General features: G+C 33.3%; 2 long non-coding RNA genes and 1 pseudogene across 2 annotated transcripts; all 3 read right to left on the reverse strand.

The window, feature by feature from the left end:
* Positions 1 to 9,953: 9,953 nt before the first annotated feature.
* LOC134254087 (ATP-dependent DNA helicase RecQ-like) lies at positions 9,954 to 11,673 on the reverse strand (annotated as a pseudogene).
* Positions 11,674 to 35,570: 23,897 nt separating this feature from the next.
* LOC134254090 (uncharacterized) lies at positions 35,571 to 36,378 on the reverse strand. Its single transcript, XR_009989248.1, has 3 exons — positions 36,263 to 36,378; positions 35,854 to 36,133; positions 35,571 to 35,715 (listed from the first exon to the last, which is right to left on the reverse strand). It is a non-coding gene; the product is annotated as an uncharacterized LOC134254090 (long non-coding RNA).
* A 1,389-nt stretch (positions 36,379 to 37,767) lies between these two features.
* LOC134254091 (uncharacterized) lies at positions 37,768 to 38,823 on the reverse strand. The gene is made up of 3 exons (XR_009989249.1): positions 38,422 to 38,823; positions 38,183 to 38,284; positions 37,768 to 38,047 (listed from the first exon to the last, which is right to left on the reverse strand). It is a non-coding gene; the product is annotated as an uncharacterized LOC134254091 (long non-coding RNA).
* Positions 38,824 to 61,782: the final 22,959 nt, after the last annotated feature.

Genomic DNA, 61,782 nt, shown 5'->3' on the forward strand with positions numbered 1-61,782 from the left:
ATATCTGTCATGTGACTCATTGAAATCCCACTCGGTTTACCAGTGCATGTATTTGAGAATAACTACATTAGATCACTTGTAAAAAATAAGGAAATTGTTTAAAACAACACTGAATCTACTTTGGAAATAATTAATATATAATTGCGACATAAATTAACGTAAATACACAGATCATCATGTATTCACAGTTTTGATTCTGTGCAATTATAGTCATCTAATTAAAAATTTATGTTCTGTAGAAAATTGTAATTTCTTTTTCATGCTGATATTAGAGATTTGGTATATACATGTTTGTCTTATTTAAGGTCTTTCGACTTTCTTTGGAAGACCTTGCTGTTTTTTATTATGTCGCCCCGAACGAAGTCGGGCGACATATTGCGATTGTACGCATGTTTTTGTTGTCCAGGCTGTTTCTCGGAGATGGCTGGGGCAATATTCCTGAAACTTTCCTTAAAGGACGATTACTAGTTGTGGTTGTGTTGTGTGGTCACTCAGTTTCAAAATGGCTACCGTTGTCATGGAAACCTACAAAAAGCGACAATTTTGTCCGCGAGTATTCTCTCTGGTCTCTTGAACATTCGTAATGAAACTTTTTTTGTTTTAGTGATTAGTATCTGTAGTTTTGCGATTCGCATTTAAAATTTTCAAATAATCGATTATTGCCATGGAAACAGCAGAAAAGTGAAAATTCTTTAACTTGATTTTTAAATCAAAGTACTGAAAGGACTGATACGAGTTGATGGTTGTCCAAGCTTAGGTAATTATGTTCCCCAAACGAAGTTGGGGAACATATTGTTTTTACTCTGTTTCTTATTATTATTATTCTTATTCTTATTATTTTTCTTCCTGGGAAAATTTTGTCCGCGAGTGATCTTGTAAACTACACATCCAACTTAGGTGAAACCTTTTTAGGGTAAGTAGGCATGTTATGTAGATTTGCGGAATCAAGGTCATTTTGCGCGCACGTGCTTGCAAGAGCGCGCACGTGCAAAACTTAAAATTACCAATATATAATGGATATAACCGTAACTTCTCTATTTTGTGACGAAATGTTTTGAAACTTATAATGTAAGGATATATTAGTAGTATGCACAAGATGACATGGTCAAAATAGCAAGATCGCACGCGCATGCACGTGTGCTTCGCTCTGATTGGCTGAAACTAAAGTCTCAATATCTTTTTTGTTTTTTGATAAAATCATTTGAAATTTTGAACATAGTCATACATTAGGGAGATCTACAGCCTGTTATATAAGATTTTTCATGAAAGCATGTGCATGCACATGTGCTTGCAAGAGCTCGCACGTGCAACACGAGAAATGTCCAATATAATTGATACAGACGTAACTATTAAAATTATTGAGGAAATGCTTTGAAATTCATTTTATAAGTATATATTAGTAGTATGCACAAGATGACATAGTCAAAATAGCAAGATCGCACGCGCATGTACGTGTGCTTCGCTCTGATTGGCTGAAACTAAAGTCTCAATATCTTTCTTGTTTCTTGTCATAATCCTTTGAAATTTTTAACATAGACCTACATTACGAAGATCTACAGCATGACATATAAGAATTTTCATGAAAGCATGCGCATGTCCGCGTGCTGAAATCTGATTGGCTGAAACTTTAAATGGCTATATCTACTTTGTTTTCTGACGAAATGCTTTGAAATTTCAAACATTGTCATGCATTAGGTAATCCTACAATATGATATAGAAAAAAATTCATGAAATCACGCGCATGCACGTGTGCTGCAATCTGATTGGCTTAAACTTGAAATGGCTATAACTCCCTTGATTTTCAACCAAACAGGATAGGATTTAGAATATAGATAGATGTAAGGGACTCCTACAAGAAGGTATGGTCATCATGCACGTGCACGCACGTGCGTGCATTTGGAACGATTGAAATGAAAAATACACTTGAAAGAGTGATTTTTCATACTTTTGGACTGAATGCTTTAATATATTGTATATCAAAATCTGTAGATAGTGTAGACAAGATGATATGATCATAACGGACATGCATTCACATGCGCACGGGTGCAATGCTAAAATTTGAATATAATTGGTATCCTTCTGAGAAAACGTTGTTAAAGTCAAAATGCACAGAGTTTGTCTTATTTAATGAAGCTTACAGGGAATATGGCACCAAAAAGGAGTTGGGGAGCGTTTGGGGAACATCTGTAACGGTCCCCGTTACAATTAGCACTAGTGGGTATTGTTTTAGCGATACAAAAATTGAAAGTCTTGTCCACTTTGGGGCGACATACGCTATTGCTTGCAATAGCAGACTTTCTAGTCTCATGTTTCCTATTATTATTATGTCGCCCCGAACGAAGTCGGGGGCTAGTCTAGTCATTCTACTGAAAAATGAGAACTAATTGCAACAGTTAATGCAGATTTGTAGATAAGCTATTAAAAGTTGTTGTTTTAACCTGTAGTTTGTTATGCAATCAAAACTAAATCAAAAAAATTATATATTTTTGATTTTCGAAGAAGTGAAGTTTTGACTTCCACACCGGCCAAATATCATCTACACATACATAATAATTGCTGCAACTACCATTCATGTGAACAAAAAAATATGGAACGTTGTTTGTATTCACAATTTAATATACATGTTTGTGAAATTCCTAAATGTGAATGTGTTCACTTTCATTTTATTTGTAAACACCTGATGGATACTTATACCCCAGTAGTTTTGGAATTACACAAGAAACAAAAAATATATGGAACACAGTTAGTATACAAAACAAGTCAAAACAGCCTTTTCTAAAGAATTCTGCAAGGAAGCTTATCAGACAAGTACATGTACAATGTATATCAGAGTTGTTACAATTGCATCATCACAGAATATATTTTGATTAAATATCTAGAAAATTTATAGAAATTTATCATTTTGAAATAAAGAGTACATAATTTATGGAATCACCTGAACAGGATTTGATTTGAAGGTCTCCAAGTTAAAAAAAATCAAATATTTAATTCCATTCAGGCATCTCCGGAACTTAAATTTGAAATGTGTGATTCAAACAATTTTTTTGCTCTCCAGATTTACTGCTTATTGCTTTTGTAAAGAGTAGCGAACCTTATATAAAAAGCCAATTGATATTGACCTTTTTCTCTATAAAGACTGCACCATGCATCTATACATGTACAAAAGCTGTAGTATGTTTATAGTAATGGAAATAATTCAAATGGAATAGATTAGACAGAATTAAATGCTTAAATTCTCTTTTTTTAAATTCTTAATGTAACTTTTTAACAAAATATTTTAAACCCATTTTTAAAATCTTAACTTCTCCTTGTAGATCATGTGGTCATTTTTGCAATTTATATTTAAACACCATTTTATGGGGAGTGGTGATAAAGGCATTCCAATGAGCATGCTTTAGAATGTGAACAATCTGGAACACTTTCAAAGTCAAGAAAAGTATAGATAGACATGAATCTTTCTTCTATAATTGTATATTGTTTAACGTCCCTCTCGAGAATTTTTCATGCATATGGAGACCTACGCCACCACTTGCCAGTGGAGAGCTGCACATCTTGTTCTATACTCAGCACTTAGGGCCATTAAGCAGTGAGGGATCTTTTTCGCGCCAGTGCCTACTGCGACACGGGACCTCGGTTTATACGGTCTTATCCGACCAGTCTCAACATCCCACAGTGGGATTCGAACCCACAACGTCAGGATCGACTCGTTGCTTCGCAACTCTAGAGCAGATGCTCTAACCCCTGCACCATGCGGGTGAATTCCTATATTAAAGCCAAAGTCTTATAATTTCTATTACTGTTAGGATAAAAATATTTTGGGAAAATATATAACAATAATACATTTACATATGAATTTGAATAAGTACAAATTGACTACCAGTATCTACCAAGAGTTAAACATTCAATTCTTCCTTGAAACAAGTACTTGCCTTGCTCTCTTTTACTTCATTCCATTTGTTTAAGTACTTTAATTTGACCTTAGATTTTTTTATCAAGAAGAATAAAATAATCTACTGTGTGCTTTCAATTGCCCCCACCCTCTTCAAGTAACATTACATAGCAACGGTTTGAAATATAAACATTAAGATTTAAGAAGGGTAACAATATAATAATTATTAACTGCGCAGAACCTTTGCACGCACATTTCACAATATTTTGTACTCAATGCAATTTAATTACTGTTGATTCGGCTACATCTTGGTCAACAATGATCATTTTCAAGGGATAACAATTTCAGATTTTATCCTAAAACGTGTCTTATCTTAATATTATTGAATGTGGTTGAGGGTATAATTACACTGAAAAAAATCTTGAAATATTTTTTTGGAATATCACCATCCATGAAGCAATATTAACTGCATGTTGCTATGTTCTTATCACACCGGAGGGCGTGGTTTCATTATATGGAGGGTAAAAAAATACATTGATCAATGTTGATCCACTTGATATGAGTAAGATAGCACTTTTATTAAACTCATGAAAAGAAATACCTTGTAGGGTACCCGGGTGTAGGATTGGTTCAAGTTCTGATCAAGCAAGAACCATCATACTCATTATAGTGTACAAGCATTTTATGATACTGAAACAGAGTTTTTTTTTTATTTCTGAGCATTTTATACAAGTTACCAACCAAACACAACTACAATGTAATCTATGGGGAACAGCTTCGCTGTGCGTAAAAAATTCAGATTTCAGAATATTTTTTGACAAAAAAAAAAATTAACAACCTACCTAATCCAGAATAAAAACATATCAATCTATTTCGGGGAAGAAAGGGGTTCTATGAGATCTTCCCACAATTTCCTTCATATACGGGGAAAACCTTTCAGTTACAGGTGGGATTCAGTTTTTTGTGTTGTTTTTTTTTGGGGGGGGGGGGTTTTCTACTTTTTCATAAAAAATTCTTATTGGGGGATGTCCCCTGACCCCTCTAAATCTGCTCCTAATTATTTTCGGATATTACCTTTCATATGAATTAAAACATTTTTATTATTTCTTAACTTTTCGTGATGGAGTATATTCGTGCTATACTTAGTATTGCTGAATACCGAAATTTTTCATGTAAAATTCATTTATAATGTATCCATGGATACCACCTATTTATATAAATCTTCTAAATGATTTCTTTGATGGCAAAAGAATGCATTTTGAGTATGTGTGTAAACTAACGTAGTGACTGTATTCGTGTTTGTAAAGGTTCATTGTTCAAAAGTAGGTGATATTTTCAACTTATACTGTTTCCATGGCAACCAAGAGTAACCAATATTTAATATTTTTCCAATTCAGATTATTCAGTTAAGTTTATTTCCCTACTTAAATGCTTTTTTTTTTAAACCAGTATAGAAGTTTCTAATTTACATTGTTCATTTAACACTTAATCAGGGTGAACAAAATACGTCCCAATAATGGCCTCAATTTTTCAATTTTCCCATGTATAAATTTTTCTAAACTTTTTGTTATACATTCAGATCATATCATAGATTGATTAAAACTAATTTTGAAACTGTTACAATTAGTTCACATTTTGATGGAAAATTTGATAATTTGACTAGACTAGGCGACATACTGCGATTGTACGCATGTTTTTGCTCTACGGGCTATTTCTCTGAGATGGCTGGGACAATCTTCCTGAAACCTTGCTTAAAAGACGATCACTGGTTGTAGTTTTGCAGTGATGACGTTCAGTTTCAAAATGTCTACCGTTGCTATGGAAACCTGCAAAAAGCGACGAATTTTGTCCGAGAGTGTTCTCTCTGGTACCTTGAACATTCGTCATGAAACTTTATTGATTCAATGATTAGTATCATTAATTGTGCGATTTGCATTTAAAAATTGCAAAATGTCAATAGTTGCCATGGATACAGGGGAAAAGTGAAAATTCTTTCACTTTGAGTTTTAAATCAAAGTATTGAAAGGACTGATACGAATTGATGGGTGTCCAAGCTTAGCTAATGGGTACTGTTTTAGTGATGAAAAAGTAAAAGTCTTGTCCAGTTCGGGGCGACATACGCTATTGCTTGCGATGTAATTAGCAGACTTTCTAGTTATTATTCCCTTTTCATAGTACACGTGATTTCTCGGCAACTACTGAACCGATTTCAAAGGTTTTTCCAGGAATGATGCACTGCTGTAATATCTCCTGACGTTTTTCATATTTTGAAAACAATCACTTCCGGTCGCATTTTTTGTCCGATTTTCTTTTTAGATATTAGTTATTGTGTCCACACATCTTTTTGTAAACCACCCAAGATTGAATCACGATATTTTCGGGGATGATAAAACATCTCTTTGAGTTATATATTTCGTCTTTTGATTTTGCATCCGTCACTTCCGGTCGACACAGAAAGTGATGTTTAATTTCCAGATTTTTTGAAAAATTTAACCGTTTTGAATAAAGGCAAATAGAACTAACATTTACATTCACAATCGTCAACAAAAAGTACCCATTGGAAGTACTTCCGGTATAAACCAGAGACGAAAAATTAAACTTTCTCTTTTGAATACAAAGAAATAGAAAAAAATTGTTTAATTAGAGTTTTTCAAAGTTTTTTCTGGTCTTGTGACTTGATGTCAGCCGGAAATGAAGCCTGAATTGTCAAAAGTCGTCAAATAACTTCACTTCTGGCAAAACCGGAAGCAGTCAGAAAATGCATTTTTTTTGCGGGTTTTCGACATGTTTTTGGTTAATCTATGGCAGTAGAAGCATCCAACTAAATTTTTCATCCCTCGACATCACTTCCAGTCAAACCAGAAGTAGCCAAAACTTATTTTGCAGGTTTTAACGCAAAACAAATTATAAACTCACTGGAGACGTTTTAACTCATTGATTTCTTTTGTAGACGTCCCTTCAGGTCAAAACAGGACGGAAGTCCTACTCGCTGCTTTGCAACGAGCTTTGCTATAGTTTAAAATTTTTTGGGTTTTTCAGATTTAAAAATCGATAAATAAACAAGAGGCCAAAGGGACTTACTGATCACCTGAGTATCATGTAACAACTTTCCAACAATTGAATTTGTTTCGTGTTTTAAACCAGAGGCCATGAAGTTAACAATCTTATCGTAACAACACACATAGCATGATTACTTTGGTTACTTAATACCCACAGCTAGATCAGAGTGACAAAGAGAAAATGCATTTTAACTTTAATTACCAGTTTATGTGGATCCCACCAAACAAGAACCACTGATCCTGGGGCCCCATATTTCCAAATTATGGAAATTTTTTCATGAATTTTTATTCATTATAAATGATCGCATGCGTGGCGTAGTGGTTAGAGCGTCTGCTCTAGAGGTACCAAGTAAGAAGTTGATCCTTAAGTCGCGGTTTTGAATCTCACTGTGGGACGTTAAGACCGGTCCTTCGGAGGTTCATCAGCTTTACCCTCAAGAGTAAAGAAGAACATTTTCAAATATTAAATGTATTTTTACCATATAACCAATAGAGTCCCGTCTTGACACTAGAACCCCTCTCCCTCGGACCATAAAATTCACCATTTGGGAAGACGCATAAATGATTCTTGCTCCTCATAACGATGTACTTTGTGAGTTTATTTAATAACCAGGAGCAGGGATTTTCAAAGAATCAATGTATTTTCACTATATAATCAATGGAGCCCTAACACCAGAACCCCTGACCCATGAATTTCACAATATTGGTAGAGGACTAAATGGTCATTACATTCATGCCAACAGTTTGACTGCTTGATGTCCAGGAGTTAAAATTACTGAGAAGAATGTTAAAGATTGCAATAATATTAGTGGTTTTGGCCCCACCAGTTAAGCCCCAGGGGGCAGGGACTGTGACGTTTACAAATTTTGTTCCCATTCACCCGTAGATGCCATATGCTAAAATTGACTGAAATTGTTCAGCGGTTTAAAAAAAGAAGCTGAAAATTTATGTTGAAGTTATAACACACGACGGACGAAAACGGATAGCAAAGACCTAACAATGGACAAACGATCACCAAGAGAGATAGAAATGGGGGACGAAGTATTAGAATCATTGGCGAGGAGAATTGGGGAACTAGATAAACTAATAGAATCAGACGATTCAACAGAACAGTTGGTCATGAATATGCGGAACCCAAATACAGTAAGGAAAACATCCACAGACGTAAACCAGATCCTAACCTTGTTACGAAGCAAAATTGAAAATGAGGACATTTGCAATATTCCTCCGGCGGATTTAAATACCTATTTGGCCCATTTTTATGACTTACCTACACCAAGAAAATTGTTGGAATACAGGATATCTATTTCATTCTGAATTAAGGAGGAATGCCACACCAACTTTTTATTTTATAGATCTCTGAGTTACCTGCAGATCTGTAGCGTTATGGTTTTATATAGTAGTCTTGACCATAACGCTACAGATCCAGTAGTGCAAAAAAGGTGCAATTTACGGCGCAAGATTTTCTGCGCTCGGTTGAAGATAGATATCTGCACTTTCCAGCATTAATCACTCGGCTACCGTTTATCCCCTAAGTCTAGACATATTTTACTATCAACCTGTACATTTTATCCACCTCTAAACCCTCTGTAATCATCTCTACAGGTCGACGAACTCGATTGTTTTGAATTTTCTGCAATGTTGACCTACTAGCGAGATCTCGCTAAAAGGTCACGTGATATATGGAATGTGGAACACACGTGTTGATAACGTAAACAAAGTGCCGGTTCGTCGTTTTTCTATCGATTTCGTACAAAATAAAGTTTGGCAACACTTTTCTTTGATTTTCACTTATTTTTTAAACACATTTAAATGATTTTTCAGGGAAAACACATACACTTTCACTTATTTTTTGGTCAAAATATACATTGTTTAGTTCATAACATAAGTAGACTGATACATATAACATGACGTAAGGCGCGTAAATTTGACACAGAGGATGTGACAAGATGGATGCTCTCTGCATCAACTGTGAGAAACCTTTTGAGAAGAGGAACAGGGGGTATAAAAGAAAATTAGTACATAATCTCCCCATCCCCTTGATAAAACTTAATGATTTATTGTCTAAGAAAATTGTGCTGCCAATCACCCCTTCTAAAAAATACATCTGTGACAGCTGTGCCTCTCTGACTGTGAAAGTTTATAAACATCAGTATCATTCTCACTCAAAAATATCATGTTCCCCACACCCGAAAGAATTCCTGAAGAGAAAGTTTAATTTAACACCACTGAAAAGCCCGAAAAAGAAATGTCTGGATATATCGCCTCGAATCAAGCACTTTTGCCCTGTTTCCTCCACCCCTATTAAAGCAAAGTACAAACCTGTTCAGACAAGTAGCATTGAAACATTCACGTTAAGAAAACAAGGTTTCAAAGACATAGTAATTGACAAGATAAATGAATCTCGATATTACCATGCTTTCCAATTGCTAATTTAGAAAAGTAAGTGTGCTCGAAACGCCTTCATCAAAGTTCTGAAGAGGAGCATCACTAAAGAAGTGAAGGAAGCAGCCATCCCGTCCTTCCAAGTGCCAACAACTCTTTCCTCCCTATCAGCTTTCAAGTGGGAGACTGCATTGCAGGAACTGCAGACTCAACTGCCCATACTAACATGTGTGCTCCAGAGTGCAATGCCATTGACAAACAAGAAATCAGCTTACATGTATGTTTCTATGCTTTTTAAAAATGCATCAATATATATATAATCTGTTTAAATAAAATGATTGTAAATTTAAATATGTTTTAGCTATAACTGCATATTACCCGCCGGGTAATCAGTAAAAAGATTTGCCAATGATATATCTTTGTGTAGTATGTGGGTAAAACTTCATAACTAGGTCACTGCTAACTGGAGCATCTCTGTGATGAGTGAATTTTAAGCTTGTAACATTCAAACACAATTGGATTCACCAACACACACACACTTACAGTCTTATTTACCCTTTGCAACTGATTGAACAAGAGGATAAATAAAAATTAAATAAAGCCAAAAAGTAGGGCAATGACTACATCCCAAAAGCCACATCAACAGACGGTTCCTCTATGTCTAAAATAAAAAAGTTTGTGGAGGAGTACAGGTCTGAGGACCTCTTTAAAGATAAAGATAGACAAAGGCACCATCATGGCTATGCTAATTTTGAGCACAAAATTTGTATAAAAAGCCCAGAAAAGCTAAACAACAGACTGAAAAAGTATGTAAAAGCACTTGAAAATGAATTCTTGTATGAATAGGAGTAAATATATGAGTGTTTGAAAATAAGATACTGTATTTAGAGACACTTACCTTGTCTTTCATTTGTCATTCCTACATGGACAATCTTGACGGCATAAATAACAACACTTGCACAATGAACACTTGCATTCTGTGCACTGTAGTGTGCAAACTGGATGTGATGTGCTGATATGGCCAATAAAATGAGATAAGATAGTATCCCGAAAACACTTGGATTCCTTCTTCTCTACTGATCTACACAACTCCTTCATATCATCACTTGTGTGCAAAAGTGATCCAGGTGTGATAAAATATAAGGCTTGTGCTTCCCTTCCATCTCGCCCTGCCCTACCCACTTCCTGCCAGTAGTACATGATAGAATAACAAGCACCCCAGTGAATTACAATATCAATATCAGGAATGTTTATGCCCATGCCAAAAGCAATGGTGCATATGGCAATCCTGATGACACTGTCTGGTTTTGAAATTTCATGGAGTATATAGTTCAAGTCTTTGGAATTCATCCCAGCATGATATAGTGCAATGAAGCTGTTTTGCCGAGTTTTCTTTTTCTCATGGAATGCGTGCTCTTTCAAATGACCTAATACATGTATGTCTCTGTACAGGCAGCCACCTTTACTTAAACTTCTACAAAATTTCAATTTAAAACATACAGTTAATGGTAAATGGTCTACAGTACATGCATAATGTATCTTGAAAATTTGGATCTGAAAATGTGTGTTTTTAATCAGTAAATAATGCATTTTATGAATTATCTTACCTTACATATATCAAAGACTTCCTAGTTTTAATTCCCTTTTCCTTCACCTCCTCAAATAGCCAGTGAAGGTCTTTGAAAATGTCACTGGCTCTTTGACACTCAAGGTATATGCTTGGCCTGTAAAAATTATGTGTTTATATTTTATGTACAATAATATACCAGTATATTTAGTCTTGTAAATAAAATGTTTGAAATCTGTACCATGTACCTGTCAGGAGATGCACTAAACATTTTCAGGTTTGGTAGGTGAATCCTTGTTGTAATTTGCCTCAAGATATGTTGTGTGCATGTGGCAGTTAACAATAAAAAGGTTGTGCTGGGGAAATGGGACCTCAGCTCCCCAATCTGTCAAATGTAGGTCTAAATGTTTCACCCCTGTAGATTAGAATTGAAGCATCATGCAATAGAAATTTTGTACTTAAAATATTTCTGTTTATCTTATATGAACATAGAAATTCTATTTAATTCAGAAGAAAAATATTTAGGTTGAGGAGTTATCTTAAACATGTATTAATTAACCACCCCCCCCCCCACCCCGCAAAAAAAATGGAAAGGTTTTAATAAATAAAACACATCAAATTATCTTTTGTTGAATGAGTGTGAAGTTTCCTTACCATGACTCCACAATGTGTGCCTCATCTATTGCAATAAGGCAGACACTCTCTTTATAAATCTTGGAACCCAACAGCATGTCTTTCCAGGAATCTATATCTAGTAAAGTCTCGGGAGACATATAAAGCACAGAAAATGATTCCTACATTTAACAAAAACAGTATTTAAGAGGCTCCTTAAAACATATGTGTACATATCATCATGTACATATTGTTTCTATATATTTTGATATACAATTTTTTAAGGAAAATTTATTTATTGCAGTGTTTTTAAATGTTGGCTATTAAACACTCTTTCTTAAGAAATACAGGAATGCACTGATTTAAATTCTAACATTATATATAAATACCTTCCACTACTTCTGAGGACATTTCATCTTTTGCTTGTATAACTGCTGCACTGATTCCATGACTGGCATTATGTTTGCACTGGTCAAGCATTAAACTCTTTAATGGCGAGACCACAATACATGTATGGTGTACTTTGTTGTCAAGTCTGTTAAATATCAAGGGCGGTAAAAGATAGCATATGCTTTTACCAAAACCTGTTGGAAAAACACCAACTGTGTGATTATGTTGTACAATACTATCTACAACCCGTACCTGTTCGTCCTTCAATTCAAAATTGAAATGAAATTGCTCTTTTATTTCGTTGTTAAATATTTCGGTGACATTTCTGGGTCGCGCCATTTTGTCATACTGCAAAATCAACAACTACCTGAAGCCTCTGATTATCTATACCAATATTTTGACAAAAAAATAAATGAAAGTGTATGTGTTTTCCCTGAAAAATCATTTAAATGTGTTTTAAAAATAAGTGCAAATCAAAGAAAAAGTGTTGCCAAACTTTATTTTGTACGAAATCGATAGAAAAACGACGAACTGGCACTTTGTTTACGTTATCAACACGTTTGTTCCACATTCCATATATCACGTGACCTTTTAGCGAGATCTCGCTAGTAGGTCAACATGGCTGTCGGATGGCAGAAAATTCAAAACAATCGAGTTCGTCGACCTGTAGAGACGATTACAGAGGGTTTAGAGGTGGATAAAATGTACAGGTTGGTAGTAAAATATGTCTAGACTTAGGGGATAAACGGTAGCCGAGTGATTAATGCTGGAAAGTGCAGATATCTATCTTCAACCGAGCGCAGAAAATCTTGCGCCGTAAATTGCACCTTTTTTGCACTACTGGATCTGTAGCGTTATGGTCAAGACTACTATATAAAAACATAACGCTACAGATCTGCAGCTAATCTCTGAGTCAACCTTTTTAAACAATAGTTTTAGCATTGAAAGGCCGACATTAGGTCTTAATTATTTTATATGATTTATTTTTGTATTTTTTCAAAGAAAATTAAAAAAATTTATTTACATCCAAATTACATGCTTTCTTGTAAAAATTTTGCTGTAAATGAATGCATCACATGAATACCTAATAGAATATGTTAAGAAAAGCCGTATAGATATTAAAAGATTTTAAATGAAAAATATTTATGAAAATAAAACTCATAATTTGTGAACAATTTTTAAACTTGTGGTTAAAATCTTCTTAAAACCAGTCACAACTGGGGAGAACATATCTGTTAATCAAATTTATAAAAGAAATTGAAACGAAATAGCCAAATTCTAGAGAAATTTTTTTTTTTAAATTTTGGCCAATCCCGATCAAAATGAAACCGATCCCAACCATAATTGTGCAATTATTGGAAATTAATAACATTTTACCTAGAACACTTGTCTGATTAGGTGTAATAAGGGTTAAAACATTATTGAACAATCAAATAGATTTCTTCATTATAAATACATGAAAGAGGCTAAAAATTTTATTTTATTTATTTTATGTTAATTTTGATCGGGTTAGGTCCAAATATAAAAAAAATTAATTTCTTTAAAATTTCTCAATTTCATTTCAATTTCTTTTTAAAATATGATTGACAAACATGTTCTCCTCATTTGTGACTAGTTTTATGGTGTTTTTAACCATAGTTTTAAAAAATATTTGTAAATGATGTGTTTTATTTTCATAAATAATTTTTTATAAAAAAAATTAAAAAGTCTTACCAGACTTTCTTTACATATTTTATTAGATATTCATATGACATTCATTTACAGCAAACTTTTAACTCGAAAACGTCTTGTTTGGATATAAATAATTTTTTTCATTTTCTTTGAAAAAATACAAAAAAATAATATAAAATGATTAAGAGCTAATACCGGCCTTTCAATGCTGAAACCATAGAAAAGATTAACAGAAAATAAGGTGTAAGAATAGTGAAAATACATTAATTCTTCGAAAATCTTCCTCTCAGCTCCTGCGTATTAAATAAAGTAAGTACATAGTTATGATGAGGAAGAATCATGTCTCTTCCTAAATTCTGAATTGTATGGCCCTATGGTCAGGGGTTCTGGTCTTAGGGTGGGGCTCTATTGATTATTTAGTGAAAATACATTAATTCTTTGAAAATCTTCTTTGCTCCTGGGTATTAAACAAACTAAGTATAAAGTTATGATGAGGAAGAAAACCTCTTCTAAAATTGTGAATTTTATGGCCCCAGGGTCAGGGGTTCTGGTCTTAGGGCGTGGTTCTATTGATTATATAGTGGAAATACATTAAATCTTTGAAAATTTTCATCTCTGCTCCTCGGTATTTAGCAGATTGACTACCTAAATAGCTATGAAGAGCAAGGGCCATTCTTCCTGAATTGTGAATTTCAAGGCGTCAGTGGTTCCATAGGGGGGAGGGGGCTCGATAAGCAAAGGTGCCTTTTCAAAAATTGTGAAATGTGTAGACCAAGGGTCAGGGGTGTGTGGTAGTGGCACCACTGATTATTACTGAATTTTACTGATTAGTTGAAATGCATTTGTTGTTCCCCTATTCTGTCTATGGGTATTAAGTAACCAAAATAAACATGCTAAGTGTATAGTTATGATTAGCAATGGGGCCTCTTTCAAAATTGTGAATGCCATGACGTCTAGTTTAAAACATAAACCAAATTCAATCGTTGAAAAGTTGTTGTATGATGCTCAGGTGACCTATAAGGCCCATGGGCCTCTTGTTCTGATTTACTATACTTGCAAATGATGAATTAATATTGAAATCGTGAAATTCAAATTTTTAGGTCATCTGAGTAAACTCAGCATTGAGTCCTCTAGGTATTAATAAATTGTGTTATTATTTTTACCAAAAAATTTCATGGCCCCATGGTCAGGGGTGTTTTAGGGCGCTCTATAATCATTTTATATATTGATTTTTCTCTTATATTGTGAAAATGCATTGCAATTTCTTTGAAAATCCTCTTCTCTGCTCTTGGGTATTAAATAAACTAACTAAGTACATGGTTATACTGAGCAAGAGTGCCTTTTCCAAAATTTTAAATTTTATGGCCCCAGGATCTGGGGTTCTGTTGTTAGGGCGGGGCTCTATTGATTACATTGAGAAAATGCATTATTTCTTTGAAAATCTTCTTCTCTGCTCCTGAGTACACAATAAACTAATTAAGTACATAATTATGATGAGCAAGAGTGCCTCTAACAAAATTGTGAATTTTATGGCCCCAGGGTCAGGGGTTCTGGTGTTAGGACGGGGCTTTATTGATTATATAGTGAACATGCATTAAATTTTTGAAAATCCTCTTCTCTGCTCCTAGGTATTAAATAAACTAAGTACATACTTATGAAGAGGAAGAATGCCTCTTTCAAAATTGCAAATTTTATTGCCCCATGGTCAGGGGTTCTGGTGTTAGGGTGGGGCTTTATTGATTATATAGTGAAAATGCCTTTAAGTTATTCTTTGAAAATCTTCTTCTCTGCTCCTAGGTATTGAATAAACTAACTAAGTACAAAGTTATGATGAGCAAGAATGCTTCTACCAAAATTGTGAATTTCATGGCCCCATGGTCAGGGGTTCTGGCTTTAGGGTGCAGCTCTATAATCATTTTATAATGAAAATACATTACATCTATGAAAATATTTTTCTCTGCTCCTGAATAATAAGTTGATAAACTACCTATTGTTAAGATGTGCAAGGGTTCTTCTTCCAGAATTGTGAATTTCAAGGCCCCTTGGATCATGGATACTAAAGAGGGGGGAGGGCTCTACTTATATACTGAAAATGAATTGTTTGAAATCTGCTCCTTGGTATTAATCAAACATTTTTGATAAGCAAGTGTGCCTTTTCAAAAATTGTGCAATGTGTAGACCTAGGGTCAGGGGTTCATGTGTGGTTTGGGCACTTCTGAAAATTATTGATTAGTTAAATGTATTTTTCTCTTACCCTGCCTATGGGTATCAAGTAAACAAACTAAGCAATTGCTAAGTGTATAGTTATGATTAGCAATGGTGCCTCTTTCAAAATTGTGAATGCCATAGCATCTAGCTTAAAACATGAACCAAATTCAATCATTTGAAAGTTGTAACATGATGCTCAAGTGGCCTATAAGGCCCAGGGCCTCTTGTTTGGGAATCCAAGCTGCCCAGTGGAGATGCACATGTATTTATTGTACAAGGGGGAAAGACCGGAGAAAAAGCTTGCCGACGATTCACTTTCTACATTGTTAGATTCTACTCTGGCCTTCGGCCCTCTGGCTGATATAGGAGTCTCGGGTTGATATGGGGTGTGATACAGATTTTGCCATGTATTATATTCTTTGTATCTTCTCATTCAAAATTTATAAGGGGAAAAAAGAAATATTTCAAACTTTTGTTTTGAACATATATTATTGACAACTTGTCAAAGGGATCGGACACAAGTTCCAAAAACTTAGAAAGTACAGATTAAACGTCAAGGCTCAAGGTCACAGGGTTAAAAAAAACTTAGAAAGGTCTTGTCTAATGTAATATGAATGTGAGATCAGAAAAAAAACCTACTGAGTATAGTTTCAAATGTTATGACCAAGGTTCGAGTTTTTGAAAAGTAGGTCAAACTTCAGAGTCAAGATTACAGGTAAAAAAAAAAACCCAGCATAATTAGAAAGGTCTTGTCACGGGTAACTTGCATTTTTGATATAAAGAGCCTATTTCTTATTCAAAAATTTTGACCGATTTAAAGTAATGTTAATTTTTTCAAAAGTAGGTCAGACTTCAAAGTCAAGGGTTAAAAAAACAGTGGGTTAAGAAAGTCTTGTCACAGGTAATACACATTTGTAATACGGAAGTCCCATCTGTTCTTATGCAAAAGAACTTTAGTAGAGCTACAGACTGATAGAAGGACAGACGGATATGAGATTTCATGTCCCCTCACTTTCGCGAAAGCGCGGGACAATAAATCAGTTAAATAATATTAAGGAGAGGGAAGAGCAAAATCAGTAAGACGGAAGAACAGAATAAAATACATGAACTATCATACAGATACAAGAGAAATAATTAAATGTCACAAAGAACAAACAAACACGTATATGGAAATAAAAAATGCGGAACTAGCACCTTATTAATTTTATTTGAATAACAGAACCAGTCTTAATTCTTTTACTATTGAAAATATCACTTCTATTTACACATAGGGAAAAACTAATACAACTCCGCTACGTTAGGAAATTCCTTGGTTTTTACGGTTTATTTTGGAAGAACACCCCCAAACCTATCTTTTTCCCACATTATCTAGATTGTTCCTTTTTAAAGAAATGAGATAGTTGTAATCATATCATGATCATTTATGTAAAAACATTGATCTATAATCTTATTAAAATTATATGTTCCGAATCTTTTACCCTTCTCAAACATCTTACATCTCATTCACCTTTAACTAATGAGCTTCTTCATACATTGTTACATCAGTTCCACGATTTGATGTGCAGTTCTCCGTCCTACGTTTATTTTAAGCAAGTCTTGTATAAACTGAACGTTTAGACCGATAATCTGGCAAACTACCTTCAAAACTGCAAACAGAATTAAATTGCACAAACTTTTCACACACGGCAGGGTATTTGACATCATAGTTGCTCATAACGAAATTCTTCATGCATTTACATTTGGCCATAAAAACGTACTGGAACTAGAGGCATCGGCAATGATATCATTTTCTAATCGAAAGGTCGCTTTGCTGTATATTGACTTGAACATCAGATTTTTGGGAAACGTGTAATGAGGGCTGATCATGATATGAGGATTTTCCCTTAGAGAGTCAATAATTTTGTTCCATGAGCAAGCTAGGGTGCACGTGATAAGATCTCGTCAAAAATCGGTAGACTTTGTTTTTAATTTTTGATGCTCATCTATATAGAAGTATTTTAAGCGTGCATTGATAACATACATTAAAACTAAAAAGTAAAATGAGCTGCATTTTCGAAGTTTTTTTAGCTGTTAAAATGTGCAATTATGATAGATCTGTATGTATTTAATCCATTCTGAGTAAAACTAGAGGTACTGTGAATGAGCTAAAATGAACTGCATATGGTTATAACTGGTGAAAAAGTTGTTTTCCTGTGGCCGGGAAACCCAAAATATGTGTGTCAAAAAGTAAAATAGGAGGTGCACAATGGCAACATGTAATAAAGATTCTGTGAAAGTTTCATCAAATTTCATTCAGTGGTATGAGAGGAGTTATAAGAGATTACCCCAAAGCGTCCATTCTGAGTAAAACTAAAACTAGAGGTACTATATACCCCACTTTTCAAGCGTAGAGGTATACTGTGAGCGTTGAGCTCACTAAATGATACCCCCCCCCCCCGCCTCCATATAGTTATAATGGCAAAGTCCCATGTTTTGCTGTGGCCGGTAAACCCAAAATATGTGTCGGATCAGAAAGTAAAATAGGAGGTGCACAATGGCAATATGTAATAAAGATTCTTTGAAAGTTTCATCAAATTTCATTCAGTGGTATAAGAGGAGTTGCAGATAAGAGATGGGTACCACAAAGCGTAACAGACGGACGGACGGACAGACGGACGGAATTAACGATTACTATATACCCTCCCGCTTTTCAAGCGGGGGGTATAATGAAGTATTATTTTCTTTACAAGTAAGATTTCTGTGCAATGGAATGTATATAGTATTGTACAGGGAATCAATATTGTACAGGACGACAATAGTGTAATTTTGCTTCAATTAGAACTTATAGTTCTCCCAAGGCAAATATGAACAACATAACTTTAAAAATGTCCTTTTTTTCTGCATTTGAAATAATTAATAGCAATTTTACAACAACAAAAACCAACATAACAGTTGCAGCTCATTTTGCTTTAAATATTCTCTTAATTAAAACACATGTCTGTAACATTTTTATCAGATTTCTGATTGTGTTAAGAAGTCATTTTTGAATATGGCCCTTCGTATACTTAAATATGACAGATCCTATTAGTTCCTGGACTTGTTTCTTCTTTCTGAAAAGTGTTCTTTTTTTCAAGTTTGGAGATGAACCAAGTCAAAAGGTGACAGATCTGGCGAATATTGTTACAGGTACAGTGTAGTTTGACAAAACTTTAACTTTCGTTTTACCCGCCGAAATATTGCCGACTTGGCGTTAAACAATATAAAATCAATCAATCAATCATTTTATCCCCCAAACTCCTTTAATTTTCAGGGAGTCTGGGTTTGGACGTTGTCATGAAGAAATTTAATGTAGTGATTTCCTTATTCTGGTTCCTTCCTCTCATAAACCTTTATATTTTTGGCAACAGTTTTGCTTTCTAGACCTCTCCAGAAACTGATATGCCTCCCCGAATACGAATTTGAACAACAAGACCACTAATATTTAAGAAAATGGCAAACGTGGATAAATACAATTTCTGATTTAAAAAAAACCCAATTCTTTAGATATTCTTACACGCTGTCGTTTTCACACACATTTTTCAAAACATAGGGTTTTCACACACAGTCAATTTTTATTCGGATAAAACCAGTTAAACAAGACAAAAATAACGTTAAAAATTCTGTTCTGATGGAAAAGCGTCTGGATATCTGGCGTCCGGATATCTGAAGGTCCACTGTACTAAGGTTTTTTACTGTGAAATGTTTCTTTAAAATATATGTAGTGTGAACTACCCCCAGTTTGATCAAATTTTCTATGTTTCCTAAATTCAATCAAACAGTTATAATTTGTTGAATTATGGCAAACAGAACATTGGTTGTTGTAAGTCCTTGCCTCCAAGGACGGTACCCATTTTTGATACCCATTATATCATTATTGTTCATTGAAATCCACCTACTCACGTTTCTATAAAACACATCGGTTGCTGTAAATTTCACATGTATCAGTGATTATTTCTTTGGGATTGTGAACATGTTTTACAGCAGCTTTAATGAAGCGTTTATTTAATTTCACTCTACTTTACAGATTCTTTATCATTCATTTTTAATGTAGTGTCTCGAATAGCCCTTGTTTTCCAGCTTCTCACAATAAAAAAAAATATGATGAAAAATGGGCAAATGAACTGATATCAATTTATTCAATCATGAAAGAAAGTCAAGCTTAATGCCATATGATATCTGCGTTGTATGCCATAGAATTCCGGACATTATTTATTGAACAGCCCTCGTACTATTAGGTTTATCAATTTTGTTTGACATATAAAGCGTTTCTACAGAAAAGGATGAAATACAATCCCTCACATCAGTATAATAGTATTTCATAGAATATGCGCATCCTACATTGAATTGCCATCGGTAAATGAGTGGCATAACTTCATGAACTTAAATATGAACAGACATTCCATTTGCCGGCGGTGCAATAGATGGGTCGTCAATTGCGATATAGAAATATATAATCTAAAATTAGAACCACAACAACTTTATTTTTCTAGCCATCGACGGTATCATTATACCCCCCCCCCCCCGCTTGAAAAGTGGGAGGGTATATAGTGATCGGGATTTCCGTCCGTCTGAACGTCCGTCCGTCAGTTACGCTTTATCTCTTATCCGCAACTCCTCTTATACTACTGAGTGAAATTTAATGAAACTTTCACAGAATCTTTATTACATATTGCCATTGTGCACCTACTATTTTACTTTTTTTATTCGACACGTTTTTTAGGTTTCCCATAGCAAAACATGGATATTGTCATTATATGTTTACCTATGACGTCACATAGAAGCTTCTGGATAACATTTGATAGGACGAGTTAATTCCTCTTTACACATTACCGTAAAACAATATATAGCAACACATGGACATTATGGGAGGCGGGGGGTATCATTTAGTGAGCTCACTGCTCACAGTACCTCTAGTTTAATTCATGCTCAAGATACTGATAACCACGGACTGATCAGATTTATTGAATGTGGATTTCTAGGTCATTAAAATGATGCACAGCAATTTACACACCTTCCTGCAATAGGGGTGAAGGTCTTCTCTTTCACTAACTAAAAATGCGCGGTTTGCTTAGGAATGATATGTGTTTCTGTCTATCACAGGGGTCTGAAGTTTTTATCGTACAAACAAAAAATCGGGAAAAAAAACTTTCCACCCTCTCCTAAAAAACACCAGAATGACAACGTGTTGGCACCTAAAAGTAGATCTGGGTTTTGTAAGAAAACATTTGCAACAAATTCAGTATTCGGATCGTTTGAGCTATTTATTAAAGTTTAAAAAATCCAATCTGCTTGACGACTACGGGCCGTTCATGGCCCTTTTTTTCTCATTGGCAGCTCATTCTGGACTCCATGCCACTAAACCGGAACAGAAAACCGCATTGAATATTTGACGTAATTGAAGAAAAGAAAGAAAAATGCATAACTATTTATTACAATATTATGTTACTATATGTAATCAATTTAAAAAATACGTATTTTTTCAATTAAAATAATGCCTTATTAGGTGGCTTACTCTAGCTGATCGGTTCTTTGTTGACTTGACTTTTCAACGATTTAAAATTTCTTATAAATTTATTAAAAATAACTGACGCTGAACAATTTTTTAAAATTTTATTTGAACATGCTTTTATAGACGTCAAATATACACTGTGGGGTTCACTTCCGGTTTAGTGGCATGGAGTCCAGGATGAGCTGTCAAGGTGGAAAAGGGTCATGCACGGCCCGTAGTCATCAAGCAGATTGGATTTTTAAACTTGAATAAAGCAAAAACACCCTGGATACTGAATTAGTCACGAGCTCTTTCTGACCAAACCGAGGTCAATCCTGTAACTTCTATAAACTGAATGTGTTTATGTGTGCTTGGTATTTTCAGTGATATATTTCAGTGTTGAAATATTTGTCCCATCGTTGGCACTTTTTAGGTCTGAAATACTTGATCCGCATATTCTTGTAGCATGAATATAGTATCATTGCATAATACTGTGAAATTAAGATTTAAAATTTCTTATAAATTTATTATATAAATGGTGACGCTGAACAATTTTTTAAAATTTTAATTGAACATGCTTTTAAAACCATTGTCAAATATACACGGAGGTTGACAATGGTTTTGGCAGGGGTGGCAATTTCAACTGTTACCCTCCAAAAAGGCACCATTTATTTTATTATACTGAATGTCTTCTTAAATTAAGTCAGCAAAAAAAAATCGTCGATCATCTTTTTCACGTTTAGAAAGCTTTCAAACTCGCTACTTCTAAAAAGATTTACTGACCTTTTTATTGTTTGTTTGATACTCAAAGAGTCTTTTATCATATAAAGTTTCGTTATTTCTGCACTCGCAATGTGTTTATGTGTGTTTGTTGTTTTCAGTGATATATTTCAGCTTTTATTGACGTCAAGTTTATTCAGGTTCTTTCAAACGCGCAACTTTTTAGAATTCTACGGTGAACCGTACGCGCATAATATCCACGCATGTGGCATTACCGTTGTGTTACCCGTTGTCACATGCGTTGCTAATAGGGTAATGAAATGTTAACTTGATAAACCAATCAGATTTTAGTATTTAACATGATAGTATAATAATATGTATTGTCTTATATATGTTGATAGATTTTAAATGCTTCGTCATTTATTTATTAATAAATTACCATTCAACTCCATCCTTGCGTTTTTATTTGTGTTCAACAGAGCACCGCCATATCATGGATCCATAAAATACTTAAACGAATAGATATACACTATAATGAGGTCATACAAAGAACAACAAATGATAAAGACATGCGGCTAGTTAAGGATGTGCAAAAACATTCATATCATTAATAAATACAGATCTACAATTGATTGGCAGAATGAAATTATACAGAACTCTTAGCAGGGTATGGAGACAGCGAACTATTTTCAGTGTCACTGGCCCTGGTCGCTTGCGTGGCGCAGTGGTTCGAGCGTCTGCTCTTTAGTCGCGAAGTAAAGAGTCGATCCTTACGTCGCAGGTTCGAATCCATTGGTGGGACGTGGAGACAAGTCCTCGAATGAGACCATATACATGTAAACCGAGGTTCCGTGTCGCAGAAGTTGCTGGCACGAAAAAAATCCTTCTTTGTTCAATTGCCTTGAGTGCCGAGTATTGGACAAAATTTGTAGCTCTACATCGGCAAGTTACGGAAAGCCCATTGAGCTCATTTTCGTAGGTTAAAAATAATTTTTTCGCGATATAACGCGTAACTTTCGCGAATAAACGCGAAACTTTCGCGTTATTTCGCGAATTTATATGCATATAGTAATGTTTTTCAGGAACCTTGATCTTCACTGACAGATAAGAACATGAACGCTTACATGATCTTTCATGAATTTATTAATAATTTATACAGAAGATGTCTTGGAGAAATGCGAGAATAGTTCGAGAATAGGATAGATTAGTCATCAAAATTCTTTTTTATTTCAAAACCCTACCAATCAATAAATTGAATTTTACTTTCTTGTACATGTTTTTCAGTTGTGAAATTCAAGAAATTCTTTAGACTGATTATTTTATTGAAGGAAAGTCTCCACTTGACACTTTCTAAGCATTTTTTATCGGTAACATTCACTACAATTGTAGCTGCAGATCTGTAGCTCTCCTATAAAAATATATTGATAGACTGGAGAGCTACAGTGCCACCCATTGAAAAAACTATATATTATTTGCGCACAAAAAAGTGCGCTCGGTTCTTGATTAATTCCTATAAATTCTTACCTTTAATAATTACAAAAAAGGGAAGATTTAAAAAATTCCTTTCTCCTCTATCAAGTACTCTCGTAGTTGACATCTAAACGAAGTATATTGGACCGAATTATCTTTAAAACAAAAATGGCTGTATAAATAAGCGAAATGTTCGATGATTACAATATAAGATTATGAGGAATGTTTGGTTGTGGAAACAGTGAAAGAATATATTAGGAACATACGGTTAGTATTATTTTGAGATTACAGTTTAAAAACATGGAGAAATAAATCGAGAATCGAGCGCACTTTTTTGTGCGCAATAAATATACAGTTTTTTCAATGGGTGGCACACTCTCTTCTAAGCATTTTTTTCGGAGAGCTAACATTCACTACAATTGTACCACTAATAAATTAAGCAATCCATCGTTTTTGATTAAAAATTATACCTTGTAGAAACATAGCTTAAAGGTGAGTGAACAATGTGTCATTTCATGAGCTTAACGTGTCATATGATGTTTTTAAGTAATGAATATAAATGGATATTGTTACTTAGATATTGATCGAGGAGGAGGGGTTTACTTTTTCTTAAATTTTCTCAAATATTTATATATCTGAGAGGTTATTGAAAAGTTTGTGGACTAGCGCCATAAATCAAAACAATTAAGGATCTACAGCAAACAAAGAGATTTTACACTTTGAATTAATTGTCAGTGTTTTCGTAAGCAACGGAATGACAACGTGGCGCAACCTCAAAATACGATGTCGTATATCTACAGTAAATCTAACGGAGGCAAAGGAAATTTTCACATCCTATTTTCACCCACGTGGTGAGACACAATTGACAATTTTACCTTATTTTGTTAATTTTCTGAGATCTTAACAGTTTTATTTCAAATTCTCTTAAGAGGGTAAAAAAAGACGTCTGAAAGGGTTGGATTCAATAGCAAGAAAACTTTAAAATTGTAGCTTGTGATGGTAGATCAAAATGGCCTTTTGCTTTTCTTTGTAATGAATAAACTAGATCAAAATCAAAAGAAAGTTAAACTTATGCAAATGTCTTGGTTAAACAGCAAAAGTTTCGCGTTATAACGCGAAAGATACGCGTTTATTCGCTGAAGTTTCGCATTATAATGCGAAAGTTACGCGTTATAACGCGAAATTTACGCGTTTATTCGTGAAAGTTTCGCGTTATAACGCGAAAAATTAATTTTTTTAACCTACGAAAATGAGCTCAATGGGCTTTCGTAGCAAGTAGTTGTGTCTTTATACGAGAGAAAAATTCTCGAGAGGGACTTTAATTAACATACAATCAATAATTTGTAGCTCTCCACCGGCAAGTGGTGGCGTGTACAAACGACGTATATCAGTGTCGTTCGGAAAGTTGGAGGACTAGCTCCATAAAATTAAAACCGCTTAATTAGGATAAATCAATGAATTCTTCAACGTTAAATTAGCATCATCTTTTTTTTTTTATTTTTTTAATGAACTAAACATCGGAAGTTTTATTTTTTAATTTTCCTTTAGAAATTTGATTCGTTCTCCGTCTAATTGCAGGTGCGGATCGTCATCATGGTCTTTCAGTTTTGAACAGAAATGTACACATAAGAGTTTTGTTTTTTTGAAAAATTAAAACCATTCTCGTCAGCCAAATTTTGAATTTTGTTTAGACACGCCTGTATCCTGCTCAATAGACTTCATATTTTTTTCAATGTCGATATAATATATATATTTGCAAAAAAGTGGGGGGGGGGGGGGGGCAAACCCCCGTGCCCCCCCCCCCCCCCCCCAAGTTCCGACGCTTGTGCGAAGCATATCGTTTTGAATTACTAAATTATTCATTTTAATACTAAACAATGTGACTGGTAGGACACTTCCTTGTTGAACACCCATTTCTTCGTCAAAACTATTTGAGAATATAGACCCTAACCGTAATATAGAATTTCTATCATTTAAAAAATTCTTGATGAAAGTAAGTAAATTTCCTTTCAAGCCGATATTAAAAAGGTCTCTTAAAATACCATATTTCCAAGTAGTATCATAGGCTTTTTGCAAATCAAAAAATATAGATAAGGCATGCTCTTTCTGAATAAAGGCATCTCCAATATATGTTTTTAGCCTAACTAGATGATCATTCGTACTTAGGTTTTTTAGCTCACCTGAGCCGAAGACTCAAGTGAGCTTTTCTGATCACATTTTGTCCGGCGTCCGTCTGTCTGTAAACTTTTCACATTTTCAACTTCTTCTCAAGAACCGCTGGGCCAATTTCAACCAAACTTGCCACAAAGTATCCTTGGGTGAAGGGGATTCAAGTTTGTTCAAAGAAGGACCACGCCCTTATTCAAGGGGAGATAATTGGGAATTAATGAAAATTTAGTGGTATATTTTAAAAATCTTCTTCTTAAGAACCACTGTGCCAGGACAGATGAAACTTATGGGGAAACATCCTCAGGTAGTGTAGATTCAAGTTTGTTCAAATCATGACCCCCGGGGGTAGGGCGGGGCCAAAATGGCCGACCAAAGTTTTACATAGAAATATATAGGAAAATTCTTTAAAAATCTTCTTCTCAAGAATGACAAAGCCATAATTCATCATATTTATATGGGAGCATGCTCATGTAGTGTAGATTCAAGTTTGTTCAAATCATGACCCCCCGGGTAAGGGCGGTTCCAAAATGGCCGACCAAAGTTTTACATAGAAATATATAGGAAAATTCTTTAAAAATCTTCTTCTCAAGAATGACAAAGCCATAATTTATCATATTTATATGGAAACATGCTCAGGTAGTGTAGATTCAAGTTTGTTCAAATCATGACCCCCGGGGGTAGGGTGGGGCCAAAATGGCCGACCAAAGTTTTACATAGAAATATATAGGAAAATTCTTTAAAAATCTTCTTCTCAAGAATGACAAAGCCATAATTCATCATATTTATATGGAAGCATGCTCAGGTAGTGTAGATTCAAGTTTGTTCAAATTATGACCCACGGGGTAGGGCGGGGCCAAAATGGCCGACCAAAGTTTTACATAGAAGTATATAGGAAAATTCTTTAAAAATCTTCTTCTCAAGAATGACAAAGCCATTATTCATCATATTTATATGGAAGCATGTTCAGGTAGTGTAGATTCAATTTTGTTCAAATCATGACCCCCGGGGGTATATAGAGCGGGGCCAAAATGGCCGACCAATTAAAGTTTTAATTAGAAATATATAGGAAAATTCTTTAAAAATCTTCTTCTCAAAAATGACAAAGCCATTATTCATCATATATATATGGAAGCATGCTCAGGTAGTGTAGATTCAAGTTTGTTCAAATCATGAAAACCAATGTTTTACATAAAAATATATAGGAAAATTCTTCAAATATCTTCTTCTCAAGAATGACAAAGCCATAATTCATCATATTTATATGGAAACATGCTCAGGTAGTGTAGATTCAAGTTTGTTCAAATCATGACCCCCGGGGTTGGGCGGGGCCAAAATGGCCGACCAAAGTTTTACATAGAAGTATATAGGAAAATTCTTTAAAAATCTTCTTCTCAAGAATGACAAAGCCATAATTCATCATATATATATGGAAGCATGCTCAGGTAGTGTAGATTCAAGTTTGTTTCATGACCCCCGGGGGTAGGGCGGGGCCAAAATGGCCGACCAAGGTTTTACATAGAGATATATAGGACAATTCTTTAAAAATCTTCTTCTCAAGAATGACAAAGCCATTATTCATCATATTTATATGGAATAGTGTAGATTCAATTTTGTTCAAATCATGACCCCCGGGGGTGCCAAAATGGGACCAAAGTTTTACATAGAAATATATGTAAAAATCTTCTTCTCAATCATTTTCTAAAAAATAGCAAATCCATGATTGGTCATGGGACTACTTTTGGATTTAAACTTTACAATAAAAAGCCATTTTATACTAGTCCTACCCTTGGTGCTCAGGTGAGCGATGTGGCCCATGGGCCTCTTGTTCGAAAACCACATTGTGTATTTGTTCAATTAATTGTTGTTTTCTAGAAATCATATGCGTTCATTAATCATACGCTCCATGAATTTACATAAGCATGCAGCTTGTTAAAGCAATACAGGCATGTAATTGTTAGGATCCGTATGATCTCTTCCAGGGTTTGGGATAGGAATAATTGTGGCCTGTGTCCATGAAGGCGGAAAAATACCCCTCTCCCAAATTGTATTAAACCAGAAGTCTCTGTCGAGACTGAAGCTCTACTGGTTTGTACTTATAGCAAAGGAAGAGAAAAATACTTAAGCAGTTGGGAATTGAAACTTTATAACAGCAATAAATAGAATAATGATCCTTGATTAAGTCTTTCTATGTTCTTAGTGTAGTCTACTTGCATGCCACATTATATTATAATCAGACTAAAACTGTATTTGAGTGGTATTTTGAAAGTATTAAACAAATTTATTTTTAATAACCAAGGCAATGATTTTCATCGAAGTCTAAAACCGATACACAGAATTGTGTATCTTAGGGTAGTCTACTTGTGTGCCAACTTACATTGAAATCAGTCCAAAACTGTAGGAGACGTAGCATTTTAAAGAATTTCTCAGAAATTTCTATTTTTAGTAACCACGGCAACACTGTTCATAGAAATCAAAAACCGATAAACAGAATTATGTATCTTAATGTAGTCTACTTGTGTGCCAACTTATATTGAAATCAGTCCAAAACTGTAGGAGATGTAGCATTTTGAAAGAATTTCACGGAAATTTCTATTCTTAGTCACCACGGCAACACCGTTTATCGAAATCAAAAGCCGGTAAACAGAATTATGTATCTTAGTGTAGTCTACTTGTGTGCCAAGTTATATTGAAATCAGTCAAAAACTGTAGGAGGAGTAGCATTTGGAAAAATTGTTTACAGACAGACGGACAGATAGACAGACGCATTACTATCGCATAAGCACTTCTGGTCTCTGACCAGTAGAGCTAAAAAATGACAGAAGAAATTCCTTAGTACTGCACTTTAATTGAAAGATGCTTCATTATTTGATCGTTGACATGACAGATACGTGTGTAATTCTTACTAATCTAAATTAATTTAATTGTAAAATTTCTTTCCACTATATTAATTATAAAGTGACTGAAATCTAAAAATTTTAGACTAAAGAGATGACATAATTTTTTTTTTGTTTTCAATCGATGTCAAAATCCTTTTGTCTAGAATTATATTTGTTTCTAATTATCACCTTGTACTGATCATAATTTCGATAATTTTCAAATTAAATTTAAGTGAGTTATCCCTCTTAGTTCGTGTTTTTTATTTTTATTATTGTGTTTAAGTTTTCTAGTACAGAATTTTTAGGACACAAAGATGGGGAAAAAGTTTTGAATATCTACTTTATTAAAAGAAACACTTAACCGCAAATTTTTTGGTAGTTTGTTTACTTAAATAAAAGATGGTCAAATGATGTAAACGTGCTCTGTTTGACACAAATGAAACTGTAAAGTTTAAATTTAGAATTTTAATTGTCATTTGAAATTATTAATTAAAATAAAAATGCCGGCCCCATCCCTGGTAGCTGCCACTTTATTAGTTCATATAATAATTGTTAATGAATAGGATCTGGGAAATATAGATTGAAAAAAAAAATTCAAAACACACAACATAAAATAACAATACAAAAACACAATTATGAAGTTAAAAAATTAGCAAAAAATCATCAAAAATTCTTTACAATAATATGCAATGAGGTTACACATGGTTTTAAAAAGTACAGTAAAGTGAATGAGCATTTCAAATCTTAATGTGTCGAAGACGAGCAGAGCTATTGGCAAATGAACAGTTGCTGGATTTTAGCTCTAATGGTCAGAGACCAGAAGACCTTATGTGATAGTAATGCGTCCGGCGTCTGGCCGTCTGTCTGTCTATTTGTAAACAATTTTTCAAAATGCTACGTCTCCTACAGTTTTGGTCTGATTTCAATATAACTTGGCACACAAATAGACAACACTAAGATACATATTTCTGTGCATCGGTTTCTGACTTCAATGAACGGTGTTGCCTTGGTTACTAAAAATATAAATTTCTGTGAAATACTTGAAAAAATGTTACTCCTCCTATATTTTTGGTCTGATTTCAACATAACTTGGCACACTAGTAGATACATTTGTAACACTAAGATGGTAACATAATTCTTTATATCGGTTTTTGATTTCAATGAACAGTGTTGTCATACTAAAAATAGAAATGTCTGCAAAATACTTTAAAGATGCTATTCCTCCTACAGTTTTGACCTGATTTCAATATAACTTGGCACACAATTAGACAACACTAAGGTACATAATTCTATGTATCGGTTTTTGATTTCGATGAACGGTGTTGCCATGGTTACTAAAAATAGAGATTTCTGTGAAATACTTTAAATATGCTTCTCCTGCAATTTTTATCTGATTTCAACATAACTTGTCACACGAGTAGACAACACTACGATGCATAATTCTTTACATCGGTTTTCGATGAATGGTGTTGCCATGGTTACTAAAATAAACCAATTGTTGAATTACAGTGTTTTACATGATTGTATTGATTTCTTGTACATCGGGGGTCTATTTTCAATGAAAGAACGAGGGCGCTTTTGAATGGAATTCGGCAGGAATCTAGGCGAAATTGAAAAGTGAAAATTTTATCGACATGTCACATGAAATTTTAACATTTCTTTTACTTATCGGGTTCCTGTGCAACAGGAAAAGAAAATATTTTTCCCAAATTGAGCTTTGATTTGCTAAAAAATAACTTGAAAATTGGCCAGATCAGACATTTGGTACAAAATGGTACATTTTTAAACACGTTTTTCTAAAAATTTTCTATCTCTGGGTCTTCTCTCCATGATTTTGAAACGTTATTTGTGTGTATTTTAATTCAAAGAAACGAATAGACATTTTTAAAAAATGAAGAGAAGACCCAGAGACCACGAAAAACTTTTCCCAACAAAATCCAAATGCGTGAATATGGTGCTTCTTTGTCCTTTTAAAATCAACTGTATATGTGTAGCAGTGATAGCTCAAAAAGTTGGGCTACCTGCTCAGTGCACTAATTATTAATAGTTTTTGGTTCGAGCCTTGAATGGGGCGTTAATGTTTTTTTTTTCATGCAAACAACCATTTATTTTGCCAGTTTCGTTTTATGTACTAATGTATTAAAATTTTGAATTAGATATGTTTTGGTTCAGTTTGGTTCTCAAGCGAAATCAATTCCAATCTTCTATTCTACAATGTACATGTACACGTATCATTCATCTATGTATTAAATATTTTAGGCGTTACGGTTTATTTTTTGTGAAACATTACTATATTATAGTACCCCCTAGGAAAAACGGACTTAAATGTTACAATCTCACAAAGTCTTTCAAACTAAATGAAAAAAACCTATGCACGTGTTTGTAAAATCTGACCAGCTATGTTCAGCCAACCAAATAATGGAAATCTAAACCATAAATGTTTCGTATAAATGATTCCTGCAGATCACAGAAGACCCAGAGATAGAATTTTTTTTTAGAAAAAACGTGTTTAAAAATGTACCATTTTGTACCAATTGTCTGATCTGGCCAATTTTCAAGTTATTTTTTAGCAAATCAAAGCTCAATTTTGGGAAAATATTTTCCTTTCCTGTTGCACAGGAACCCGATGAAAAAAAATGTTAAAATTTCATGTGACATGTCGATAAAATTTTCACCTTTCAATTTCGCCCAGATTCCTGCCGAACTCAATTAAAAGCGCCCTCGTTCTTTGAATAGAACACGTCAGCTATTCAGACTCAGGACAAAGGGATATTTTTTTGAAAAAATGCAGAGGAAATTTTCCAAAACTAGGCCAGAGACTTCACCAGCAACAATTGCCAGAGTTCATTACAATACATGTATAGGGTTTTTATCTGCATGCACGTACAAAGAATGGATACTTGTGTATTTCATCTCAGAGTGATATTTTAATCTAGCCTGTTGCTTGAATAACAGAAGATACGTAAAACAACAATCAATCAATCAATAATAATATTCAACTAATGGAGTACTAGTTTTGAGCTTGAACATTTCGTAAGTTTCTCCATATATTACATCCAATATAATACATACAAGAAAATGCATTTTTCTATGTGTCAGCTTTTGATTTTGGTAAATAGCTGTCATGGTTACCAGAAATTGAAATTAACAAAAAAGTTCCGGAAAAAAAATTCTTTAAGTTTTTTAATATATTCGATCAGTGCTTACTATCAGTTCAAGATATATTATACTATATTACTATAGTCAGCGGCGACTCACACAAATTGTTCCGACGAAAATAGTTCCATCATTGATAAGTAGATACAACATTATTGTTCATGATAAGAATAATGCTGTGAATGTCATACGTACAAGAAACCAAAATTAATTTAAATTTTTTTCTCCGAAGAACACTTTCCCCCCTAAATGCAAATAAAAAATATTAATATTCCTACGCTTGCTCCCTCCTCCCTCTTCAGCTTTTTTTAAAATTTTTTTTAAACGTTTGATAACAGAGAATATTTAGGTCATTCTTCGATTGATATTTTTTCACCGATGAATTGATTAATATACTAATACTATATCAACAATTGTAGTATAATCGTTAATCATGTTAATTGTTCGTTAATCATCATATAGTTTCCTCTTACAGAAAAAAAATTAATCATTCTGTGTGTGTGTTACATTAAATGACAGAATTTTTTTTTATCCCTGAGCAGATTCCTGCACGTGTGTAGACAGACTGTAGGGAGAGTACGTATAAAATGTGTAACAAAACCCGAACTGGGCCGGAAATTTCTAAACTGACAATCGGGATTGTATAATTTTTATTAATCAGAATTTGCATTCATATGATCTAATTAAGAAAAAAAGTTTTGTCTGCCATCGTAACTTCTCGGCAAAACAAATCGTGCTTCTCCGAGCTCGCTAGATGCGTTTACCAACTCCATCGTATGTGTGTAGACCAAGGCTAACTGGTCTTGCGGACACAGGTATGCTGTGTACTGTTTGTTAAAAGACTGGGTGCTACGGACTCGCGAAATTTACACAAGTTCCATAACTAGACAGTGCAGTTTGTTTTTTTTTAAAGTCCTTAAACACTGTTGAACATATTAAATCTAAAAGTCGAATATCTTTGGATATGGGGTAACCTATTTCTTGTCTATAAACACGTTAATTATCACAATGAAGCGTTATTTCTAGAAATGAACGTCATGGCAGTTGTTTGCTCCTGTTAAGACTTTATAATATTTTTATTATCTTGATTACCTTGATAACATCTAAAGGTCTTTTATTACGCATGACATACATACATGTATCACATACAGTAAAACATATAAAATCCTCCTTATATTTTCTTCTAGCCTACAATCACAAGAAATATGGCCACATAGTTTTTTTTCTTATTTAACGCCCATTTGAGAACCTTTTACTTATATAAAGACGTATCCGATTACCATGGGCAGAGGGGATTTGTGTGTGTAAGCAATTAAATTGCTACGAGAAGGAAATCGGTTTTTACGGTCCCATCGTCTTGCAGTATTGAAACCCGCGACTCTATTAAAGCAAAAAGATCTTTATCATGTGCTGCAACGGGCGGAAATAGAAACAAATGGAACTGCCGGGTAAATAATGTTTATTCAGCTGATAAATCTACACTTAACTGAAGTTTTGGTCATTACCTGAAAAAGTATACTATGCTACAATTATTTTAAGATAAGTCTTAGTTCTTGAACAATTAAAAGACTAATTAGATATCCTTGACAACATTTGTAATATCTATCAATGGAACGACATATTATTTAAAGTAATGAAACTTGTGCTTACACCGTATTTTCCAAAAAAATATCAATATTTCCTGGGAATAACCATGCAGTATTTACCTTAGCCCACTGATATGAGCATTACGACTATAGGTATGTCATAAATGGGGAAAACATTGAATGTTAATTATAAACATGTTAATTTCAAAATTATGAAACAACTAGTTTAAAGTACATGAATATACCATGTACTCTTAAAATTTCAGAAATACCTGTACATACCATTATGATATCACATCCTACAGTTTTCAGTTTTGAAAGTTATTAGGTCAGGTGACCTATTGCTATCTGTTTTCTCTGTCGTGCGTGAACATTTAAACATTTTCAGCTTCCTCTCTAGATCTGCAACCTCTCAACCAATTTTGGCACGAATCATCTGTGGATGAAGGAAAACATCAATTGTGAATTTCATGATCCCTGCTCCCCTTGGGCCTGAGGAGTGGGGCCAAAACAAACTAATATTAATACAATCTTTCAAAATATTCTTATTTACTCCTGGACATCAAGCAGTCAAACTGTTGGCATAATTGTAATCAGCATTGAGTCCTCGACCAGAATTGTGAGATTCATGGTCCCAGGGTGAGGGGCTCTAGTGCTATGAATTATATAGAATTATATAGATTATTATAGCACATTTTTTACTTCAGATATTGCTGTTTTTGATAAACAATCAAGGCCAAGTCGTTAAAGGAAGACAATGAAATCCTCTAAATTTGAAAGAACGCTTTTTTATTAAGCAACAGAAAAGTTTTAATTTGTTCCACCTCTTCGGGTTTCGGTTCCCACAATGTTTTTTATCGAGTTCTTGAGGTGGCACAGGATAGTTTTTTTGCAATCAAAACGTTTGACTGACGGTTTACTTAATACTGAGCTGCTTTTAAAATGTGCATTGAAAAATTTTTAATTCTCTCTACATGTACATGTAATAATAGTATGTTCCTTGAGGAATTTGAAGCTTTTAGAAATAAAACATGTACAACTTACACAAGGAGCCAAAATGATGGCACAGGGATAATCTCAAAATTTCATGTAAATCAAGCCTAGTTTCACTATTTCGCCGCAGCCGCAACTGCTTCCAGGCCCGTGCTAATGGTTGCACAACAGTATTAAATTCTGCTATATATTCTTACCAAAAATGCGCAAGTTTGAGTAGGTGTAATTATTTTAAAACAAATTTCTGAGAAGTTTCCTTTTCAGATCTTGTAAAACAATTTTTTATAAAGATTTTAGTACCACAAAATACATACATGTGTAGCAGGTGCTTGAAAATCTAGTCTAGGGCCTAATCACTCCTCACTCTTGACAATATATAGAAAATCATTAAAATATTAAAAAAAAAAAAAACAACTGGTCAGTACAGGAAGTTTACATGTTGTTTTTCATCCCACAAAAAAATTCAGCTCCAGTCTCGTATCAAAATGCCCGAATCGGAAGGGGAGATTCCGGGATTATTTTGCGTCAGCCATGATATTGCGTCAGCTATGATTTGACGTGAACCAAAGTGAAATACTTTTATGACACCTGCAATTAAACTTTAATTTTTTCCTTGCCATTATATTGCTATTTTCCCGATCTATGTTGAATATTTAATGTATTTACCAAGTTTCATAAAAATCCGTCTCAAGATAGAAAAATATGGGAGACACTCTGTGACAGGGGGTTTTGCGGTGAACACGGATTTCTAAAAATATGGCAAAAGTTGAACTGTATGTAATGATCTTGCGCGTTAAACTTGTGTTGTTTTTTCGTTTTTATTTTTTCATGGATGCATACTGATTCTCATGAGGATGAAAATTTTTTCAAAATAAGTTAACTTGCTTTTTATAAGAGGACGAAAGAGAAATATTTTGACAAATTGCTCTGGTACATTGCTTATGTATTTTTGATTACTGCTAAGATAAGTATTATCTACCCAAGCCAGTTGTCTCGAGGTCAAAGTAAACGAAAGCATTCTTTCCATTTTCCATAGTTTTGAGTGTTGGTGGCACTGTTGCATCTGATATTTCCTGTGTGGCCTCTGAGGATGTTGTAGGGTTTAGGTCTACAGCAGGTTGATATGTCGTTCCTTCCTTTACTTCAGCTGGATTCCTTCAATTTTTAATACATACATGTAGCAATTTGGACATGAGTGTCCTATTCATTAAAACTATGAATACAAATTCTGTTATATTAAAAACATAGGTACCTAACACATTGTTGACATTAATACACAGATTATATGAGCAATTTTTTAACATTTACCTGTTTAGCCATTGATGACTTCAGTTCATAGCGTCGTTTTTTGTATGCTGTGCTGGCCTTTCTATTCTTGTTGTACTACCTTTTCTTTGATGTCCGAGTAAGAAACAATTCTGTATTCTTTCCTGGTGACAGTAATAAAGTATCATAAACCTACAATTATAGTAAAATTTATAATATAAAGGAAATCATATAATTCTGTGAAAAAAAAATAAAATATATCAACATGAATACAAAATAAAAATAAAGACTATCTCGTAATATAGATTAAAATTTTAAGAATACACAAACCTTGGAAATAGCATCATTGCCAATATCCTTCTGTGCAACAGCTGCTGCAACCCTGAAGGCAGTGGACTCTGAACCACCATAAAAGCGGTTCTTTGGGTTTTTGGAGGAAACAATGTTGTTGAAACTCTCATTTCCTTCAGTGCTGCCTATATTCAGTAATTTTTCAGCATTCTTGCTGAAAGCATCAAAAATATGTTGGAGGTCCTTTATTAGATCTTCTCCAGTTAAATATTTCCCATAAGGCAGGTTTCTTGGTTTGTATGATGGTTGTTGTACAAAACTGAAAAGAAGTTTGTTTTTTTTTAATAAAAAATATACATGCACACTGTATATTATCACACCTTATTGTTTAAAAAATGATTTTAATTTTTTTCATCATCATTAATGTCATAAATTTATTGGGTCTTACTCACACCAGTTTCCACATTTAGAGTGGTCCAATGATACATGTAACGGTATAGCACACAAATTGCTCTCCAAGGACTCCCTGTCATTATTTCCCTTTACAGCGTAGGCGAAGCATTTGCTATTTATATTTTATCTTATGAAAAGAGGTCTTAAAGAAAGCTTTACCTCTATCGCCATATCGGATTCCATCGCTTTGGATGACTTGTCCCAGTTTTTTCTGCAATCATGTTCTTTTAAAGGGCCATCTTTCGTACTCTGGCAAATCTACATGTTTTGCATCTATAAGAATAGGCTACTATTTTCCCTGTATTAAATCCAATCATGCTACCGTGACCTGCAATTTGTGAATAAAAATTTGAAACATATATATATATATGTAACATATCTACCACATAAAGTACAGGCTCGTCCATTTCTGAGAAGTACCTGTGAGACTGGCATAGTTCCTGCCACTTCCTCGGGTCTGCCATCCGGCATCAAAGCCTCCGCACGGTCAGAATTTTCACAGCTGAAGTTTCAAGAATGACTGTGTATATATATATATATATATATATATATATATATATATATATATATATATATATATATATATATATATATATATATATATATATATATATATATATATATATATATATATATATATATATATATATATATATATATATATATATATATATATATATATATATATATATATATATATATATATATATATATATATATATATATATATATATATATATATATATATATATATATATAATATATATATATATATATATATATATATATATATATATATATATATATATATATATATATATATATATATATATATATATATATATATATATATATATATATATATATATATATATATATATATATATATATATATATCTGTGTGTGAGGGTGTGTATGTGTGTGGGTGTGTGTGTGTGTGTTTGTAACATTATTTTTAAAAATGGAGGTTTTTCCATGAAATTGTTTATTGCCTAAAAATTAAAAATATTTAGAAATTATATAAAAATCAATTATTAAAGTCCAACCATAATTAAGAATATTTTCTTACCGGTCTTTTTCTTCTCTTAGTGCGTCTTGGCATGTCTCGTCTCCTAAAGCTATGCCTGCCTCCCTTTCTCTCTTTTTTAATGTTGTTGATGAAACACATGGTAGATCTAGTGCGCAAAGCAGAGTATTCACAACTGTTTCACCAACCCCACAAAAAAGAATTGCTGAAACAGGTCAAGTCAATTATTAAAGATTCTGCTTTTTGTAGATATAAACAATGATTATGAAAAAAAATGTTTTTCTTTTGAAAGATTATGTTTACCTGCACCCAATTTGGAATTCACATCCCATACATTTTGGCCATGCCTTTTCCCAGCAGGGACAAGTGTAACATTTAGACACTGTGCACATGTGAAGTAAACTACCTGTATCAAGAGTATATCTACATGTTAGTTTTATACAAATACTATACAACTTCATTATTAGCAATATATATTTTATCAGTTTAAAATATTACTTATTTTGATTACTTACAAGCATGTGTGGTGTTGAAAACAATATGATACAACTTATAATATATATTTATACAATGTTATCATAGACTTATTAGTGTTTTCTTGTATTTTAATAATACCTAGTCTATATCGGGTATCTCCTATGCAAGAGGACAACTGTAAAGGTTCTCTGCAAGAATGGCACCCTTTACCCAGCTCTTGGATTAAAAAATTAATGTCTATGATGTGCCGCCCTTGCAAGGGAAAGACATTTCCACCTAAATGGTGTATATAAATATATTTAATATGAAGGCATGTTATTTAAACTTGTTTACATAACAGTTTACCAATGCAGAGAGAGAGAAAGACAAAGAGATCCAGGTTTCAGATTCATATATTTATTCAATGCTTACCATTTCTCTCAGGTTCTTCTTCGTCACTCTCTGATGAACTGCATGTATAGTCATCTGTGTCCTCCTCCTCCTCCTCATACTCAGGAACATCTGTGTCTGGGCCTTCTAAAGTATTGACATTGTATAAATTTTTCATTTGAAAGAAAAATGAAGTTACTGTATTTTATTAAATAAATGTACACATTTTATTTGAAATGCTTTTATATAAATTTATCATTCCTTGGAATATAAACACTTACATGAATCAACAATAGATATATAAGAATGATCATGAAAAACATGGTCCTCTGTAGAGTAGAGTCCTCTGGTTCCTTTCCTCTTGAAAATCTTCCTTTGTTTTTGCAACCTATCAATTTTTAACAGGTGAAATCAAGTTACATTAAAATAAACAAATCAGATTTCATCCTTCAACCGCAATTTAAATAAACTTCTTATAGTAATGAAATATTAGCTAAAACAAATCTCCAATTTATTTGTTTATCAAATTGTATGATACCTTTATCTAACACACGGTAAACAAGCTCTAGTGTGAATATTAAAATATTTTCAGGCTATACTTCTGAATTCAAAGTTTTAATTAAGCAAAACATACTCACCGTACTCATCAAAGGTGTATGTATGGTCGTGAGCCGTCGATGACATTTTCCAATCAAGCAAAACATACTCACCGTACTCATCAAAGGTGTATGTATGGTCGTGAGCCGTCGATGACATTTTCCAATCAAGTTTCAAAGCAAGAAAGCCGGTTTCGTTAGAAAATCACGCTCTTCGCGCCAAAGCAGCTGATAATCAATGTCCGTAAAATGCTTTAGTAAAGGGCAAAGAACATAGTCTTTTCAAAACGTTTTTGAAACCCGACCCGACCCTAAATTCTCAAGTTGGGTCGGTAGGTAGGTAAACAATTTTATTTTCAGACAGCAGCTATCAAAATACATTCTAAAATTTAATGCAAAATTACCTAGTTTATAAATAAGAAAAGTACAAAAGAAAGCAATTTGTGAACAAAATGCTAAGTATCGTACATATGCCGTTTAAAAGCAAAATTCATGATTAATTAATTCACAACTGTTATTTAGTTGAACTTGTGAAATATCTCACGCTATTACATTTATATAAATTGAATAAAATAGACAAGATTCTCAAATACGCGAAGACCAGACATAAGAGTATATTTTTTCAAACCTTCCATCAGCCTTCAGAGCTTATAGACGATCAATGTACTTTTTTGAGGGTCATGAGATTTAGTGTTTCTGGAGAATTTTGCTTTGGAGTTAAGAAGTAAGTGGCTAATTTTAAATCGCAGGTTCAAATCCCAATGAGTAACGTTGAAAACGGTCCTTCAAAAGGGACCATAAAAACTTATGTCCAGTGTCGCAGAAGATGCTGGCTCAAAAAAGATCCTCCACTGCTTAATGGCAAAAAAAGAAAAAAAGTGCTGAGTACGTCTAAATTTGGAGCAATGGAAATGTTTAAATGTCGTCCTAACAAATCTCGAAGGGATTAAAAGCAAAGAAACAACCAATCTTCAAGGGCCTAATTGAAGAAAAATACACTGGACGTCTCAGGAAGCTGAATCATGATTTCAAAACTATTTGGAAAGAATATGTTAAGAATATTTAATTGAATCAAACCGAATCTACAAATGATAAAAATGCTATACACAATGTCATAGTCACGAAGTAACCACTAAATAAAGGCATGAAGAAAGGACATCTGAACTATATTTATCAGGGTGAATATGCAGACATATTTACAACAACTCCTATGGATCCATAATGGCTTATAGTAAACATGGGAACATACATGAACTGGTTATTAGATCAAAACTCAAATTAAATAAAATGCAGTGAAATTGAATGATGTGTTCACTAGGTGGGCCCCTCGTCTACTCATGAGGCGGTCCTTACCATGTATTACGTACCTTAAATTCAAAGACAGGTTTGTGTGTTTGTTGTTTAACGTCCCTTTCGAAAATTTATTCACTCACATGGAGACACCAAGACACCTCCGAAACACTCTTAATTAGTCATGGTAAATTTTATCAAATTGTTTCAAGAGTGAAGAATTCCAATTAGATAAAAGCATTGAGACGTCGCCATTGTTTTTATGAAGAGCTAATGCCCTGTAATCACATCAGGACGTCATTTTGTTTCCAACAAATGCTTGAAAATCACAGTAGAACAATGTCGGCCGTTCTGATAAAAACTGATTTTGATGAAATTGTATTTTATAAAACTTGGTTATTTCGCGACATTGGACTTGGACGACAACAGAAACAAACATGATCAGATAAACCCTGTAAAAGGTTAAGGATGTCTAAAAAATAGTCAATAAAACAAGTCAATAATTGTTTTGGCGTGCTTGTCATGGCCATTTAATAGAATATTAGATATAATACAATGTATGCGCCGATGATGATTATATGGCAGCATAGGTAACTGAATATGGATAATCATAAGCAAGAGAAATACCATCTTGATCCAAGGAGCCTGGAAAAAAACAGTACCCCCCGGAGACAGCATTCTTTGCAAAATTATGCTTAACAAAGTTAAAAACACCACACACAACTGGAAGTTTGAAAGGTCTGCCAAGCACATCAATAAGGTGGATCCTATTCAGCATTTGATCCATGCCATGACGCTGAAACGAGAAATTAAACGAAAACGAGAAAAACACCAAAAGAAAATTTACATTGCAATAAAACATGAAATATATGCTTAAGGGGAATATAAATCGACTTAGGGGGAGGGAGGGTGGGTTTAAAAATTTTGTGCGTCTGCTTCACTCAAATTACGGAATAGAAAGGAATATTCTAGAAGACATGCGCATTCAACAAATATTTTTGAGCACCGAACCCGATGAATTATGAACGTAATGATTAGGAGTTATCGATCTTAGCATATGTAAAAAACTAAGCTACGCGAAATAACCAGGTTTATCCATATTTGATAAACTCCATTATTTCGCGACCTGGACTTGGACGACAACAGAAACAAACATGATCAGATAAACCCTGTAAAAGGTTAAGGATGTCTAAAAATAGTCAATAAAACAAGTCAATAATTGTTTTGGCGTGCTTGTCATGGCCATTTAATAAAATATTAGATATAATACAATGTATGCGCCGATGATGATTATATGGCAGCATAGGTAACTGAATATGGATAATCATAAGCAAGAGAAATACCATCTTGATCCAAGGAGCCTGGAAAAAACAGTACCCCCCGGAGACAGCATTCTTTGCAAAATTATGCCAAATGGGTCAAGGGACCAAGTCACATGACCCATCCGCCACAAACTAACATTGGGGCGGCAATTTTGCAGCCCAAAGTAACAATAAAAGCACAAATTGTGCACACAAAATTAGGTACCAACTGCACCGAAATTATGCCAAATCGGCTAAAGTCACATAAGGCACAAATTGTGCACAAAAAATAAGGTACAAATTGCACCAAAATTATGCCAAATCGGCTCAAGTCATTTAAAGCACAAATTGTGCACACAAAATAAGGTACAAATTGCACCAAAATACAATTGGCTCATGACAAGCATCAAGGAAATGTTGACGAAACAAAATTACAACCAATGAAATGATCCAAAAGACCTATTGTTTTCGTCTTGTTTATTATTATTATTATTATTATTATACTGAACACTTCTATCGTTCAGCATTTAGGGAGTACCTTTAAGAATAGGTATATTACTGTGAAACCACTAAATAGCAAATTAAAATCTCTCGTGCGTGAAACAAGAACAACTTCCGGAATAGTCACTTCCGGTTTCTACTAAAGGAAAACTGAAAATTCTAAAGAAGCCAAAAACATTTTTAATTTTAGTGTCTAGACTCCCAAATTTGAGATATGAATTCTAGAGACATAATCCAATAAAAAAGTGCGCGTATGTAATTTTTGAACACAAATACTTTTCGAGATATAAGACTTCAAACATTGAAGAAGGGGGGATGAAATTTTTGAAAGTCACAATTAAGCTACAAAAATTATTTTGAGCATAGAAATATGTTAGAACTCATAAGTAGAACATATATTGTAAGTTTCATTTCGATCAGAACAGAACTTCCGGTTTTATGGGTCTTGAAAGTTTTATTTTAAATTGAAATTAATCATGGAACATTATCTCTTAAAGTATTCAACATTTTCTTGTAATATTTTGTATGCAGAATGACTCTGATACTGTTGTGACATCTTCAAATTATTAAATTGAAATTTTTGAAAATAGGGGATTTTTAGAGGCCAACATTGAAAACAGACCTTTGCCTGTAACTTTTTTATTTCTCAATGAATTTTCAAATAGTTTTCAGATTTGACTTAAGCATACAAAGGACAGTCTAAAAAATATGGTCCGTGGGGTCACTTTTTGACCCCTTATAGGAGTTTTAGAGACCTGAAATATTGCATTTTTAAGTCTTTTAGAAAATATTTGTGAAGAGTTATCTCCCTTTGCCCACCTGTTTGGAACCTTATATGCTGTCTATGTTTCAATTTTGGTATGCATATGAAAAGTACTTCCGGTTTTATGAGTGCCTTAAACTTGCCTATGGAGATTTCTATGTTTATTTTGAAATCACGCTAAATTAATCATGGAACATTATCTCTTAAAGTATTCAACATTTTCTTGTAATATTTTGTATGCAGAATGACTTTGAAACTGTTGTGACTTCATCAAATTATTAAATTGAAATTTTTGAAAATAGGGGATTTTTAGGGGCCAACATTGAAAACAGACCTTTGCCTGCAACTTTTTTATTTTTCAATAAATTTTCAAATAGTTTTCAGATTTGACTTAAGCATACAAAGGACAGTCTAAAAAATATGGTCCGTGGGGTCACTTTTTGACCCCTTATAGGAGTTTTAAAGACCTGAAATTTTGTATTTTTAAGTATTTTCAAAAATAATCGTGCAAGAGTTATCTCCCTTTGACAATCTGTTTGGAGACTAATATGCTCTCTATGTTTCAATTTTGGTATGGATATGTAGTGTACTTCCGGTTTTATAAGCATCTTAAAATTGCCTATGGAGATTTCAATGTTAAATTTGAAATCATACCATGTCCATTATTTTCAAAGGGAAGCAAGCAAGTCTCATAATATTTCACATGAAAAACTACTTTAGCATTGCCTTTCGGTGCTTAGGTCATGAAAATAAAATTTCTTAAAATAAAAGGGATTTTAGGGGTCAGTACAGAAAATAGTTTTTTGTTTATTACTTTTTTATTTGTCCATAGATCTTCAAACTGATTTCGGTTTTGAGTTAAGCATAAAAAGAACAATTTAAAAAATATGGGCCGTGGGGTCACTTTTTGACCCCTTAAAGGACTTTTAGAGACCTGAAATTTTGTATTTTTAAGTATTTTCAAATTTAATCGTCGAAGAGTTATCTCCCTTTGTCAACCATTTTAGAGTCTAATATGCTCTCTATGTTTCGATTTTGGTATGGATATGTAGTGTACTTCCGGTTTTATAAGTACCTTAAAATTGCCTATGGAGATTTCTATGTTAAATTTGAAGTCAAGTTTGTTCCATAATCTCAAAAGTTAAGCAAGCCATTATCGTGATATTTCATATGGATAATGACTCTGGCATTGTCTCCAAGTGGTTATGTCATGGAAATAAAAATCCCGAAAATAGAAGGGATTTTAGGGGTCTGTACAGAAAACAGTTTTTTCTCTGTAACTTTTTTATTTCTCAACTAATCTTCAAACTAATTTTGGACATTACATGAAGTATAAAGAGTACAGTTTAAAAATTATGGGCCGTGGGGTTACTTTTTGACCCCTTATAGGAGTTTTAGTGGATTGAAAAACAGTATATTTACGTATGTGTTTAATAATCACGAAAGAGTTATGTCTCTTTGAGTAGACACTGATGTACAAAGAGAATTGTTATGTTTCCAATCAAATATTGATCTCAAAAGAACTTTTGCAATATTGTATTATAAGATTTTTTTATTGTAAAATATTGAATTTTAAGATTCTTTATTTTAAGGGGTCGAAAAGCCCTCCGTTTTTGTTGAACGACAAAAATAAGGTCTAGTTATTATTAGGGCTTTTCGACTTTTGTCGAAAAGACCTATTGTTTTCGTCTTGTTTATTAGGGCTTTTCGACTTTTGTCGAAAAGACCTATTGTTTTCGTCTTGTTTATTATTATTATTATTATTATTATACTTAGCAATTCTTTTGCTCAGATTTTCAGGAGTACCTTTAAAAGTAGGTATTTTATTTTATAACTATTAAATAGCTTATATAAAAATGTCCTGTCTGTAATGTTTTATACTTCCGGTCTTGTCACTTCCGGTTTCTACAAAGGGAAAACTGAAATTTCTAAAGAAGCCAAAAACATTTTTAATTTCAGTGTCTAGACTCCCAAATTTAAGATATGAATTCTAGAGACCTAATCCTATAAAAAAGTGCGCGTATGTGATTTTTGACCACAAATACTTTTCGAGATATAAGACTTCAAACATTGAAGAAGGGGGGATGAAATTTTTGAAAGTCAAAATAACGTTACAAAAATTATTTTGAGGATAAAAATATGTTTAAACTAATTAGTAGAACATATCCTGTAAGTTTCATATCAATCAGACCTGAACTTCCGGTTTTATGGGTCTTTTAATTTTTATATTAAAATGAAATCAGTTATGTAACAGTATCTCTAAAAGTAATTATGATTTTCTTGTAATATTTTGTATACAGAATGACTATGATACTGCTCCGACTTCATTAAAATATGAAATCAAAATTTTGGAAAATAAGGGATTTCTAGGGGCCAACATTGAAAACAGACCTTTGCCTGTAACTTTTTTATTTCTCAATGAATTTTCAAACAGTTTTCGGATTTGAGTTTAGCATAAAGAGAACAATCTAAAAAATATGGTCCGTGGGGTCACTTTTTGACCCCTTATAGGAGTTTTAGAGACCTGAAATATTGTATTTTTAAGTCTTTTCAAAAATGATGATGTAAGAGTTATCTCTCTTTGTTGACCTGTTTGGAGTCTAATATGCTCTCTATGTTTTAAGTTTGGTACGCATATTAAGAGTACTTCCGGTTTTATGAGTGCCTTAAAATTGCCTATGGAGATTTCTATGTTAAATTTGAAATCATGATTGTTCCATTATCTCAAAAGGTAGGCAAGCAATTCTTGTGAAATATCATATGAATACTGACTCTAGCATTCTCTCCAGGTGCTAAGGTCAAGAAAATAAAAATCCCTAAAATAGAAAGGATTTTAGGGGTCAGTACAGAAAACGGCTTTTTCTCTGTAACATTTTTAATTCTCAACCAATTTTCAAACTAATTTTGGTATTATAACAAGCATAAAGAATACAGTTCAAAAATTATGGGCCGTGGGGTCACTTTTTGACCTCTTATAGGAGTTTTAGTGGATTGAAAAACAGTACATTTTCGTATGTTTTAAAAACCACGAAAGAGTTATGTCTCTTTGAGTAGACACTGATGTACAAAGAGAATTGTTATGTTTCCATTTAAATATTGATCTCAAAAGAACTTTTGCAATATTGTATTATATGAGATTTTTTTTTTATTGTAAAATATTGATTTTTCTTTTAAGATTATTGATTTTAAGGGGTCGAAAAGCCCTCCGTTTTTGTTGAACGACAAAAAGATCTTGTTTATTATTATTAGTTATTATTATTATTATACTTAGCAATTCTTTTGCTCAGATTTTCAGGAGTACCTTTAAAAGTAGTATTTTATTTTTTTTATAACTATTAAATAGCTTATATAAAAATGTCCTGTCTGTAATGTTTTATACTTCCGGTCTTGTCACTTCCGGTTTCTACAAAGGGAAAACTGAAATTTCTAAAGAAGCCAAAAACATTTTTAATTTCAGTGTCTAGACTCCCAAATTTAAGATATGAATTCTAGAGACCTAATCCTATAAAAAAGTGCGCGTATGTGATTTTTGACCACAAATACTTTTCGAGATATAAGACTTCAAACATTGAAGAAGGGGGGATGAAATTTTTGAAAGTCAAAATAACGTTACAAAAATTATTTTGAGGATAAAAATATGTTTAAACTAATAAGTAGAACATATCCTGTAAGTTTCATATCAATCAGACCAGAACTTCCGGTTTTATGGGTCTTTATATTTTTATGTTAAAATTATATCAGTTATGTAACAGTATCTCTAAAAGTAATTATGATTTTCTTGTAATATTTTGTATACATAATGACTCTGATACTGTTCCAACTTCATTAAATTATGAAATCAAAATTTTGGAAAATAAGGGATTTCTAGGGGCCAACATTGAAAACAGACCTTTGCCTGTAACTTTTTTATTTCTCAATGAATTTTCAAACAGTTTTCGGATTTGAGTTAAGCATAAAAAGAACAATCTAAAAAATATGGTCCGTGGGGTCACTTTTTGACCCCTTATAGGAGTTTTAGAGACCTGAAATATTGTATTTTTAAGTCTTTTCAAAAATGATGATGTAAGAGTTATCTCTCTTTGTTGCCCTGTTTGAAGTCTAATATGCTCTCTTCGTTTTAATTTTGGTATGCACATAAAGAGTACTTCCGGTTTTATGAGTGCCTTAAAATTGCCTATGGAGATTTCTATGTTAAATTTGAAATCACGATTGTTCCATTATCTCAAAAGGTAGGCAAGATATTCTCTTGAAATTTCATATAAATATTGACTCCAGCATTGTCTCCAGGTGGTAAGGTCATGAAAATAAAAATCCCTAAAATAGAAAGGATTTTAGGGGTCAGTACAGAAAACGGCTTTTTCTCTGTAACTTTTTTAATTCTCAACCAATCTTCAAACTAATTTTGGTATTACAGCAAGCATAAAGATTAGAGTTTAAAAATTATGGGCCGTGGGGTCACTTTTTGACCCCTTATAGGAGTTTTAGTGGATTGAAAAACAGTACATTTTCGTATGTGTTTAAAAACCACGAAAGAGTTATGTCTCTTTGTGTAGACACTGATGTACAAATAGAATTGTTATGTTTCCAATTAAATATTGATCTCAAAAGAACTTTTGCAATATTGTATTATATGATTTTTTTTATTGTAAAATATTGATTTTTCTTTTAAGATTCTTTATTTTAAGGGGTCGAAAAGCCCTCCGTTTTTGTTGAACGACAAAAAGATCTAGTTATTATTATTATTATACTTAGCAATTCTTTTGCTCAGATTTTCAGGAGTACCTTTAAAAATAGGTATTTTATTTTATAACTATTAAATAGCTTATATAAAAATGTCCTGTCTGTAATGTTTTTACTTCCGGTCTTGTCACTTCCGGTTTCTACAAAGGGAAAACTGAAATTTCTAAAGAAGCCAAAAACATTTTTAATTTCAGTGTCTAGACTCCCAAATTTAAGATATGAATTCTAGAGACCTAATCCTATAAAAAAGTGCGCGTATGTGATTTTTGACCACAAATACTTTTCGAGATATAAGACTTCAAACATTGAAGAAGGGGGGATGAAATTTTTGAAAGTCACAATTAAGCTACAAAAATTATTTTGAGCATAAAAAGATGTTAGAAGTCATTAGTAGAACATATATTGTAAGTTTCATATTAATCAGAACAGAACTTCCGGTTTTATGGGTCTTTTAATTTTTATGTTAAAATGAAATCAGTTATGTAACATTATCTCTAAAAGTAATTATGATTTTCTCGTAATATTTTGTATACAGAATGACTCTGATACTATTCTTACTTCATTGGACTATGAAACAAAAATTTGGGAAAATAAGGGATTTCTAGGGGCCAACATTGAAAACAGACCTTTGCCTGTAACTTTTTTATTTCTCAATGAATTTTCTGACAGTTTTCGGATTTGAGTTTAGCATAAAGAGTACAATTTAAAAAATATGGTCCGTGGGGTCACTTTCTGACCCCTTATAGGAGTTTTAGAGACCTGAAATATTGTATTTTTAAGTCTTTTAAAAAATGATGATGTAAGAGTTATCTCCCTTTGTCAACCTGATTGGAGTCTAATATGCTCGTTGTGTTTCAATTTTGGTATGCATAAGAAGAGTACTTCCGGTTTTATGATAACCTTAAAATTGTCTGTGGAGATTTCTATGTTAAATTTGAAATCATACAATGTTCCATATATCAAAAGGGAAGTAAGCAATTCTTGTGATATTTCACATGACTAATAACTCTATCATTGTCTCCAGTTGGGAAGGTCATGAAAAGAAAAATCCCTTAAATAGAAGGGACTTTAGGGGTCAGTACAGAAAACAGCTTTTTCTCTGTAACTTTTTTATTTCTCAACCAATCTTCAAACTAATTTTGGTTTTGCATTAAGCATAAAGAGTGCAGTTTAAAAAATATTGGCCGTGGGGTCACTTTTTGACCCCTTATAGGAGTTTTAGTGGATTGAAAAACAGTACATTTTCGTATGTTTTAAATATTGATGAAAGAGTTATGTCTCTTTGAGTAGACACTGATACATGTACAAAGAGAATTGTTATGTTTCTATTTTAAAAGTGTTGATCTCAAAAGAACTTTTGCAATATTGTATTATTATGATTTTTTTTTTTTAAAATATTTAATTTAAGATTCTTTATTTTTAAGGGGTCGAAAAGCCCTCCGTTTTTGTTGAACGACAAAAAGATCTAGTTAGGGCTTTTTATTTTTTTATTTAGGGCTTTTGGTCCGTATATTATTTTGTAACCCTTAAAGTTTTAGAAATTTTTCGTCGAAAAGACCTATTGTTTTCGTCTTTTTATTACTTTTATTATTATTGTTTTTATTTAGCAATCGACTTTTTCGAAAAGTTCAGCAATAAAAAAGGATTACCTTTAAATAGGTATTTTATTTTATAACCATTAAATAGCTTAAATAAAAATTCTCTGTGTAAATGTTTTGAATGAAACTTCCGGTAATTGTCACTTCCGGTTTCTACAAAAGGAAAACTGAAATTTCTAAAGAAGCCAAAAACATTTTTAATTTCAGTGTCTAGACTTCCAAATTTAAGATCTGAATTCTAGAGACCTAATCCAATAAAAAAGTGCGCGTATGTGATTTTTTACCGCTGATACTTTTCGAGATATAAAACTTCAAACATTGAAGAAGGGGGGATGAAATTTTTGAAAGTCACAATAACGTTTTGCCAAAAATTATTTTGAGCATAGAAATATGTTGAACTAATTAGTAGAACATATTTTTGTAAGTTTCATATCAATCAGGGCAAAACGTCCGGTTTAAGGGTCTTTGAAAATTGTCTATGGGAGTTTCTATGTTAAATTGAAAAGTCATCGTGGGCATTTTTTCTCTTAAAGTAATCAATCATCAAGATTTTCTTGTAATATTTTTTAAATACAGAATGACTTTGATACTGTTGTGACATCGTCAAATTATTGATTTGAAATTTTTGAAAATAGGGGATTTTTAGAGGCCAACATTGAAAACAGACCTTTGCCTGTAACTTTTTTATTCCTGAATGGATTTTAAAACAGTTTTCAGATCTGAGTTCAGCATAAAAAGGACAGTCTAAAAATTATGGTCCGTGGGGTCACTTTTTGACTCCTTGAAGGACTTTTAGAGACTTAAAATTTTGTATTTTTAAGTATTTTCAAAAAGAATCGTGCAAGAGTTATCTCTCTTTGGCAATCTATTTGAAGACTAATATGCTCTCTATGTTTCAATTTTGGTATGGATATGTAGAGTACTTCCGGTTTTATAAGTACCTTAAAATTGCCTATGGAGATTTCTATGTTAAATTTGAAATCATACGATGTCCATTATTTTCAAAGGGAAGCAAGCAAGTCTCATAATATTTCACATGAAAAACTACTTTAGCATTGTCTTTCGGTGCTTAGGTCATGAAAATAAAATTTCTTAAAATAAAAGGGATTTTAGGGGTCAGTACAGAAAATAGTTTTTTGTTTATTACTTTTTTATTTGTCCATAGATCTTCAAACTGATTTCTGTTTTGAGTTAAGCATAAAAAGGGCAATTTAAAAATAATGGTCCGTGGGGTCACTTTTTGATCCCTTATGGGTGTTTTAGAGACCTGAAATTATGTATTTTTGAGTAATTTAAAAAATAATGATGCAAGAGTTATCTCCCTTTGTCAACATGTTTGGAGTCTAATATGCTCTCTATGTTTCAATTTTGATATGCATATGAAGAGTACTTCCGGTTTTATGAGACCCTTAAAATTCTCTATGGAGATTTCTATGTTAAATATTAAATCATAGAATGTCCCATATATCAAAAGGAAAGCAAGCGATTCTCGTGATATTTCACATGAATAATGACTCCATCATTGTCTCCAGTTGGTAAGGTCATGAAAAGAAAAATCCCTAAAATAGAAAGGATTTTAGGGGTCAATTCACAAAACAGCCCTTTCTCCGTAACTTTTTCATTTTTCAAGCAATCTTTAAACTTATTTTGGTTTTCCATTAAGCATAAAGAGTGCAGTTTAAAAATATTGGCCGTGGGGTCACTTTTTGACCCCTTATATGAGTTTAAGTGGATTGAAAAACAGTAAATTTTCATATGCTTTAAATATTGATGAAAGAGTTATTTCTCTTTGAGTAGACAATAATGGAATCGTTATGTTTTTCAGTTCAGTATTGATATCAAAAGAACTTTTGTGAAATTGTATTATGAGTTTTATTTTTTTTTAATGTGTTTAAGATTCTTTTTTTAAGGGGTCGAAAAGCCCTCCGTTTTTGTTGAACGACAAAAATAAGGTCTATTATTATTATTATTATACTGAACACTTCTATCGTTCAGCATTTAGGGAGTACCTTTTAGAAAAGGTATATTATTGTATTACCACTAAATAGCAAATTAAAATCTCTCGTGCGTGAAACAAGAACAACTTCCGGAATAGTCACTTCCGGTTTCTACTAAAGGAAAACTGAAAATTCTAAAGAAGCCGAAAACATTTTTAATTTTAGTGTCTAGACTCCCAAATTTGAGATATGAATTCTAGAGACATAATCCAATAAAAAAGTGCGCGTACGTAATTTTTGAACACAAATACTTTTCGAGATATAAGACTTCAAACATTGAAGAAGGGGGGATGAAATTTTTGAAAGTCACAATTGCGTTTCAAAATTATTTTGAGCATAGAAATATGTTAAAACTAATTAGTAGAACATATACTGAAAGTTTCATGTCAATCCGAAAAGAACTTCCGGTTTTATGACCCTTAAAAGTTTTCTTTTAAAATGAAATTAATCGTGGCGCATTTTCTACTAAAGTATTCAAGATTTTCCTGTTATATTTTGTATACAGAATGACTCTGATACACTTCTGACATCATTAAAGTATGAAATTGAAATTTTGGAAAATAAGGGATTTCTAGGGGCCAACTTTGAAAACAGACCATTCCCTGTAACTTTTTTATTTCTCAATGAATTTTCAAACAGTTTTCAGATTTGACTTAAGCATACAAAGGACAGTCTAAAAATTATGGTCCGTGGGGTCACTTTTTGACCCCTTATAGGAGTTTTAGAGTCCTGAAATATTGTATTTTTTAGTCTTTTCATAAAATGATAGTGTAAGAGTTATCTCCCTTTGTCAATCTGTTTAAAGTGTAATATTCTTTCTATGTTTCAATTTTGGTATGTATATGAAGAGTACTTCCGGTTTTATAATATCCTTAAAATTCCCTATGGAGATTTCTATGTTAAATTTGAAATCACGTTTGTTTTTTTATTTCAAAAGTACAGCATGCAATTCTTGTGATATTTCACATGAATAATAATTTTTGCACTATCTTTAAGGGGTTTGGTCATGAAAACAAAGTTCCCAAAAATAAAAGGGATTTTAGGGGCCAGAATAGAAAAACAGTTTTTTGACTGTAACTTTTTATTTCGCCCCATATCTTCAAATTTATTTCGGTTTTGAGTTAAGCATAAGAAGGGCATTTAAAAAATTTTGGTCCGTGGGGTCACTTTTTGATCCCTTATAGGACTTTTAGAGATCTGAAATATTGTATTTTTCAGTAGTATCAAAAATAATTGTGCAACAGTTATCTCCCGTTGTCCACCTTTCTGGAACCTAATATTTCCTCTATGTTTCAATTTTGGTATGTTTATGAAGAGTACTTCCGGTTTTATGAGTCCCTTAAAATTGTCTATGGAGATTTCTATGTTAAATATGAAATCATACAATGTCCCATATCTCAAAAAGGAAGTAAGCAATTCTCGTGATATTTCACATGAATAATGACTCAATCATTGTCTACAGTTTGTAAGTTCATGGAAATAAAATCCCTTAAATGGAAGGGACTTTATGGGTAAGTACAGAAAACAGCTTTTTTTCTATAACTTTTTTATTTCTCAACCAATTTTCAAACTAATGATGGTTTTGCATTAAGCATAAGGAGTACAGTTAAAAAAATACAGGCCGTGGGGTCACTTTTGGACTCCTTATAGGAGTTTAATTGGATTGAAAATTAGTACATTTTCGTATGTTTTAAATATTTATGAAAGAGTTATTTCTCTTTGAGTAGACACTGGTGGACAAAGAGAATTGTTATGTTTTCATTTCAGAATTGATCTCAAAAGAACATTGTGCGACATTGTATTATTTGATATTTATTTTTACTATGTAATATAAGACTCTTCTTTTTAAGGGGTCGAAAAGCCCTCCGTTTTTGTTGAACGACAAAAATAAGGTCTAGTTATTATTATTATACTGAACACTTCTATTGTTCAGCATTTAGGGAGTACCTTTAAAAATAGGTATTTTATATTGTTACCGCTAAATAGCAAATCAAATTCTCTCGTGCGTGAAACAAGAACAACTTCCGGTATAGTCACTTCCTTTTTCTACTAAAGGAAAACTAAAACTTCTAAGGAAGTTGATAACATTTTTAATTTCAGTGTCTAGACTCCCAAATTTAAAATCTGAATTTTAGAGACTTATTCAATAAAAAAGTGCGCGTATAATTTTTGACCACAGATACTTTTCGAGATATATGACTTCAAACATTGAAAAAGGGGGGATGAAATTTTTGAAAGTCACAATAACGTTCAGAAAATTATTTTGAGCATAAAAATATATTAGAACTAATTAGTAGAACATATCCTGTAAGTTTCATATCAATCAGAACAGAACTTCCGGTTTTAAGGGTCTTGAAAAGTTTTAGTTTTATGTTAAATTGAAATAAGTTGTGGGCCACATTTCTCTTAAATCATCAAGATTTTCTTGTAATATTTTGTACAGAATGACTCTGATATTTGTGACATCTCAAAATTATTAAAAATAAAATTTCAGAAAAATAAGGGATTTCAAGGGGCCAACATTGAAAACAGACCTTTCCCTTTGTAACTTTTTTATTTCTCAATGAATTTTCAAACAGTTTTCGGATTTGACTTAAGCATATAAAGGAGAGTCTAAAAAATATGGTCCGTGGGGTCACTTTTTGACCCCTTAAAGGACTTTTAGAGACCTGAAATTTTGTATTTTTATGTATTTTCAAAAATAATTGTGCAAGAGTTATCTCTCTTTGTCAAACTGTTTAGAGTTCTAAATGCTCTCTATGTTTCAATTTTGGTATGGATATATAAAGTACTTCCGGTTTAATAAGTACCTTAAATTTGCCTATGGAGATTTCTATGTTAAATTTGAAATCATGCAATGTCCATTATTTTCAAAGGGAAGCAAGCAAGTATCATAATATTTTACATGAAAAAGAACTTTTGTATTGCCTTCCGGTGGTAAGGTCAAGAAAATGATTTTTCTTTAAATAAAAGGGATTTTAGGGGTCAATACAGAAATTAGTTTTTTGTCTGTAACTTTTTTTATTTATCTACCAAACTTCAAACTGATTTCGGTTTTGAGTTAAGCATAAGAAGGGCAATTTAAAAATTATGGTCCGTGGGGTCACTTTTTGACCCCTTATGGGTGTTATAAAGACCTGAAATTTTGTATTTTTTAGTAATTTAAAAAATAATAATGCAACAGTTATCTCCCTTTGTCAACCTGTTTGGAGTCTAATACACTCTCTATGTTTCAATTTTGATATGCATATGAAGAGTACTTCCGGTTTTATGAGTACCTTAAAATTGTCTATGGAGATTTCTATGTTAAATATGAAATGATACAATGTCCCTTATATTAAAAGGGAAGCAAGCGATTCTCGTGATATTTCACATGAATAATGACTCCATCATTGTCTCAGGTGGTAAGGTCATGAAATAGAAAAATCCCTTAAAATAGAAGGGATTTTAGGGGTCAGTACAGAAAACAGTTTTTTCTCTGTAACTTTTTTATTTCTCAACTAATCTTCAAACTAATTTTGGTTTTCCATTAAGCATTAAGAGTACAGTGTAAAATTTATTGGCCGTGTGGTCATTTTTTGACCCCTTATAGGACTTTTAGTGGATTGAAAAACAGTACATTTTCGTATGTTTTGAATAATGATGAAAGAGTTATGTCTCTTTGAGTTGACACTGTTGGACAGAAAAAATTCCAATTCAGTATTGATCTCAAAAGAACTTTTGCGATATTGTAATATGAGTTTTTTTTTTACTGTGTAATATTGATTTTTCTTTTAAGATTCTTTATTTTAAGGGATCGAAAAGCCCTCCGTTTTTGTTGAACGACAAAAAAATTAATCGTGTGATCAACGGGTGGGGGCCATATCTGCTGGAATGACAACTGTTGTCTAAAATTGAAAAAACTTTGCAATCCCTGGCGGTATACATTCGCTGTATTTTGAGATACACTGGCCTGCAGAAGACTGGCTACAGTTCCTGAATAGCTCTCAAAACTGAATAGGTACCATGGAGGGAAAGGGATCTGCCCAAGGAGCCAATTGAAGAAACCTGGTCAACTGAAACCGAGAAATAGCATCTGCAATTTCATTTTTAACGCCTGGTATATGTTGAGCTTTTATTTGTACGTTAAACTTGAGGGTCTGCAGAACTAACATCCGGACTAATATCTTAATTCTTTCGTTTTTTGATGATTTGTTATTAATGATGTACACCAAAGATAAATTGTCAATATGAAGTAGGAGTTTTTTGTTCCTTAAGCTTTCAGCCCAAATCATAACCCCTAATACAATAGGTACAAGTTCTAGGAAAGTGATATCCCTGTAGCATTCCTCAGGCCAGCCATCAGGCCAATGCAGACTACACCAATGTTTACCGAACACAACACCGCAACCCTGAGAACTTGAACTATCTGAATAAAAATGGAGTGAATCATCTTCCTGCCATACAAGACTAGGAAATTGTGTCCTACCATTAAAATCAGTAAGAAATTGAACCCACATTAACAAGTCTAACTTAATTTCTGCTGTTATTCTTATAAAATGGAAAGATTTTTTGACTCTTGCCATTGAACCATAAAGTCTTGAACAAAAAGCCCTACCAGCTGGCAATGCCTTAACCACAAATGCAAGCGCCCCGGCCAATGACTGCATTTCTTTCAAAGTAACCTTTTTTGAATTAAGTATTCCATTTATCTTTGCCAATAACTCCCTAACTTTATCATCTGGAACAAATATAGTTCCGGAAATAGTATCTATGCCTAAACCTAGAAAACTCAAACGAGTAGAAGGTCCCTCTGTTTTCTCAAAAGCTAAAGGAATGCCTAAGTCTAAACATAACTCTTCAAACTGTCTCATTAAATCCAAACACTGAGATGAATTGGCCCTTCCTACAAACAAAAAAACATCTAAATAGTGAATAATGCTTTTCAATTTAGACCTCTGAGCTAATTCCCAGTGAAGGAATGTAGAAAACTTCTCAAATAAAGAGCACGACAATGAACAACCCATAGGTAAGCACTTGTCAATGTAATATGCACCAGAGTGTTGAAAGCCTAATAAACAAAAATCCTGTGGACAAACTGGTAACAGACGAAATGCACAGGAAATGTCCATTTTTGTTAATAAGGCACCCTCACCTTTACTCGCAATTAAAGAAACAGCATCATCAAAAGTGGAATAACTGACAGAACATAAATTGGGGTCTATGTAGTCATTAACACTGTCACCTGTTGGATATGACAAATTTGTGATCATTCGCCAACCACCTTGTTTTTTGGGAACTAAACCTATTGGATTACATCGCAAATTAGATATTGGGGGGTATAAAAATGGACCCATTATTCTTCCTAACTTAACTTCCTTAACAATTTTTTCCTGTATTTGAAAGCTGTACTGCATTGCAGATTTCATGTTTTTAAACTCCACCCTCCTCCTAGGACCATCAAAATTCAAGGAAAACCCAAATTTGAAACCCAAGGACAAACAATGAGCATCTTGAACATTTGGGTAAGTAGATAATATTTGATTCAAATTTTCACAATTAATAGGTGAGTGACCAAGTTCCCATAAATTCTGACAATTATGTGGCAGAATTGGACTGCGACTGGCCCTTTGAATACTGGAACCGCTGGTTCCTGGAATGGAAATGTGCACGATTATTGAAATTGGTCTGTGATGAAGATTGTTCTGACGCAGCAGTTGAATTAACCTTGAAACATTTCACCAAAGGATGAAAAGCATTACATTTTAGACAACTATGCACATAATTGCAATTTGACTTGTTGCAAATGCCCTGATAATTATAATTGTAGCATTTGTTGCGGGGCTGCAATGACTGCTGGCGTGATAAAGGGTTAGTAGGAGCAGTGGACGACTGCATATAGATCATCCACAGCTCTGCATCAACAGAAGCCCAACTTACAGCGGTGTTGTAAGATTTTTTCAGCCTAAACTGAATATAATATTCTAACCAATTTCCCTTGATTTTTTCAGCCCCCCTCTTTATCAATGACATATACTTAAACAATGAGATTGCTTCAGATGGCTGTTTGACTAAATAAATTGATGCAAAAATTGCAAAAGCATCTAGCCATTGTGATAGGTTTGAAATTTTTTGTTCCTTATGCTTAAGCTTTACCTGAAATACACCATCTTCAAACACAAGCTGATTTTGTTGTGTCAAGGTCGGATCATGAAAGAGAAGTGTACCAAAATTTATGAATTGATTATTGAAAATTTTTTCTTTCACTTTCTGAGGCAAATGCGCTGCTAGGGGTGATGCGGTGCTAATAAATGGATTGGCAAATTATCTAAAGGGTCAAATTGAATTGTACCTTGCTTAACTGCAGCTGAACTAGCGGGCTGCAGGGGACCTAAGGACGCGACAGTCGACACAGTCTGACATTGAGTCACGATCGGTGCCTGGTGAGTCACGATCGGTGCCTGGTCAACAATGGCGACATCATGCGGTCGAGGGAGTGTTGCTTCAGGTACACTTCGTTTTTTGGCCCTGGCTGCAGAATTTGTCGTTGTTGTCCGTGTTTAGGGACTTCTAGACTTCGAAACTCTCGATGCCCGTTACATACTTATGACAACTCAGAGATGAGACTGCAGATGATGATCGATTAAATCGTTTAAAAATTTTGTGCGTCTGCTTCACTCAAATTACGGAATAGAAAGGAATATTCTAGAAGACATGCGCATTCAACAAATATTTTTGAGCACCGAAGCCGATGAATTATGAACGTAATGATTAGGAGTTATAGATCTTAGCAATGTAAAAAACTAAGCTGCGCGAAATAACCAGGTTTATCCATATTTGATAAACTCCATTAACAAAAAAAATATTTGAATCATCTTATTTAAAAAATCTTCTCAGTCGGCGCGATTTAATGGGGTCGGTCGCGTTAGGGGAAACATAGGTATTTTTTATTTTGGCCTGAGAGAAAAAAAAACTCGTATTTTTTTTTCTTCTATATAAATATTAGATGGTATTCGTGGGATTCAACCCTAGCAATAAAACTCCAGCGTATCATGTACTATTACAGCTTTTTTGTTAATTGTAGGGATTTTACATTAAGTGTACTTTAATATTAGATGGAATATCAAATAAAATTTTGATATAATTGAGATTTTTTTTTAAATTGTTATCTGTCGCTCTAAAGGCGCTTTGTCCGCCTTATCCCCCTCTCTCTCTCTCTCTCTCTTTGAAATCAATTTTAATAAGAAATACATACATCAAATTATTTTTTTTTAATTTTAAAGAAATTTTAAGTCCGTCGGATCAGACGTAAAATGGTGCCCCGTGTCAAGGATGACAACCCCCTTGGCACGTAAAAGATCATTACGCTGGAGTTCGAAAAGAGTAGGCTGACTCGGGGCCGCCAGAGAAAGCAAAATCTTTCAAAAAACCGATTATTTAAACTAATATTTCATCGAAACATGACTCAAAAATAAACAATATACACTCAATCAAGCATAAAGTGGGTCAAACTCCAAGGCCAAGAGGTCAACTTTGGTGAAACCTAAAGAAAGGTCTGATCACAAGAAATATAATAATATTATATAAAAGTCATAGCCCCGCCCACACTAGAGTTATAGGCAAGGTTAAAGATTTTGTGTACTAACAGACAGCTAGACAGACAGACGGACAGGGCAAAAACAATATACCCTCGAAGATTCTATTACAGGGGCATAAAGAGAGAGAGAAAGAAGAGCAACCTTACTTTTTTTCCTTGGTATGGATCTCTACTACTGACAGGCAAAGCTGCATAAAATAAATAATATTTAAAAAATCTATTAATTAATATCTTGCGAGTTTTATTTTATGCATTTATGTATTTTAATATTGATGGGATTGGTGCATTTAAATTGCTGCAGTTTCATTGAGAAAAAAGGATTATTCTAATAGATGTAATTTAATTAAATATGCCTCTCCCAAGGAAATAGAGTTGTGTTCCAGCATTCCAATGTCAATGAACTAAAGTCTTTGGACTCTTAAATGCTTGTCCCTAGCTTTTCATATTTAGTATTAATTAAGGAGTAGATATGCTGAGTACTAAAGCCCTACCTATTACCGTTAAAAGTCATGGCCAAGGTTCAAGTTCTTTTAGTAAGTGACCAAAATCTCCAAGGTCAAGGTCCAAGTTGTTGGTCTTGTCACAAAGAATAAGATGCCAAAAATGGAAGTCTTAGTATCCACTGTTTCAAAAATTATGACCAAAAAAAGTGGAATTTTTGTGTAAAAGTGGCTGAAGTTCTTTTAAGGTCAGTGTCAAATTTGGTAGTACCCAGAGAAAGGTCTTGTCAGATGGAATACACATGTCGAATATGAAAGGCATAGCTCCATTAATTAAAAGTTATGGGCAAGATTAAAGTTTTGTTACGGACGGACAGTACAGACGAATGAGAAGATTTCCTTACTAATAATAAAACTTTGACCTTGGCAATTACTTTTGAATGGTAAGGGCTACGGCTTTCATACTTCGCATGTATTACGTATCCTTGTGATAAATCTTTCAAAACCCATTGCTATGGTGGAAAGCTAATGAACTGTTTATCCCTCGCATGTACAAGCTTGCAATTAGATATTGTTGAGTGCTTGCTACATCAATAGCTTCAGAAAGAGTCATTTTCTGCTTCAAGGCATGCCCGAGTAGCTAACACAATAAACTAGTTGTGCTGATTGCGGAGGGTTAATGCACTGGCATTTCTGAAAAAAGAACAAGTTTTTGAAAATATTGTAATGGATTATGGTAAGTGAAATTGGATTTATAAGTTACTGTCATGATAATGATTTTTGTTGATTATTTTTCTTTGTATTTTACTTTTTTGGTCTCAGGAAAAAACTCTTTTTTTTTTTTTTTGTTATCATATTTTGTATTTTATTCAATATCAAATGATTAAGATTGAACATATAGTTATCTTTGATCACTGTGTTAAATTTAACCATTTTTTGAACAACTGGGTCCTGATATCCAAAATCTAAACAGAGATATTGGCAATGAAAAACTTCAGCATTTCTTCAGTACAAACTTAAGAGTACAACTTGTACAATTAGCCTAATCTCTTTAGCTCCATTGGACAGAAAACAAGAAATTGTGAGAAGGTAAAGTGTCCGTTTATCTGTTCGTTCGTAAACAATTTTCAGTATAACTTGGCTCACAAATAGACTATACTAAGATAATAACTATATCTGTTTTTGATTTCGATAAACGATGTTGCAATGGTTATACTAACTTAAAATAGAATATTATTTTCGATATGCAACTAATACCGTTTTGGTCTGATTTCAATAATACTTTGCGACAAATAGACTACACAAGATACGATTTTTGATTTCGTTGAACGGTGTTGCCATGGTAACCAGAAATAAAAGTTTTGTTAATTAATTCATTTATAAAGACTCCACAGATAAGCAATATTCTGTTCATGTGTATCGGTTTTTCATTTTGACAAAGGGTGCGTTCATATCTCCGTTTATAAAATAAAAATTTCATTGAAATACCTTTATATAGTTACTCCTCCTGCAGATATGTTTGATCCTTATGTAATGTTAGTGTGTATGTGAGATACATGTTATTTTGGATGAATGATGTTGCCATGCTAACGTAACTAAAATCAAAACGTTTGTAAAATTCTCTTCAAGGGAATGTTCAGTTTTAGTTTACAGTTTTAGTCTGATTGCAATTTATCCAGAAAAGAGAAAATCAAGAATAATTATTCTATTAATTGATGTCGCAAAACTTACCTCGTCCCGATACTTTTTCTACGTGGTGTTTCCTGTAAATATAGATGTACTAATAAAACATCTGTATTGGAGAGCAACGTCAAACAGCAAACAGGGCTTCCTTTTGTTAAGATTGTACAAACCAAACAGTAGAATTACATTCTCGACAGATTTATTTTTTGTCAGCATAAATTTGCATTTACCACAATGCTGAAGCATTTCGGTTGAGAAGTTCATTGTTTTTTTTGTCCCCCGCTTGAAAAGTGGGATATTAATTTGGGTTTGTCCGTCCGTCCGTCGTCCGTCTTTCTGTCTGTCTGTAACGCTTTCGTTTCCACACGATATTCTCAGAACCCTTTGAGCTTTTGCAATGAAATTTAGCACAGCAACTCCCTATGAACTAAAGAAGACCCCTATTGATTTTGAGGTCAAAAGGTCAAAGGTCAAGGTCATAAATAAGCAAATTCTGTCTGTTTAAACACTTTCGTTTCCACACGATATCTCTAGAACCATTTGAGCTATTGCAATGAAATTTTATATAACAACTCCCTGTGGCCTAATAAAGACCCCTATTGATTTTGAGGTCAAAAGGTCAAAGTTCAAGGTCGTAAATTTATACATTCTGTCTGTGTGTAATACTATTATTTCCGGGCGATATTTCAAGAAGATTTTGAGCTTATGCAATGTAATTTATATCAAAACTTCCTAGGACATCTCTCGCCCCTCTCAAAGTGCCCCGCCCCGTTTGTTTTATTAGTATTTTTAGTATTTATAGTATTAATTACATGTCGCTATTTTTAGCGCAGGGGCATGAGGAGAGTTATTGCGTATGTGGTAGGATTGGATTTTACATAGTTAGTAAATAACAATAACTCTTATGGGTTACGATCGTTTATTGAACATTCGGAAACTTTCTAGCTTTATACAATGATTTGGGTAAGTTAACGCCCTTGTCTGGGTTATACAATGAATGCAGATTTTGATTGGATAAGAGAGACACACCTCCGTATCGCGGTGTATTTAAAGTCCGCTATTTTACTTATACTTCAGTTGGTCTGGAACCTTCTCAAAAGGGTTGTACCCGCTCACTTTTTGATTAGAGGGGTGGATCCCGGTCCCTGTCTCTGTCT

Source organism: Saccostrea cucullata, unplaced genomic scaffold (genome assembly GCF_032062105.1).
Source record: "Saccostrea cucullata isolate Sc308-1 unplaced genomic scaffold, CSIRO_AGI_Scuc_v1 ctg5902, whole genome shotgun sequence".
Lineage (NCBI taxonomy): Eukaryota > Metazoa > Mollusca > Bivalvia > Ostreida > Ostreidae > Saccostrea > Saccostrea cuccullata.